Source organism: Gossypium raimondii, chromosome 12 (assembly GCF_025698545.1).
Source record: "Gossypium raimondii isolate GPD5lz chromosome 12, ASM2569854v1, whole genome shotgun sequence".
Taxonomy (NCBI): Eukaryota; Viridiplantae; Streptophyta; class Magnoliopsida; order Malvales; family Malvaceae; genus Gossypium; species Gossypium raimondii.
Window position 1 is genome coordinate 10,766,099 of NC_068576.1, and position 72,089 is coordinate 10,838,187.

General features: G+C 31.5%; 3 protein-coding genes and 1 long non-coding RNA gene across 6 annotated transcripts; all 4 read left to right on the top strand.

The window, feature by feature from the left end:
• Nucleotides 1–3,236: 3,236 nt before the first annotated feature.
• On the top strand, nucleotides 3,237–5,098 carry LOC128031871 (S-adenosyl-L-methionine:benzoic acid/salicylic acid carboxyl methyltransferase 2-like). The gene is made up of 4 exons (XM_012581409.2): nucleotides 3,237–3,398; nucleotides 3,490–3,894; nucleotides 4,003–4,257; nucleotides 4,600–5,098. The coding sequence occupies exons 1-4, from the start codon at nucleotides 3,324–3,326 to the stop codon at nucleotides 4,954–4,956; spliced, it is 1,092 nt and encodes a 363-aa protein (XP_012436863.2). The 5' UTR covers nucleotides 3,237–3,323; the 3' UTR covers nucleotides 4,957–5,098.
• A 23,714-nt stretch (nucleotides 5,099–28,812) lies between these two features.
• Nucleotides 28,813–31,198, top strand: LOC105763261 (S-adenosyl-L-methionine:benzoic acid/salicylic acid carboxyl methyltransferase 3). Its single transcript, XM_012581407.2, has 4 exons — nucleotides 28,813–28,972; nucleotides 29,055–29,459; nucleotides 29,562–29,816; nucleotides 30,653–31,198. Exons 1-4 carry the CDS (start codon nucleotides 28,898–28,900, stop codon nucleotides 31,007–31,009), a joined length of 1,092 nt encoding a protein of 363 aa, XP_012436861.1. The 5' UTR covers nucleotides 28,813–28,897; the 3' UTR covers nucleotides 31,010–31,198.
• A 24,904-nt stretch (nucleotides 31,199–56,102) lies between these two features.
• Nucleotides 56,103–57,691, top strand: LOC105763263 (probable methyltransferase TCM_000336). Its single transcript, XM_012581410.2, has 4 exons — nucleotides 56,103–56,275; nucleotides 56,359–56,763; nucleotides 56,853–57,125; nucleotides 57,202–57,691. The coding sequence occupies exons 1-4, from the start codon at nucleotides 56,201–56,203 to the stop codon at nucleotides 57,535–57,537; spliced, it is 1,089 nt and encodes a 362-aa protein (XP_012436864.1). The 5' UTR covers nucleotides 56,103–56,200; the 3' UTR covers nucleotides 57,538–57,691.
• Nucleotides 57,692–62,552: 4,861 nt separating this feature from the next.
• Nucleotides 62,553–64,934, top strand: LOC105763264 (uncharacterized). 3 transcript variants are annotated; one of them, XR_008191810.1, is made up of 4 exons: nucleotides 62,553–62,742; nucleotides 62,814–62,905; nucleotides 63,099–63,142; nucleotides 63,880–64,934. It is a non-coding gene; the product is annotated as an uncharacterized LOC105763264 (long non-coding RNA). The 3 variants fall into 3 exon arrangements; XR_008191811.1 differs by having other exon boundaries at nucleotides 62,553–62,712; XR_008191809.1 differs by having other exon boundaries at nucleotides 62,553–62,905.
• The last annotated feature ends 7,155 nt before the right edge of the window (nucleotides 64,935–72,089 follow it).

Sequence of the window (72,089 nt, forward strand, 5' to 3'; positions counted from 1 at the left end):
TACCTTAAATAACATAAATAAAATTTTTATTTGAGCTTAAAGTTAGCGCAATTCATTTTAATAATGTTTAAATTTGAACGAGATCTTTGAAAGTATCAAAATCGTTATATTTTATCATAATTGATATTAATACAAGAATTGGTACTAAAGTTTTAAATTTAGCTTGAATCGAACTCAAAAATCAAATTACTTTTTCGAATTAACTCAAAAAATTGAATAATTTAATTCGATTAACTCAAAATAAAAAAATTTTAATTTTTCAAGTTGAATCAAATTTTTCTCATAAATGTTGAGGTAAGATACAAGAGTGGATTTTGAAAATCAAACTCAAAGTTTTAGGTGACAATTTCCAAAGGGTTCCTTGCTAGTGATTGTTGTGAAGACATGTTAAAAAGCAACAATAATATTGAGAAATTCATTCGAAGTAAGTGATAAAATTTTATTTAGATAGTTTTCTTTAAATGTAGTGGGTGTATATATGTGATGCGAATGGATTCTTATTACTATGTGTGGATATTAACTCTCGGTGAATGGAATAGTGTAAGAAAACTACAAATGTGTTGCCAACCCTCAAAGAACTATAATTGACGTATGTCTATGGAATCTCTAGGACATGGGATTCGACCAACCCAATTTGATTCTCGGGTATGGAATCCGAACCATGCGTTGACAGATTATAAGTTTGACAGATAATTTAAAACTTTTAAAAGTAAGATGAGAGATTTGGTAATGAAGAAAGCTTTGGGTAATTTATCTTCCTTGGGTGCCATCAACTGGAGGTACAGGTCATGACTTCATTTTCACTTCAATATATATATATATATATATATAGCTGAATAAGAAAGGGTTTTCTTGGTTTCTCATATATGGCCAGAAGCAGATACAGTGGAAGGAGACCTTATCAGCTAAATATTTCAAAAAGAGTGAAACGTAAAAGCAACATATTGGAAAAAACTCTCTTAGTTTCATAATTCCACACCAACTTGGAGATCAAATTAGCAGTAAATGTACTTGGGTGTTAATTCATTTCAAACATTTCAAAGCATTCAAAGTTAACAGTACCAAATTAACAGCACCATTTCAAACATTTATCAGTGAGCAAACATTTCAAAGCATTCAAAGTTGAAGTAGTAACAGCACCATTTCAAACATTTCAAAGCATTCAAAGTTAACAGTACCAAATTAACAGCACCATTTCAAACATTTATCAGTGAGCAAACATTTCAAAGCATTCAAAGTTGAAGTAGTACCAGCACCATTTCAAACATTTCAAAGCATTCAAAGTTAACAGTACCAAATTAACAGCACCATTTCAAACATTTCAAAGCATTCAAAGTTGAAGTAGTCAAGTCAGTTTTAAAGATGATCTCTTTTTTTGGTACTTCCTCAAGATATATATGTTGGAATCTCTATCTAGTTTAGATTCATTTTGAAAACAACCACCGAGAAATTTTATGGCAACCAGGACTATGCTGTCATTCTAGAGCTCATTATATGCATGTTAAATTGCAGTAGCCATGACAGAATATCAGAGTGTTTCTATTCAGCAAAAATCTCAAAAAGCCTACAAATCCAAACAGGACATGAGCATTCATAGTCCTTTGTTTTCATTTCTAACTGATCAAGCAGATGGAGCCACTGCAAATAAATTATACAGCCACTGCAAACAATTGTATAGCCACATACAATGGGGGGAAACTAACCTGTAATGAGGAAATCGGAGAGGAGACCGATGAAGAACTGCTGGAGCAAAGAACCTGTAATTCAGGACAAACAAACAAACAATGAAAAAAAAACCATAACCGGCAAGAACTGAAACAATCGCATGCAGAGAGGAAAGAAATAGGTTACTCAGAGGCGGAGATTACTGATTCAAGCCGTCCGGAGATCTGACACCGTCGAGTCGGAGAAGGATGCAAAGCTGAAATCGGGAGCGGGTAGAGGTTTGGTTCACCGGCACCTTCTGTTGATGTTGGGAGGGAGAGGGTCCGCTGGAGTCGATTCCGGCAAGGGGAGGGTAAATGAGACACTGATTACCTAATCTTTGCTTTTGCAAGGGATTAGAAATCGGTGGTGAAGAAGCCAAAATGCGGAATCCGTCCGCAACGGATTAGGCCCGTATTAGGGAAAACAACGAACCAAACGCTGTATTCAGTGGGGCCACCGATTCGGGGTGTAATGGCTAATCCATTATACCCAACCAAACAAGGTGTAAATGTACTCTAATTGTTTATCACGATATTACCATTTTATTATAGCATGTCAAAAAGTTATCAAGTTAGTGGAAAAAGAATCAATATATTATTGAAAAAAATAAAGTATAATATTAAATTTAACCCTCAACGTTTACATCTTTACTAATTTGGTCTTTACTCAATTTTTTAGTTAAATTTGACCATTAACCTTTTAAAGAGTCAAATTGCTTTTTTTTTTAAACGGAAATATTGACTAAAACATTGAATTTCTTAACAATGTTGGCGTGGCAGTCCATGTGCCATTCATGCTAACATTATACTAGTTGTCTTCAACAAATAATTCAAAAATTATAAAATATTCAAAAAATATAAAATATAAAAAAATTCAAGAAAATTAGCAAGACATACATGTCATATGGGACACCATGTTTAAAAATTAGATGTTTTAGTTAGTATTTCCGTTAGAAAGAATAATTCTACTTTTTTTTTGAAAGATTGATAGTCAAATTCGATTATTTAAAAGATTGAAGGCTAAATTTAATTTAAAAAAGAATAAAAACAACATTGATAAAAAAATATAAACGTTTAGGGCTAAATTTAGTATTACGCCCAAAAAAATCATGAATTATGAGGAAAACGTTTTTGGCAGAACATGCAGGAGGTTTGCAAATTGGATCAGGCAAACCCGATAAGTCTAGAGTTGGATTTCTTGTATGACTTTCTAATAGTGTAATTTATAATTTATAACTTTTTCAAATTTATTCTATATTTTATAATTAATTTTTAAACATTTTAAATAAAATCAAATTTCACTCTATTTCAAATTTATTTAATTATTTTCAGACTCGAGAAAAAGTGTCAGTAGTGATATCACATAAGTGGTGTCATTAAATGATAGTTGATTTGTGGAGTGATATACCGACACTTTTCTCAAGTTGTATGATTTTTAATTTCATAAAACTTATGTTGAAAGGGAAGGAAATACTATGTACGTGTGAAAACAAATACAAGATATCATGCTAGTTACGTCTATAAATAGGGGGTCCATGCAAAGTCTCTCGATCACACAAAGTAACCGTATCCAGCTTTGATAAATCGTGACTAGAGTGAGGTAAAATATCCATCGAGATGGAAGTAGTTCAAGTTCTTCATATGAATGGAGGAGTTGGAGAAACCAGCTATGCAAACAATTCTTTTGTTCAGGTATATATGTACAATAATTTATCATATACGTATCTGTCGATAACTTTTATTGTATGTACTGAGGTATTTTTCAATGTTGAAATTGGGACAGCAAAAGGTTATAACCATGACAAAGCCAATCACAGAGGACGCCATAACTAAGCTCTATTGCAGCACTTATCCGGAAGAAATAGCCATCGCAGATTTGGGTTGTTCTTCCGGACCCAACACTTTCTTTGTGGTATCTGAACTTATCAAAGTGGTGGATAGTGCTCGCCGAAAGATCTCCCAAAAATCCCCCGAGTATCATGTGTTTTTGAATGATCTTCCTGGGAATGACTTCAACACCATTTTCAGGTCCTTGTCCATCTTCCAGAACAAACTGAGGGAGCAACTTGAACCCGGTATTGGGCCATGTTTTTTCACTGGAGTACCTGGTTCTTTCTACGGAAGGCTTTTCAGGAAAAACTGCCTTCATTTTGTACACTCTTCCTATAGTCTGCAATGGCTCTCTCAGGTTTAGTTTATATATTAATGAAGTATAGTCTAATATAATATATCTGTAATCACTTTAGAATGAAAAAGAGCTTGTAATTTATGAGTGGACTATTTTGATTTGATCCAGGTTCCTCAAGGGCTGGAAAGTAATAAAGGGAACATTTACATGGCTAGCACAAGTCCACCAAACGTGCTTAAGGCTTACTATGAGCAATTTCAACAGGATTTTTCCTTGTTTTTGAAGTGTAGGTCAGAGGAACTGGTGGATGGAGGGCGCATGGTTTTGACATTTTTAGGGAGAAGAAATGATGACCCTTCAAGCAAAGAGTGTTGTTACATTTGGGAGCTTTTGGCCATGGCTCTCAATGATATGGTCCTTGAGGTATAGAATGAATAATTCTACTCACCGTTGCTGGGATTTGAAACATACATTTGCAGGATAGGATACAATCTTTTAAAGATAACTAAATGAATCAATCAAATTTAGGTTATTCCATCAGGGATAGTTATCAATTGGACACTAGTTGATATTATCTATAGATTTGAGCCACCCCACCTACCTACGTATCATATCATTTCCCAAAACTGAAAATCTGATATTGACTGGCCCATAAACTAGTAAACTAGGGAGTTAATTCCCTAAAGTATATTTTGCTGCATATATATATAAAGTTGATAAACTAGATATTAATTAGATAATAAAGAAAACATGAAATAAATGCAGGGAGTGATAGAAGAAGAGAAACTGAACAGCTTCAACATCCCACAATACACACCATCTCCAGCAGAGGTTAAATATGAGGTTGAGAAGGAAGGGTCGTTCAGCATCGATCAATTGGAAGTAACTGAAGTGAATTGGAACGCTTATCAGAACGAAACTGACTTATCTGATGCATTCAAGGATGGTGGGTACAACGTCGCCAAGTGCATGAGAGCTGTGGCTGAACCACTGCTTTTCAGCCACTTTGGTGAAGCAATCATCGATGAAGTGTTTCGAAGGTACAGAGAAATTGTTGCTGATCCCATGTCCAAAGAGAAGACTGAGTTTATCAATGTCATTGTTTCTCTTAAAAAAGCTTGATTATTATGTCATCAGTGGTTATCTAGAGTGGAACCCCCACCACCACCACAAAACCAATCAATATTATATGGTACAAATGAACTGTGCTACGGCACTGTTATCCAATCAAGAATAATTCCATGCTTGCGAGTTGTTTGTAAAATTTTACCACTCTTTATTTTTAATTTCTAAATACATCAAAATAATAAAATTTACAAACCAATACCTAAAATTACAAAGTCAAAGTTGACAAATTATCAGTTTTCTTTCTGTTTTCAATGTCAAAAGTTTTATAATAGCCACCACCTCATAAATTAAGGAAAAGAAAAGACATTTTCAATTCCAATGTATATTCATCCAAGGAAACAACAAAAGTTCTAAAATATAGTTAATATAGACCCTATATATCTATGCAGGATAAAAAAAATTACCTATTCCAAAATGTTAAAAATTTATTCTTAATGCTATTAATTTTGTAGAATTTAAGAAAATTGAAATTGGTTTTTTTAACAAGGTGACAGTGAAGTTGATGAATTTGCAATTTTGATGTTATTTGAAATTTATTGGTTAAAAAAGAAAATGCGTCATAGGGCGCACTTTCAACCATGTCAGCTGAACACGCATTTTCACTAAAAATTGACAATTTAATTTTTTTGGTCAGATGGTTAAATGTTGGTGTATTTTGTCGTTGAGCCACTGTTCGATTCCTCTTCTACTCACATTTGTATTTTTTATTTCATTTTATTTTAAGCTTTTTTTAATTAATATTTTGACATATTAACTCTTTTTATTTCATGTTGTTTCAAGCTTTTTATTTATTTTAATTAATTTTATAATTAATAAATATATTGTTTTTAAAAAATTTTGTGCTACTATATAATGCATATATGGTTAACCATGGATCATACCAATAAAATTACTTCTTTTCAATTTGAATGGAAATAGGAACATTAATAAAAATATTATTGAAAATAAAAAGGAACTCCTTATAGCACCAAACCAAAAAAAAAAATATTGGATTAGAGAATCAAATCAAGAAGAAAAAGAACCTATTGGTGAAGGGGTCTTGTACCATATGCACAAAAATAAGGAAATTTTTTAAAAAATTGAAAACAATATATTTATTAATTATAAACATTAATTAAAAATAAAAATAAAAATAAAAAAGCTTGAAACAACTTGGAATAAAAATAGAATATTAAAATGCTTACAAGAGGAATTGAACTTGGGACTTAAGAATGAAATCACAATTATCTAACCATCTAACCAAAAAACCAATATGTCAAAAATATTAATTAAAAACAAAAAAGAGAGAGCTTAAAACAACATGAAATAAAAATAAAAATGTGAGGGAGAGGAATTGAACCTAAAATTGAAGGACAAAAACACTAACACTTAACCATTTGATAAAAAAAAAACTAAATTACCAATTTTTAGTGAAAATATATCTTGTAAGACGCATTTTCAACTGATGTGATTCAAAGCGCCCTTTAATATGTGTTTTTATTGACATGATAGATAAGACGCGTTTTTTTTTTTCTTAAAAATAGTCATCAACATACTTTTAAATATTATCCATGATAAATGAGACCTAGTTAAATGAAAATGTGACACATTTTAGATGACATATAAGCTAAGTATTATTATTATTTAAATTTGGTTTCGTGTAAAATGTAAATAAACCTAATTGCAGCACATAAGGTAAGAATGAATAGTTTTGTTAATGAAATAAGTACAGAAAATTATTACTTTAGTTCCATGTTTAAGTAATTATATAGATGAAGTCCACGTAGTGTTAAAATTCAACTACTTTATAAATAATTTAATGTAATACCAAAGCAAAGCTATTATGTAGTACGTCATTTAAATAACGCTATTAATATGACGCCTGCGTTAATGACATGTTATCCGGAGATAATATTTTAATAAATTAACGGAGAACAGTAACATTTATTTTATTTTATTTTTCTTCAATCCAAGAATTTGCCTATGCTGTGTCTGAACTTAATCTTCTCACCAAAGAAATGATTCTTATTTTGCAGTTTATAGAAAAAACTGTAACACCTCTTACCCGAGACCATTGCCGGAATAGAGCACGATATGTCATCTAACTTAACTTACTAGTTCAGAGTATAAAAATTTGCTTTTAAAATTAATTTCACTGTTCACAACAAAACTGTCCACCTGCGCGACTGTCACTAATTTAATTATAACTTGAGTTACGAAACTCGAAATTTAAATCCGTAAATTTTTCCTGAAACTAGACTCATATACCTTCTTTCCATAAAATTTTCAGAATTTTTGACTTAACCAATTAGTACAGTTTATTCATTAAAGTCTCCCCTGTTTCACAGTTCGACAGTTCTGTCCTCTTGGCACTAAAAATCAATTATCTCATTGTACAGAATTCATATAATGTTATCGTTTGTTTCTTTTGAAAATAGACTCACTAAATCATATTTCATGCTTATAACAGCCCTCAATTTCACAAAATCACAATTTTATGCATATTTAACTATCTTTCACGATTTAGTCCTTTTTCAACATTTTCATCAAAATTCATCTAGTAAAACTTGTAATTAGCACTTTAAACATTTATTATCTAACATCACTTATCAAATTACAACTATATCATGAATGAGTCCATTTTAAACTTTAATTTCATTTAAAATAAATGGTAGAAACATGAAATTCAAGCTTCAATAAGCATAAAAATACGAAAATAATTAAAAACGGGGCAAGAAATCACTTACAATTGAGCTTAGAAAAATCAAGAACCCTAGCTTATATAACATGAAAGTTTCGCAGCGACTCTTTAATTTTGAAGAAGATGGACACTTATTTTCACTTTATTTTGTCTTTTATTCACCTTTGACAAAAATACCCTTGACCATTTACTTAGATATTTTTCTAGAATTACCCTTTTGTGTCCATAACACTAATTTATGGTCTATTTTCCACATAAACACTTCCAATTTCATGCAATAATTCAATTAAGTCATTTAATCACTAATTAGACACACTTTGCATTTTTCTCAATTTAGTCCTAAAAATTCAATTAGGCACTAAATCATTAAAATATCCTATCCATATTTTTCACACAATATTTCAATCAATCAGTAATGAATAAAAATTTATAAAATTAAACTATTTCACTTCGGATTTGTGGCTACGAAATCACGATTCCGATTAGGCCCTATTTCGGGCTATCACAAAAACAAATTAAGTTTAAAAAAAAAAACAAAAGGGTAAACTAGACCCAATTATTAATAATTCATTTGTCAAAGCTTCAAAATAGTCACACAACTATTTATTTTTGTCTTTTTTAGTCACCAGCTGATTAATAGTAACGTCTTTTAAAATTGGTATAATAGTAACTTTATCCCTCAATATTTATACATTTTGTTAACCAATTCTTAATTCTAAAAATATAACCCTTAGTTTATACAAATTATGTAATTTGGGTAGTTCTAGACATTATATATATAAAAATAACCACTATATAAATAATTGGCTTAACTATAATCAATAAAAAGCCCTCAGTAAAAAAAATAATTAAAATCTATTGAGTTCTTATGAAAAAAGTTCACCTAATTGAGCCATCAGTGACAAAAAAATACCGACTTCTTTTGTTAATGGAAACTATCAGTTGACCGGTTTGATCGTTAACCATATCGGTGTGGCTAATGAAAGTCATTAGAAGCTGCCACGTAGCAGTATGTTGATGAGGCCTGACAGGTCAGCAAAATATGAAAATAATTCTTTTAAAAAATAATAAAAATTAAATTTAGACAAATGATTGCTTAAAAATTAAAAAAATCCAAAATTATAAACAAAATTATTAATAATTATTTAAGAATTCAAGATATTATAAAAATAAAATATGGAAAAAATTCAAAAAAAATTAAAAACTTATTTTAAAAAGCTAATAAAAATATGCATTCAGAATGTACAAAACAAATGGTTGTTTAGGTTTTACTGAAGTTGGGATAATTAATTTTCTAGATTCATTATAGATGAGTTTAAAATTAGAAAAAAATTAGAAAATCTAAAAATATTAATAATTATTGAAAATTTATAAAAATTAAAAATGTGAAAAACAAAAAAATAATTGATGTTTTAAAATTATTTGATTTTTTTACAATTATAAAATCTTTCGTCCATATTCCAATGCATTGTCTAATCCTATTTTTTTTTAAATCAGGGCAAAATACCAAAAAAGCCAATTTTTTTAAATTTACCGAAATGGGCCTGGTATTTTATTATTTACCGGAATGGGCCCTTTTCCCCTAAATCGCGTCCACATCAGCGCGATGTCAGGGGACGTGTCAGGAAATCGCGTCCACGTCAGCACGCTTTGCTAACATGGCAACAAATCGCGTCTTCTGAAGCGCGATTTGTGTCCACGTCAGTAAAGTGCGCTGACGTGGACGCGATTTCCTGGCATGTAGCGTGCCCCTGGGGACGCGATTTCGCCGTGTTTCCCACCTTAGGGTTTTTAGGGTTTATGGAGAAAAAAGTAAACAAATAAGGGATTAAGGTTTAGGGTTTCATAATTAAATTAATTAAAATTTATTCAAAATTAGATTACGTTTCGTGTTTATGGGTTTTTAAGATAAAATCAAAGCAGGATGATTTATCAGAAGGATTTTTGAAGTTGCGCCTACGTGTACACGCTTTTGCTACAGTAGGTCCTGAAAAAATAATTTCGACTTGACGTTTCTGTGAAAATAGTTAAAAAATGCTTCAAGCAGGATGCTTTATGAGAAGAATTTATGAAATCCCGCCCTCGTGGACGTGCTTTTGCTATAGTTGGTCCTGGAAGAAATAATTTCGAGTTGACGTTTTTGAACAAATAGTTTAAAAAAACGCTTCAAGTAGGATGCTTTATAAGAAGAATTTGTGAAGTCGTGCCCACGTGGACGCGCTTTTGCTATAGTAGGTCCTGAAAAAATAATTTTGAATTGACGTTTCTGAGCAAATAGTATAAAACAACGCTGTAAGCAGCATGCTATTTGAGAAGAATTTGTGAAATCGCGCCCTTGTGGACGCACTTTTGCTACAGTAGGTCCTGGAAAAATAATTTTGACTTGACGTTTCTGAGTAAATAGTATAAAATCGCTTCTAGCAGGATGCTTTATGAGAAGAATTTGTGAAATTGCGCCCACGTGGACGCGCTTTTGCTACAGTAGCATGTTTAGGCTGAGGCTATAAATGAGGCAAAAAAGGTTCTGAGATTGCATAAGTCACAGCAGAAACAATTTAGAGAGGCTAAGAAGGTTAGAGTTTCAAATATGAGTGAACGTATTAGTGTTGTTATTTACTACGATGATGAGGTTTGCCACACCGAGAATGGTGTTATTTTTTTGTCGGAGAATACGGTGCGACTGGTTTTTAACCAGAACATAGATTTGACAGAACTTCGTAAAATAATTAGGCATAAAATTTTCGGAACGACGCCAATGAAAGTTTTTGTTTATTACGTATCGATTTTGTTCCTTTGTTGATCCGGTGACATATGACTCGTTTGACATAAAAGGTACTCGCAGCTTGGAGGCAATTGTGCAGACTCATCTTGCTAGTGGAGCACCTTATATTGAGTTATATGTACAATTTACATCGCCAAATGATGTACTTGCGACCGGTGTTCGAGATGTATACACGACCCCTGGCCGACATTCGGTTAGCGGGTTAAAAAACACGAAACAACCCATATTTGGTAGCGGTGTTGAATGCACATCCCCCGCAAGACACTCTGTCGGTGGATGGGACATGTACGTCGGTGGCTCGATGTTTGATGCTGGAAATACGTACTATGGAACGACATCAAGTTCTAGTGGTTGGGAATCTACATCCAATTGGGGACGTTATGAAATGCCTAGAAGAAGGGATGATGTACTCCCTACGACGTCAACCAGTGAGGGGACATTGTACGCTGCAGATGATTGTGGGTTAGAAGATGACTCCGATGTGGATCCACCTCGAGAGCCCAGGCCCGATGGTGCAGAAATTGGCTTATTTTCTGAACCGAAGCCTATTCCAACAGAACCTGAAGATGCTGAAAGGAGTTTAGATGAAGAAGAAAATCTACGATTCAAAGCATACTCACCTCCAGCCCACATGCATAATGTCGATCTGCCTGCAGATGATGCGTTAGAGTTTCCAGATCTACCACATCGGTTGTGTGATCGTACAAGTTGAGGGCTAGATTCGGGTGAATTTAAAGTTGGTAATCAGTTTACCAAAACGGATAGTTTTATTGGTTCTTTGAAACAACATAACATCAAAAATGGTGTTAACTACCACGTCGTTAAATCTAAATTTGATAAGTTTGAGGCGAAGTGTGCGGTGCAAGACGGTACATGTTCATGGAAAATCTACGCTTCGTTAAGGAAAAGGACAGAGTTGTGGGAGATTAAAAAGTACAAAGGTCCACATACATGTGTTGTAGGTACAGTATTGACGATATCTGAATAATACTTTTATTATGTAATGTTACATTATTTAATGTACTCTGTTTATAAGTGTTTCACAAGATCATCCGAAGATGGATTCAGCTATGTTAGCTAACTTGATACTGCCCACGGTAAAAGCAGATCCCAGGACTTCAGTGTCGGTGTTAATTACCAATATTCGTAGCCAAATGGGGTATACGCCCTCTTACCGCAAGGCTTGGATAGCTAAGCAAAAGGTGTTGGAGAAGATGCATAGTGGGTGGGACGCCTCATATAATGAAATATGGCAGTGGTGTCAAATGCTAGAGAGATACGTCCCAAGTGCCATCACAGACCTTGAAACGGAACGCGCGTACTACAACGACCGATTACTACGTGGATACCAAGTGTTCAAACGCCTGTTTTGGACCTTTAAGCAATGTCGAGATGCATTTCCATACTGCAAGCCATTGGTACAAATTGACGGTACCTTTATGTTTGGTAGGTATACTCATCGGCTATTGCTTACAGTGGCACAGGATGGCGGTGGGAGAATTCTTCCAATTCCATTTGTAATAACACCGGGGGAGTCGTCTGATGACTGTGATTTCTTTCTCTCTAGGTTAATGAGGCATGTGTGCTCCCAACCTGATATCTGTGTTATTTCAAATCGGGGCGCCGGTATACTAGCTACATTTGATCGACAGGAAAGCTTATGGCAGCACACACACCATCGTTATTGCCTAAGACACGTTGCTTCCAACTACTACAGGAAATATTCATCTAAGAGCGAACGACAACAAGTGACCAACATGGGTATTTAGTCTATATCTGTGTTATTTCGTTTCTCAATTTGAATTAGTTTTATTGGTAGAAGTGGTATGTAATATTCCCTATGAACTTATATTGGCAGGGTATGAAATAAATAAAGACCGTTTTCACGAGATGTTGGCAACTTTACGTTTAATTAACGGAGAAGGGGCGGACTACCTTTGTAACATACGTTTCGAACAGTGGGCACAAGCATACGACGGCGGCCTACAATATGACCATATGACGTCAAACCTGGCTGAATGCATAAATTCTGTTCTTAAAGGAACGCGTCATCTACCGATAACATCTGTTGTGCGAGAGACATATTTTCGTTTGGCGGCGCTATTTCCAAAGCGAGCAGCAAGTTATACAGGCCAGATGTAGGGAGGACATGTATGGTGCAGTAAGGTAGTTCAAGAAATTAACAAGGCCAAGGCGCGGGCAAACACCATGCACACAGTGTGTCACGATTAAGACAGCTTATGGTTTCGTGTGACAAAGTTTGACAGGCCGCACAAAGGTGTTGGTGGCGGGCAATATCGTGTACACTTGCGAAATAGGACTTGCGACTGTGGGATGTTTGATGCACTTCGTTATCCATGCCCTCATGTTATTGCAGCTTGTCAGAATCTCCGTCTGGATCCGATGAGTTATGTGGACGAAGTGTACAAATTAGAAAACATGTACAATGTTTGGAGACACGTTTTTCCACCGGTCCCAGATGAACGTAAGTGGCCGCCCGTATCTCTTGTTCCTTTTAAGCTGTTACCAAATAGAGAATTACGTCGCAAACCAAAGGGTCGACCTTGCTCGACTAGAATACGTAACAATATGGATATCCGAGAAACAGCCAGTTAACAGAAGTTGTGCGGATGGTGTAGGAATCCAGGCCATACAAGTCGATCATGCCCTAATCGCAATAATTGAATGTAATTTTAAAAAAAAATATATTTTTTCAATTATTAATTGATAATTGTATTAGTTGTTAGTAAAATTATAAAATTATATCAAATTATTAATTATTAGTACCAGTCAAATTTTTTTCCAAATCTAACATTATGTGAATGTAAAATTATTAACTGATAATTGTATTAATGTTAGTAAAATTATCAAATTAGATTTAAGTTAAGGGTTAGGGTTTTTAATTTAAGGGTTTAGAGTTTTAAAGTTAAGGGTTAGGGTTTTTAAGTTAAGGGTTAGGGTTTTTAGGTTAAGGGTTTATGGGTTTTAATTTAAGGGTTTAGGGTTTTTAATTTAAGGGCTTAGGGTTTTTAAAGTTAAGGATTTAGGGTTTTTAAGTTAAGGGTTAAGGTTTTTAAGTTAAGGGTTAAGGTTTTTAAGTTAAGGGGTTAGGGTTTTTAAGTTAATGGTTTAGGATTTTTAAGTTAAGGGTTATGGTTTTTAAGTTAAGGGGTTAGGGTTTTTAAGTTAAGGGTTTAAGGTTTTTAAGTTAAGGATTTAGGGTTTTTAAGTTAAGGGTTTATGGGTTTTAAGTTAAGGGTTAGGGTTTTAGGTTAAGGGTTTATGGGTTTTAAGTTAAGGGTTTAGGGTTTTAAAGTTAATGGTTAGGGTTTTTAGGTTAAGGGGTTAGGATTTTTAAGTTAAGGGTTTAGAGTTTTTAGGTTAAAGATTTAGGGTTTTTAATTTAAGGGTTAGGGTTAGGGTTTTTAGGTTAAGGGTTTAAGGTTTTGTCAATTAAATTATGCATTTAATTATAATTTATAAATTTTTAATAAGTTAAGGGTTTAGGGTTTTTAAGTAATAACTCAAAAAAATTTCTATTTTATTACATCAAAAAATATCAAAATATTCAAAATATTTGTACAAATAAATTTAAATACAAAAATCAATGTCTGTGCCTGCGGGATTCAGTGCCACATGGCAGCCGTCGATGGTTACGCGCTAGATTCCTCATTTGTCCAGCTTCTGGCGGTGGTTGTGGTTCTTCCGGCGGGGATTCTGGTTCTTCCAGTAGGGCATCTGGTTGTCGGAGTTGGGACGATGAGCCACATTGATAGAATTGTGAATGTGGAGGTGTTTGCATCACCAATGGCGACGGTGTTTGAAACCCATACGGTGGTAGGGATTGGTAAAAAGAAGAGCTCCCCGACAGCCCCTCTTGCGATCCCTCGTGCGTCGCTGGCCTATACATCGGCGGTCCACTCGGCGTAACAGAAAATGGAGCTGAACCGGGCCATTGGCTCTAACCTGCCATAGGACTCGAAAAAGGAAACATATAAGGGTTAGGATACATAAAAGGGCTAGGAAATGCTCCTGGCATCATCTGAAAAGGCAGTTGCGTGGGTATCATCGGTTGAACTGCTGGGTCGGGTGATTGTGTCGGTACTCTCGTTGGGCCGGGTGAATGTCTAAGCATCGTTGAGGGGCCAGCGTCGTCGTCCTGTCGTCTTGGATTTAAAGGCCCGCGTCTTTCCCTTTGGACACGTAATTGCCGCTGCCTCTCCTTTGGCGATAGTAAATACGACTTGCCATAAGCCTAAACCATGGTATGTATTCTGGCAAGCACACTAACTCCGGAACGACGATCGGTTCTATACTAGGTATATAGTCATACCAATCTTCCCACATTTGGATGTACTCGGACCAGAATCTCGGCCAATCCGTATTCAATTGCCGAAGGTCAATTTTGTGGTGATCGTTAAACACCTCAAGTTCCACGGGAATCGGTTGTCTACATCCAAATTACCGTAACACCCTGTCTAATTGGTGCATCTCCACGGTCGCGTAGTTGATCAACGCGACTTTTGCTTGCCAAATTTTGTAAGAACTCATCCAGAATTACTGCCCGAATTGCCGGATCCTCGTATGGTGTCCATTGAAACTATATGAACATGATAGAAATATTAGTTATATACATAATACTAAATACTAAATACCAATCGACTAGCGAATGATGGAAATATCAATTTTATTTAATACTTACATGTGCTTCCGACTGTTGGTCTAATAGAAGCCGTATATCTTCAAGAGAGGTAGGTAATCGAGCATGACTTGCCGGATGGTTCCACCTAATTAAATAAAATTTTAGCATAGTTTTATTTTTAAAAATCTACATAATAATTGTAAAATCTAATATAAAATTTACCTCGTTATGAGTGGGACTGTATATGGGTGGTCCACTCGATGACGTAGAAATGGAAAGCGAAACCGTGCCCATGACTGCAGTACTGACAGGCAACCTCTGATTTTTTCTTTCCTCAGTCGCGTCGCCCGCACATCTCCCGATATAACGTTGTCAAGACGGCAGACCCCCAACTCAATTCACCAGCTGCTCTAAAATTAACGAGTTTCAGCAGTCATTTTAGATGTACATGGCTCCGTGACAAGTCGGGCATCAGATAGCCTCTAATTAACTGAAGAATGTATGTCCGAGCATATCGGATTCTTTCTATTTCGGTTGAATCTTCATTCGGATCCGGAAATGTGTCTCGCAACCAGCCCATCTCGATCTTACCTCTGTCAATTTTCTTCGGAATAGCGCCCAAAAGCTCGTAGCATACCGCAAGTCAATCGCTAGATTGGGCAGACCCGGTGACTGGGTACCCGTCCACCGGTAATCCCAATTGCAGACTGACATCTTCCAAAGTGATAGTGCACTCTCCACATGGAGGATGGAATGTGTACGTCTCGGGTCTCCACCTCTCGATCAACGAACTGATTAGTTTCGGGTCCACCTTGCATCCCCGGCCTACCGTCGCCACGTGCCAAAAACCCGCTTCCCGCAGGTAGTTCTCTACCAACGGTGATGGAGGACCATACATATTTCGGATATTGCATTCCAATATCCGATCTACAGACTTTTATAACAAATAATAAATTAATAATTATCTAAAAATGCATAAATAAAAATTCTTAAATAATATTTAAAAATTAAATTTAACGCTTACCATTTTCATTTGTTCCACCGATATGTGATGCTTATCAAGACGAGTCAATTCTCCGGCCATTGCTGAAATCGTACAAATTTTTACGGTTTAAAAAAATTTTTAAAAATAATTTTTTTTAAAATTATTTAAAAATAGGGATTTAAGTGAAATTTAAGAGGAACTTGAGAGCAAATTGAAAATAAATATGGATTTGAGAGAAATTTTGAAGGAACTTGAGAGCAGATTGAGAGGAAATTTAGAAGAAATTGAGAGGAAATTTGAGAGATGATTAGTTTGTGAAAAAAAAAAGGAGTGGGAGGTATTTATAGTTTTTTTTTTTTACCATTGGGGGGGCAACGGTCAAAAAATTGACAGTTGCACTATTCACGCGCGGGGCAAATCGCGTCCATGTCAGCGCGCTTTGCTGACGTGGACACAAATCGCGCTTCAGAGGATGCGATTTGTTGCCATGTCAGTAAAGCGCACTTACGTGGCCGCGATTTCCTGGCACGTCCCCTGACATCGCGCTGACGTGGACGCGATTTAGGGGAAAAGGGCCCATTCCGATAAATAATAAAATACCGGGCCCATTTCGGTAAATTTAAAAAAAATTAGACTTTTAATGGTAAATTGCCCAAAAAAATCTATGCTTTAGCCTAAAATTTTTAGTTATAATCTTTCAAAACTTTTAGTTTCTTATATAAATATATATAATTGTTGACTTATTAAATTGAATTAAAAATAATTATATACATTAAGAATAAATAATAAATTATTTTTTAATTTTTACACATTTGAAAATTATATATATTTATTAAATTCTTAATAATTATTTATAATTATTAATTTCTTTTTTAATTTCGTACTCATCCAAAATATTCTAGAAAATTAATTGACTACGTTGAAATGAATCTGGAAAACTTTTGTCTAGATTATTTTATATGTAATTTTTGTTAATTTTAAAAGGTTTCCTTTTAAAATTATTTTATTTTCAAGTTAGTATGCCACCATATGACAACTGGGTGGCTTCTGTAAACCACAATTCAATTGATAACTTTGATTAATGAAAGGGGTCAATTAATTTTTGAGTCACTAAACATTTAATTAAATGTATTTTTTATAAAAATTCAATTAATTTTAAAATTTTCACCTTTTAACTTAAATAATTTAATGTAAAATCTAAGTATGTAAAGCAAAGCTATATGTAGTACGTCATTTAAATATCGTTATTAATATGACACATGCGTTTACGACATGTTAGTAGTACTAAAGCCTTTGGGTAACTTTGTTGGAAAAGATAAAAAAAGTTAATAAATTTTAAATAAATAAATATCAAATAACAGGAGGCTATTGAATCAAATGACAAAGACATTGTTGAGAAAAAGATGGCTTTTCCCGGATGAAATGAAAATTGGATTCATGTAAGAGGAGAAAGGTTTCCCATTACTTAGCCGGAAAGATATGTGGTCATGAAATAAGGATTAAGTTTTATAAATCACATTATATAGGCTGATTGGTCTGAACTGCTTCATCTTAATAGGATTAGCAACTTTTGGAATGAGTACAATGTGTGTAGAGTTTACCTGTTTGAAACCCTTATCCTTGTTCAGTACTTGTAAGCAGAAATTGGTAACATCATTTCCAACAATGTGCCAACATTTTTGATAAAATAAAGCTGGTAATCCATCTTCCTCTGGGGCTTTTATAGGTCCCATCTCAAACACTGCTGCTTTAATCTCTTCCTTTGTGTAGAAAGCTATAAGAAATTGATTATTCTCCTCAAAAATACATCTATGAATTCCCGATAGCAAATGATCACAACTTCCCCTTCTTTTTGTCGTAAATAAATTTTGGAAATAGGATCGTGCAATGCCTTCAATATCATGGATGATCTCCGCTTCTCTTCCTTCCTCGTCCTATAATTTGTGAATCAGGTTCCTCCGTCTCCGTTGCATGGCTTGACCGTGAAAGAAAGCAGTATTCCTATCTCCATATTTCAGCCAGTTTATGCGCGCTCTCTGTTTCCAGTAGCAGTCATCCTTATCTATTTCAAGATTCAGTTGAATCTTTGTGTCAATTAACTCAACCAAATTAGGATCGTCTCTTTCAGCTGCTAAGAGTTTTGATACCCTATCTTTGAGAAATGTCTTTATCTTCTTCCGATCAACTTGAGTCTGAATAGCCCAACTCCTCAAACCAAGTTTTAGCCTATCTAATTTCTGCATCAAATTACCTGATGATGTCCCCCAGATGTTTTTAACCTCTTCCTCGAACGATTCCTCCATTGTCCACCAGGCTTTAAATTTAAAAGCTTTCTCCGTCACCCCTTGTGCTGCCTTCTTTGTATTAACTAAAAGGGGGCAATGATCAGAGAAAGAATGAGTAAGATGTTGGATAGTTACCTCAGGAAACATGGCCATCCATTCTTCATTTGCGACACCTCTATCAAGCCTCTCGCGTATATTTGTCTCGGGTAAATTTCCCCTCTCCCATGTAAACCATCTCCTAGAGAACCCCACATCCACTAGATTGCAATCTGTTAGAACATTGCGAAATAACTCCATTCTTCTTTCATCTCTAGGTACTCCAACCATCTTTTCATATCCGTACAATATTTCGTTGAAATCACCACAAACAAACCACAAAACTCTTTCTCCAGAGTATAAATTTCTTAGCACAGCCCAAGAATTATTTCTATCATGTACATATGGGGACCCATAAAAACCAGTAAACCTCCATTTACCTCTTACATCACTATCGTCTATCACCACATCAATATGCCTTTTTGAGCACTGCCGTAACGTAACACACACCTCAGATTTCCACGCCAAACATAATCCTCCTCTAGTACCTTCTGGATCAACTTCTATCCCATTAACATATCCGCAACTGTACCGGATCCTTTCCATTTGATTTTTACATATCTTTGTCTCCATGAAGAAGATCATTTGGGGATTCTGTAACTTCAGCATATACCGAAGTCTCCGTTTAAGTTTGCAAACTTTAATGTTCAGATTTGTTGAATTTTCAAATTTTGGGTATTATTCATCATGAAGAACACTTTACTCTTAGGAAAAAAACTATACTCATGCCTATACTTACTGTTTTCATGCTATATTTTTGTTCCAAAATTCTTTCGTATAGTGTGTTACATAATCAAATAAAATTAAGTTTAAAATTTGAGGTTATTCACTAAATCTAATTCGATAAGCATTCATGTTATTGTTAATATAAAATAAAATAAAATAAAATAAATTCTAACGTGCTAAAACATATATATCTTTTTATTTAAAAGTTGAAAAGTTATCGGTTAAGTCTTAATTTGATTAGTTTAAGTAGTGTTGTCAATGCAGAAGGACGTGAATTTGAGTGCGTTGAAATGTATTATCTTCTTATTTATGGGTTGAGAAGAAATTATGAATAATTCTAGATATTCTTATGTCAAAAAAATAAAAATAATAAAAACTGAAAAGTTAAAACTAGATATAGAAAGAAAATTCCTGAGGCTGAAATTAAGTTTGATGGCATTCGCTTGACAACCACGTTTCCTGTAATTTATGTCCTATAATGCAGTCTAAGTTGTGGGACCAAAACATTAAAATCATAGCTGATATCCTCCACAAATTTAATCGGACAGTTTTAATTTCCTTTTTCATATCTAAAAACGTTTTCAATGAAAAAAATTAAAAAATGCGGAACTTAAAATTAGAATGTCAGAACCATGTGTTGTTGTGAATAATTATAATTTTTTTCTCTTTTCTTTAGTTTCTTTTTCCTGGTAGATATGATTATATATACATATAGAGAGAAATGATAAGTTTGTATTAATGAAAAACTAAATTAATTGTATATACGAATTGTATTTGTTAATATATCATACTCTACTTATATAGATTGTATAACGTTAAAGTTTTAGTGAATTAAAATACTAATTATTTTATATATATATATATATATAATATAAAACTTTTGATTGTTAGATATATATTAAAAAATCATTTATTAATCGATGTGACAAAAATAATAAAATTAATTGCAATTTTGTATGTGTTATAATAACAATTATATTGTTAAATTCTATCATTATTTTGGGTCGTGGGCGAGGTCAATTTGATTTAGGAAATTTTTTCTTGTATTTTTCCTTATAAAAATCTGGTAATTAGTAAATATTTGAAATTGTGCCAATATAGTAAGCAGTGCATCTGTTTGCGGTGATACTAGTGTTTAACAAGGAGGAGATGGTGGCCGTAGGGGTTTACAATAATTCACTCTTATAGGGCAGAGAGTCATAAATGGAGGAGATGAGGGAGATTAGTAATGGAGATTATTAAGGAGGAAAGGAGATGCCCATGGTTGAAAAGTAGAATAGAGAAAGAACTAGAGGGGTCCATAGGCCAAGTTAGGCCCGGCCCAACCAAAATTTTAAGTCTATTTGCTAGGCTCGGGCCCGGCTTGAAAATGAGTTTAAAATTTTGTCTAAGCCCAGCCTGAATAAAAATGCTAAAATTTGGGTTCGACCAGGCCTGATCGTATTAAATTTTTATATAATTTTTCAAAATTATATATAATATATCAAAAATACTAAAAATATTAAAATAAATATTTCTCAACAAATTTAAAATAAATTAGAAAACAATATGTATACTTAAATAACACTAAGATAGGTGCAACTTAATAAGCAAATGCCTCTAAAATAGAAACAAAATTAACAATAAAACAAGGGTCATACAATATTTAAATAATAACAATAAAATAGTAGCAACATAATATTTAAATAGTAGCAAAATATTAAAAAAAGAAAATACGAAGAAAAAAATAAAAAAATAGTAAGAAAGCAATAAAAAAATAGCAGTTTTTCTTCCATATTCGGTCCAGGCCAAAAATGCCTTACCTGAGGTTCGACCCATTTTCTAATCGAGCCTTATTTTTTTCCCAAACTCATTTTTCAAACCTATATTTTTACCCAAACCCTCTCACTTTTTGAGCAGGTCTTTAGGCCGGGCCGAATAACCTGACCCATGAACAAGTCTAGAAAAAACCCTAAAAAAATCCCTTTCCTGATCTAAATATATATATAAAGATCTTTAGTGGGTCTTAGAGGTGCTCATGGGTTGGGCGGCCCGGCCCGAAGGCCCGCCCGAAATTTGGGAGGGTTTAGGTAAAAAAATAGGCCCAAAATATGGGCTCGGGCAAAAAAATAGGCCCGTTTTAAAAACGGGTCGAGCCTCGGGTAAAATTTTTTGGCTCGGGCCCGGCCCGGTCTGGATCTAAATAATTTTTTTATTTTTAAAATTTATTATTAGAATTAACTTTCCCAATTCCCCTCCCTATTTCCCCGACACCCTTCCCTTTTTTTTCTTCAGAGACAAATCCCTAAATTCCCTTCCTTTTTTTTCCCCCCAAATCGGAAACCCACCTCGCCCGACCCACCATTCCACCTCCAGTGACCGGTCCTCCATGACTCCACCTTCGCTCTAATGGTGCTTCCAGCGAATCTAGCCTTCAACGTCTTCAAAGGTGAGTTATCTGTTAACAGTTTCCTAATTTTTTAACGTTTTCTCCCTTTTTTGCTTTTTGATGTTGGTTGTGATTTTGATTTTCTTTGTTAATCTTTGTTAATGGTGTTCGATTTTAATTTTCTTTGTTAATCTTTGTTAATGGTTGTGTTTTTTATTTTTGCTGTTAATGGTGTTCTGTTAATGTTGTCATATTTATGGCTTGAAGGTGTCCTGGCACATAAATGGTATCAACACAAAATGAGGTTGAGAAAATGAGTTTAAGGCCATCGAAATTTTCAGTGTTTAAGCTATGACGAACCAGTAATAATGAATGGAAAATCTCAAACAATTGGAATATGATGTTTGCTTATTTAACTGTAAGTTTATTTTTTATGAACTGTGATCCTCTTTATGATAAAAAAAAGACACCTACTCAAGGGTATTTCATTGAAATTATTATTAGATTATTCTAGCCATTCTGAAATGAGTTGTCTAAAAACCCAATACAAACATATTCTTGTAATGATGGTTCAAAGCACATATATGTAGCGTAGAGTAGATAAAACTTGGTCCGTGTAAAGATCCCGGCATATCGATTATAGTTTGTTTTAATATTATATTCGGCGGGTTGGTGCCAAGACACATCATTCATGCATTAATACATGATGCCTTAAGTCTTGATTAAGCTCTTTGTGTGGAAAGAGCTATGGATTCCTAATATCGCTTATTTTCTTGTTAACCTAGTCATTCAGTTGCCTTATAATTTGCTAAGGATGAATCATATTATAAATCAATTGTTAGAGTCTCATGGACCTTCCTTTTATGTCTTTGTTGTCACCTTCTTTTTCTTTTTTATTATTTCAATTTTGAAAAGCTAATGAATTTTTATTGGTAATAATGCATTCTTACTACCACTGACTTGCAAGAGCTTTGTTTGCTTATATTTGGTAGCCTGAACTTTATGTCAGTGTAGACACAATCATAAGTAGTTGAAACCTGAAGCTCATTGCATCCCTCGCAGGAAAAAAATATTTATTTAAGCGGGGGCTGAAATTTGTTCATTTATTTTCATTTAACTAGTTCCAGCATCAACTGAATGATTAATTAAGAGAAAGCTAGGGAGTAATACCGTTACATTTATGGTCTAAACATTTGTTTGAGATTTGTTTTCATTCATATTCCAATTCGTTATGGTCCAAACGAATTGGAAAATCTCAAACGAACCGTTACATTTGTTTTCATTAGTTTGATATAGTAGTTGTGTTTGCTTTGTTGCTTTATTTAATCTCTTTTTTTTTTTTGTGTTTGCTTTGTTTTATTGCAGAAACAAGCTATTTAGTGAGGCAGAAAAAATAGCAAGCCCAGGCAGGTTGCTACTATCACTATCTCACACCCTTTCCTTCAAAATAGTCAACCTTAGCGACTTTTCATTTGAATTTTGTGTGTTCTTTTAGTATTACTTAAAGACATGTGACAAGTTTGATCTTGTATCACAAGGCTACTAGCATAGTTAAATAACTAGTTTATTATCTCATGCAATATATGAGTTCGGTATTATACTATTATGTATTATGTAATATGTATTTATTTTTATATGAAAATGGTCGAATATCATTTTATCCCTCTATTATGCTTACAAGTTACAACTAAACTTTAATCTTTATATCCTTTTAACAAAATGATTAAATTTTAGTTTCTATACTTTATTTTTAACATAAATTGGTGCTTATATTTTATAATGTTATTAACTAAATAATTAATATTGTTAATTTTTTATTAAAACAATAATTTTAAATGTAATATACTGTTTTAATAATATGTTGTTATAAAATTTATAATATACTATTTTAATATACTATTATAAATATACTTTTTGAATATATTGTTTTAATATACTGTTATAATTATATTGTTTTAATATAATGTTTTAACTTTTAAATTTTAATATACCGTTATAAATATACATTTAATTTGTAACACATTAAATGTTGATGTCCTAATGTATTATAGTGTTACTTGTCAAACATTAAAAATATTTAAATTTAAATAATTACTTACCATTTTAATAAAATACTAGAAAACTATGTCTTTAATTGCCCAAGATGTTGTTTAAAATCTAATATTTTTATGATTAGATGTCGTAAATCGTAATTTACCCCCAAATGTAGTGTCATTTTGAAGGTGCATGGCATTGATTAAATTTAAGATTATTTAATTTTAATACATGTATATATATAATTATATATTCAATAACCGAGTTATAAATAAGATTATTTTTGGATTGCAGGACTTGAGTTTTATGACTATGGCTAGTTCAAACACTCCTATACCTGTGGGTGATGGGTTTAATGAGTATGAAAGTTCTCTCAAACGTCAAAAGTCTACCACTTCAAAGGTGTGGGATGAAATGACAAAGCTTGAATGCGAGAACAAAAATGAATTGAAGGCACAATGTAATCACTGTAAGACTATCTTCTCTACTAAATCTTCTAGTGGAACCTCTCATTTAAGAAGTCATCTAAATAGCTGTTTGAAAAAAGTTAATAAGGACATCACTCAATACACCATAGCCACTCAACCATCACCCGAAGGTGTTCCATCTATAAAAAACTACAAGTTTGATGCTGATGAGTGTCGTAAAGCTATTTCTACTTTTCTTGTGTGTGGCAAGCATTCATTTAGGACAATTGAAGAACCGGGCTTTAGATACATGATGAGAATTGCTAGTCCTAATTTTAAGAATATAAGTAGACATACAGCTGCTACGGATGTCCTAATGTATTATGCAAAAGAGAGAGATCGTGTTAAAGAAGAGTTGGCTAAAGCACCTAGTTTAGTTTGTCTAACTTCTGATAATTGGAACTCAGAGCATACTAATGATGAATATATTTGCATTACTATTCATTGGGTTGACAAAGATTGGAAGCTACAAAAGAGAATCATAAGGTTTAGAGCTTTATTTCCTCCGTATGATGGTTTGAACATAGCGGATGAATTTGTTTTATGTTTATCTCAATGGGGTATAGATAAGAAAATTTTTAGCATCACTTTGGATAATGCTTCTTATAATGATGTTATGGTTTCTTGTCTTAAAAATCGTTTTCGTGAAAACCGAGCTATTTTGTGTGATGGTGCTTTTTTTCAAGTTAGATGTTGTGCACATATATTGAATCTCATAGTTAAAGCTGGTTTGGTACTTGCTGATGATGTTGTTGGTAAGACTCGAAATGGAATTAGGTACATAAGAAAGTCGGGAATTCGTAGGAAAAGATTTTATGATGTGGCCGACAAAAGTTTTCATTTGAATGTGACCAAAAAGTTGCATCAAGATGTGTGTGTGAGATGGAATTCTACTTATTTGATGCTTGAATCTTCTCTTTACTATAAAGATGTGCTAGATTATTGGGGCCAACGGGATAAAGATTATCAAATGTTTGCACTTTCTAACGAGGAGTGGAGAAATGTTGTTATTCTTTGCAAATTTTTGAAAGTCTTTTATGATGTGACTTGTGTTTTTTCTGTTTCTAATTATTCAACGGCTAATCTTTATTTTAGAGGAGTTTGGAAGGTTCACAAGGTCTTGCTTGATATAGTTAAAGGTCCTTTTTCGTTTTTAACTCCAATGGTTAAGCAAATGCAAGAGAAATTTAATAAGTATTAATGAGTATTCGTTGATATTGTCATGTCTTTGCAATTTTAGATCCTCGTTACAAGTTGAATTATGTGCAGTATTGCTTTAATACAATCTATGGTATTCATGCTTCAGATTTTGTTGAGACCATTCTTAGCAATCTTAGACTCTTGTTTGATGAGTATGTTAAGAAATCCAAATCAACGTCTTCCTCTTTGGCTGGGAGTTCTAATGTTTCGGATAAAAATCCTGTTGATTCTGGTTTAGATGAACACAATGATAGTAGTGCTGATTTTGGGGGATATTTTGATGAGAGTGATGATTATAAACGGTATTTAAATGAATCTAGCACTAGGAGTGAGAAGTCACAGTTGGACATTTATTTGGAAGAACCGGAGCTTGAGTTGAATAGTCAAATAGATGTTTTAGATTATTGGAGCAAAAGTTCAGTTCGATACAATGAGCTTTCATTATTGGCTCGTGATCTTTTGGCAATTCCAATATCGACTGTAGCTTCTGAATCGGCTTTTAGCATGGGTAAGAAAGTTATCACACCTTTGAGGAGTTCGCTTAAGCCAAAAACGGTTCAAGCCGTTGTTTGCTTGGATGATTGGATGCGAGCTAAGGGATTTTCAGTAGGTAATTATTATTCTCGTTTATTGTTCGAATTTTATATTATTTTTTCATCAATTTGATTATCTAATTATTTATTCTTATTTCATGTTAGAAATTGGTTGCAAAAAGGACGATGAGGACGATGACGACGATAAGAACGATGATGATGATGATGTTTCTTCAATAGCTTTTTCAGATAATTTCTTTCTAAATGTTTAAAATTTAATTTAGCTTACAATTTATATTTTGTTATGAAATTAAATATGTTGATGGATTAATGTATGAATATTATAGTTTGTTGCTTAATTTTCCAAAGTCATTTTGGAGGTATATGTACTTGTGGGGTTGAACTTATGTTTTCTTATCTCAAACATAGTTTGAAGCAAAATTAGAGATTGGGATTTTCAATGCTTGATTTTGTTGTGATTATTATGATTAACAACAAACATATGACTAAAACTTTGTACTAACATTTAAACAGTGGCATTCAAATTTTTTAGATTTATTCGATTAATTATCATATTCTTTCTTGATATGCTATGCTAGATTTGGACATTCATTTGATACATTCTAGTTGATCTCTTTTCATCTAGTAACTTTGATCTTTGGATTAAAACTTTTAAAAAGAAAAAAGTTGAGCTTTACCATTTTAAGTATAGAGTATAGAATAAGAAGTTAAGAACTGACTCCATATTTTAAAATTTATATAATAAGTATTTTTGGCTACTTTTGTCTTACTTATTAAATTGAGTATGGAACTATGGATCAAAGATCAATGAGAGTAATAGTATGGATCAATTTTGATATTGTTATCCTTTAAAAGCATAAAATGTAATGATATGATAAACTTTAAAATATTTAAGTTAAAAGTTAAAAGTTAAAAGGAATTAAATTCTTAGTTAATTGTTTGTAATTACTTGTATAATCATTTTTTATTTTTAAGATTTGATTGTTTGTAATTAAATTCAAATTAATTGTTTGTAATTAAATTCAAATAAGTAATCTTATTTTATTTTTTTGTTCATTATATACAAAAAAAATTACAATTTGATATTTGATATAAATTCAATAACAATTAATTTTAATAACAATTAGTTTTAACTTTTAAGTCAAAAAAAAACGGGCTGGGCCCGGGCTTCATATTTTTTTCACGGGCCGGGCCTGGAAAAAATGTCAGGCCCATATTTCGGGTCGAGCCGGGCCCGGGCCTAAGAAATGGGCTAAAATTTTTTTATGGGTCCGAACCCGGCCTGGCCCGGCCCATGAGCACCTCTAGTGGGTCTCCCATTGTGATCAAAATATTTATATATAACACTATTGTTGGGATCGACCTGATTAAGCAACAAGTAAAAAAAATAGCGGAATAAATTGAGAAATTGAACACACAAATTTAACGTGGAAAACCCCTTCCAAAGAGGATAAAAAAACCATAGGCAAATATAATTTTATTATAATGGCAAAAGAACGAAGAGTACAAAAGATGGAGATAAAAACTAAACCCCGAAAACCCGAAAACAAAGAACCCTCAAAACATAAACACAAAATTCTCTAAATGTGTTATGAGTTCTAATGTTGTAAAAGAGCCTATTTATAGGCTAAATTCATAGGTCAAATAATAATAAAATAATCTAGACTAATCAGAGTTTAACAGGAAGATTATTTTTCAAATTTGACTGAAATAGGAGTCATACTCAACAACTATCAATTAGAGACCTTAAAAGCTCACACTTTATGCATGACCTTTGAGCTATGTAGAAAGGTAATTCCTCTAAATGCCATTGTTTTTTTTTATCGGATAAGCTTTATGCTTTATTAGCTTTAGCTTAGGCACATGCCGTGCGTGTTGGAGTTAGAGGTGAGCGTTCAATTGAGTCGAATCGAATGAAAAATTTTCAAGTTTATCGAGCTGACAAATTCTATATATCATCCTAACTCAGTTTGAAATTTTCTCGAATTGAGTTGAGTGAGATGAAATTTGAATTGAATGGAATTGAATATATTTGTTCGAGTTAAATTAAAAAAAATGATTTTGGGTCCTTGTAACACACCACCCACCGTAATCAAATTTGTTATTAACTTTTATCCCCTCATAATTTATTTGCTAATCTTTTATGTACGATTTGGCTTCTTTGTTTGCTTATTTATTTCAATTATTTTCTTATTCTTATCACCATGTATTTTGAAATTAAAAATATATTAAATATAAAAATATAATTTTTAATAAAATTATTTTAAAGATAAAATGTGAAATTGATACCAACATAAAATTTTAACACAAATATTTTATAGCATCATTAATAATTCAATTGCAACAAAATTTGATAAAGATTCAACATGATTAAAAATTCAATAATATAAATAGTACAAAATGTGAAATTTAATTTAATAATATAAATAGTAGAAATAAATTTGAAAAAAAAATTTGGGGTTTGGAAAGAAGTAAAAATTTTGGAAGAAAGCAAAAGGAAAACAGTTTTGGAGAGTTTTGGGGAAGTAAAAGGAAAAAAAAATTTGGGCAAAATAAAATTTTTGTGGCGGAAGTAAAAGTTTTTGGAAAAAAGTGAAGGAAAAAAAATTTAAGGGTTTCGAAAAGTACAATTTTGTATTTGGTTTATTTGAATTATTTAAATTATTCGAATTTAAAAATTCAATTCGAATAATTTGAATTCTTTTCCGAGCCAGGCTAATGCTTTTGACTGAAAATACATGGTGATGGTGTAATTCTTAGGAATATTAGTAAACATATTTTGATGGGTACCGGCTACCGACTACGGGCCATGGACAAAGTGAGGTCGTTGCTAATAGGATTGTTGGCTTGTAGCTGAGCTGGACACAGTTGCAAGTAAAGGATCTTCCTTTACTAATTTTGGCATGATTTAGATACATGTGAAAAAAAAAATGTTTGAAATTAAATAAATGCAATGAATGTGTTAAAATAAGACAGGGGATTGTATAAAAATGTGCCAAAATTAAGGAGCCGCTGAGACAAACATCATCTATAAATAGGGGCTCATGCAACGTCTCTTGACCACCATAACAAGCTTCGAGAGATCGTAATTACAGAGAGATAAAAGACTGATCGAGATGGAAATAGTTCAAGTTCTTCATATGAATGGAGGAGTTGGAGAAACCAGTTATGCAAAAAACTCTTTACTTCAGGTATGTATGTATGTATGTATGTATGTATGTATGTATATATGTATGTATGCTGTGATTTTTTAACCTGAAATATCTTGGACAGCAAAAGGTGATAACCATGACAAAGCCAATCACAGAGGACGCAATAACTAAGCTCTATTGCAGCAAATATCCGGAAGAAATAGCCATTGCAGATTTGGGTTGTTCTTCGGGACCTAATACTTTCTTTTTGGTATCTGAACTTCTCAAAGTGGTGGATAGTGTTCGCCAAAAGATAGGCCAAAAATCCCCCGAGTATCAAGTGTTTCTGAATGATCTTCCTGGGAATGATTTCAACACCATTTTCAGGTCCTTGTCCATCTTCCAAAACAAACTGAGGAAGCAACTTGGACCCGACAGCGGACCATGTTTTTTCACGGGAGTACCTGGTTCTTTCTACGGAAGGCTTTTCAGGAAAAACAGCCTTCATTTCGTACACTCTTCCTATAGTCTTCACTGGCTATCCCAGGTTTAGTTTATATATTAATGTTGTATTGTGTATATATCATTAATCATTTTAGAATGGAAAAGAGTCTGTAATTTATGAATGAACTATTTTGATTTGATCCAGGTTCCTCAAGGGCTGGAAAGTAATAAACGGAACATTTACATGGCTCGCACAAGTCCACCAGACGTGCTTAAGGCATATTATGTGCAATTCCAAAAGGATTTTTCCTTGTTTTTGAAGTGTAGATCAGAGGAACTGGTGGATGGAGGGCGTATGGTTTTGACACTTATAGGGAGAAGAAGTGATGATCCTTCAAGCAAAGAGTGTTGTTACTTTTGGGAGCTTTTGGCCATGGCACTTAGTGATATGCTCGTTGAGGTATAGAATTAATAATTGGTATAATGATTTTGTTGGCCTTCCAACTTTTCGAAAAAAAAGGTTATTTTACAATTTAAAATTTTTTTTATCTCTTTTAACCCTTAAACTTGTATTTTTTTGTCAAATCACCCCCAAAATAATTAGAAAAGTTAACACTTGTTAATTTTGCTTACGTGACATACATGTGGATTGCCATGTTGATGACATGTCGAATTTAATTACTTTTTAAAAATTTTAAAGATATTTTTATATATTTTAATGATTTTAAGTATAAAATAAATTTTATTGAAGTTTTAAAATTTTAAAACATTAATTAAATGATGATGTGTCATTCACGTGGTAATCAACGTGTATGCCACGTCAACAAAGTTAAAAAAAAAAATTCTATCTATTTTGAGGTGATTTAACAAAAACACAAGTTTAAAGCTAAAGAAAGATGAATAATTAAATAAAAGCCTAAAATAACTTTTCTTTAAAATTAGAGGATCAAATAAATCATTATCTTGATCAAGAAATGCATGATACAATCACGAGTATTTGAAACTATGTCATGTGCGCCCATAGCTAATTTTGGCTTGTGTCATTTTCCAGCACTGAAAATCTAGTAGTGACGCGCCCATAAAATTGAAATCTATTTTGGATTACACTTTCTATTTATTATCGGATTTATCACCGGTCAGTGTTCAACAATCTAAATCTGACTAAACAAGAGAGCTTATATTGATAATTTCCCAAAGAATACTTTGTTGAACGTTTAGTTTGCTGCAAATATAAAGTTGATTACTTGTTATTAATTAAATCAGCGGAAACCATAAAGAAATCATGATTAAATGCAGGGACTGATAGAAGAAGAGAAACTGAACTCCTTTAACATCCCTATGTACACACCATCTCCGGCAGAGGTTAAATATGAGGTTGTAAAGGAAGGGTCATTCAACATCGATCGATTGGAAGTAACTGAAGTGAACTGGAACGCTTATCTGGATGAAACTGACTTATCTGATGCATTCAAAGATGGTGGGTACAACGTCGCCAAGTGCATGAGAGCTGTGGCTGAGCCACTACTTGCCAGCTACTTTGGTGAAGAAATCCTCGATGAAGTTTTCCGTAGGTACAGAGAGATTATTTCTGATCGCTTGTCCAAGGAGAAGAATGAGTTTGTGAATGTCACTGTTTCTCTTATAAAACCTTGAGCATCATCGTCATCATGATCTTCCTTTATTTTATGATTAGATAAATAATCACTGGTTATCTATGCTAGAAATGAACTGTTCGAAGCACACCGCAGTATCCAGTCAAGAGTAATCTCTTGCAAGCATATTGTTTTTAATTATAGCTGTCTCGCATGTAATTTAGTTAAACTGAAACAACAATTTTAGATATTTTTATCTCTTTGGATCAAACTCTACTTTTTATACTGATATTTATTTACTGCATAAGTGTACGAATATTTTTTGGTGATTTCAACACCTATCAATCAATAAGGACCTAAAATATATGAATTATGAGTAATTATTATACCCCCACACTTAACATTTTGCTTACCCTCAAACAAAACAAACAATAATGCACATGCAAACTAAAGAAATACTCAACTTGAATCAATAGTCGAAAATATTGTCACACACCAATGAAACACGCAAACATGCTTTCAAGGACACAATCAAAATTCTGTATGCTAAGCAAAACAAGTATCAACAACAATTCACAGAATTAGGAAGAATTAGATACAATACATCTCTATGCTCGTATGCAATCATCCTCCTTAACAATGTGTTGTGTATAAGAAGTACTAGAATAATCAAGAAACATAACCAAATTTTACCATGATTTTAAGGTCACTTGGTGCTTAAGGTTCAGGGTCAAATATAACGATAAGGAAAGATTAGGCTCAAAGCACACAGCTACCACTACAGCAAAATGGGTTTTTAGTGACATTTTTAACATGAATGTAATTTATAATACTTTTCCCACAAACACTATAGAACATGACCTTTTGCGGCACTTTTATCACAAGCACCGCTAAAGAACATGACTTTTAGCGGCACTTTTACCACAAACGCCACTAGAGAACATGACCTTTAGTGGCGCTTTTTACCAAAAAAGCCGCTAAAAGTCATGTTCTTTGGCGGCGTTTGTAGAGAAAATGCCATTAACTTTGGCAAATTTTTAACATACCATTTTCATTCATATAGAACCCGAATTGTCAACATAATTTCCTGTAACATCAAATCCAATGAAAAACTGCAAATCTAAATGATACTTCAAATCCAACGAAAGAAATATGTATATGATCTAAATTAATAAATGAAATAACAAAATTTATTATATTCAAAAGTTATAATGTTAAAATATTCTTACAATAAGAAAACAAACGTCTAAGATGGCGGTTCCTGCAACTGTTGAAACATCTTCATCATATTCTGAAGTTGTAGCTAGAGTTCGTCATATTTTCTGTTTGCTTATGCTTCCCTCGTTGCTGCCTCCGCTTTAAGTTGTAACTGGAGTTCTTCATATTTTCTTTAAGCCTTTGCTTCTCTCAATGCTTTCTCCGCTTTAAGTTGAGCAATTTGCTCAACTGTGCTCGCTTGCATCTAAGCCATTTGGTCTCTTAACCTCTGAACTTCAGCTTGAGTCTGATTCCCCAAAAGCATGTATTGCTGCGAGCTGAATCCAAAATATTCGGTTGGGTTAACAAAAGATCCTTGAAATCGAACCCGACCATACCTTTCAGGACCCAAAACTTCAGTGATAATTCGGTTATCAATGTCGTCAAGATTAACAGAACTATCACTTGAAGCGATTGCTCCATATACCGCCCTTTTATCCTTTAGTTTCTCCTAATAAATCAATCAATGAGTTAGAAACGAAATATATAATCAAAACAAATGCAACATAACTTATCATTATTTGCATTACAAACGACGAATTAAACCATTATAATTAAACATGATAAATATTTCAAATATTTCAAATTTTATTAAGTAACTATACCATAATTTCTGCAGCTTCAGTAATCATAGGAGATCCATCTTTCTTTCTATGTGTAATGTCAAAAAGCTGAAGGCGTCCAACTTTTTGACCAGACGACAGTTCCTACAATATAGTAGGAAAAATATTATTTAATAGAAAGTAATTAATATGTAACACAATTAATAAATTCAAAATACCTCGTCATCAACTACACGAGCAAAAATTTTCGACCCAACTGTGTGCGTGAATTTTTATTTTTGCCAACTTGTAGTTTCAACTCACTCATGATCCTATATTATTAAATTATTATTACGTATATAGTAAACACTATAAACCGAAATAATTATAAGAGTTTGGAAGTACGTAATACCTCTCCTTTCTTTGAATTCCAAAATCTAACTGCATCTTCCCATTGGTACCTCAGCATTCCCGGCGAGACATTTCGCAATTTCTCTTTGAGGCTTATATTTTTCTTAAAATATACCTTCTTTAAAGCACTTTTATGTTCTCTGCATTTTTTTCCTAATGCCTTCTTCACATAATTATCCAAGACCTCTAAAGCAAATCTCTCTTGCAAATAACACAAGTTTAAAAAGTAAATATAAATGAAACTTAAACCAAAATATTATAAATTACATTCACGTTATTACCTTAATATTATAGAGAGCTTGATTTTTGTTACTATCAGGCATATGATGCCATGACTCATAATTGATAGGCAACAGATTGGCATTTCGTGTTATAATTCTCAAGTATCCTGCTAAAAGTCAAGCTTCTAATCCAATAGGCTGACCAAGACTATTTCTAGCTACTTTGACACGCTCGACAGAATTTAACTCGTATAAATATTTTAATAGCGTACGTCCTCGAGTTTTGCGCATCTCACCACTTTCAGCTGAAAAAATGATATATTATAATATAAGAATTTGAAACAGAAATCAATAATAAAGGTCAACATACATGTAAATTAAAGTTAACATTACTTTGAATTTCTGCAAGTTCGTCAGTTGTATTCGGAACATTCGAAGATCCAATAGCAGTCTATTTTTTATTATTTGTTTCTTCCGAATTTGGAGGATTTTGAATAATACTAATATCTCGCAATCTTCTTCTAGACAGTTTATCTGTAATACACATAAAATAGTTGAAATATTAGTAACTAATTACAACAATAATAGTACATATAAAATAGTTGAAAATATTTAACAAGTTCAAGATTTAAATTATAATATTACATATAATTAAAAAATCGTAAAATCTGACTACATCATGATTCGTAAATATCTTCATCCACATCTTGGTGAACCCATTGAAATTGTGTACTAGTACTAAGGATAGTTTCATTTAAGTTTTGTTCTAGAAAGGGAAAGGTTTTTGATCTTTTGTCGATGTCATCTCTACTTCCATTGTCCATGTCAAACAAGTCTCTAGGGGTGTTACGAAGTACAACGTACCAACCCTCATCAGTTGGATCTTTCGAGTAAAAAACTTGTTTGACTTGAGAAGAAAATACATACAGCTTGTTTATCAATTGTTGTCCAGTGTGAATTAATCGAGAGAAGTTCACCATAGTAAAATCAAATTGATCTTTTTTAATTCCGCGAGTGGTATTAACATCAGCCCAATCACATCGAAATGAGACAACCTTTTGTTTGCCATAGTAATCCAACTCAATAATGTCAGTAAGAAGTCCATAATACTCTACATTTCCCTCAACAAGATTACTGTCCCTAGCACTATCATAACTTGTAATTGAAAAATTAACAACTATTCCACAATTTTGAGTTTTCCTTAATCTTTCTCGAGATTTTGTATGAAACCTGAATCCATTGATGAGGAAGGGACTATATCTTTTTACTACTTTATTCGGACCTTGGGAAAGCCATTTAACTTCGTCATTGACTTCCTTTCCACTCCAAACCTATTGAATCGAAAGTAAATTGATTAATTATAAATGTTACACGAAAAAATTATTATTTGTCAATGAAAGCTTCAGTTGCATACCGTTTGCCCTAACCATTCATGAAAAGATTCTGTGAATAACTTATGAATATCTCGATGTTGTAATCTTCGGGAACGTGAATGAGATCTCAAGACTTGTTTGTACTCACTATGTTAAAAAGTGGATTACTTGGTTAGAAGATAAACAAATTAAAAATATGAATATTTATCAAATTATAAAAATAACTTGCGTAATGGTTCAATTGAATCGTGGTGAAAAAGAACATATCGATGTGCTTGTACTCAAGATCTATCATCTAAGTGTGCAATTTCAACATTACCGATTGGTTCTCCATAACTTCGAAATATATAAGTTTTGGCTAAGATATGATTAGTGAGCCCAACATTTCTACTTGTTCTATTCAATCTTGTTTCAACATCTTCAAAATATCTAGAGTAGAAAGTCATACACTCCTCTGCTAAGTAACCTTTAGCAATTGATCCTTCTCGATAACGCTTATTACGACAATAAGACTTCAGTTTGCATAGGAACCTAAACACGATATACAACATTATCAAAAGTTGTAACTAATGGTATATTCATAAATGAATGAAAACTTTACAAATAAATTAACACCTCTCTATACGATACATTCACAGATAGAACACCGGTCCACCAAGTTTTGCTTCATGAGAGAGATGGATTAGCAAGTGCACCATAATAATGAAGAATGACTGTGGAAAGATCTTCTCCAAATTGCATAAAGTCAAGGCGACTCGATCTTGTACTTTCTCAAGTTCTTCAACATTCGAAACTTTGGCACAAATAACTTTCATTATATTGGATAGTTCAATTATAAAAGACGTCACCTTTTTTTACATACAACATCGTAAAACAACTGGTAGTAAATCTTGCATCAAGATGTGATAATCATGTGATTTTAGGGAATATAGTCTTCGATATTTAAGACTCACACATCGAGATATATTTGATGCATACGCATTTGGGACCTTTATATCCTTCAACACCGTGTAGAACACTTCTTTTTCTTTCTTCGACATTGCAAAAATAGAAGGAAGCAACCGAGATTTTCCATTCAGAAGAAATTGGGGATGAAGATCCCGCCGAATTTCCATGTCAACTAGATCAAGTCGACTCTGAAAATTGTCTTTCGATTTTCTATTGGCATTCAGAATTATCCTAATGATGTTCTCGCAAACATTCATTTCAATATGCATGACATCAAGATTGTGTCGCAAAATGTGATGCTCTCAATAAGGCAACTAAAGAAAAATATTTCTTTTTTTTTTCCCACAAGTCCACCTCATTAAGATCATCCTCTTCATTAGATTCATCATCAATCTGCCGGTCAACATCGCCAACATGCGCCTCCCTTGTCTTCTCTTTGTTTGCATGTTGGGTGGTTGATTCATCTTCCCAAAATTGAAATAGATATCTTTTAACATGAACAAGATTTCAGATCCAATGGTCTACTTAGGAGCTTCTCTGAACTCTTCGATACCACCAAATAGAGTCCTTTGAAATCTGAATCTATAATCTCTATCTAACCACCAACGATGCCCCATATAAGAGAAAATTTTCCCATTATATAACAACTTCGAACATGTTTGCGCCGCACAATAAGGACAAACATAACGTCCTTTGGTATTCCAACTAGATAAATTGGCATAAGTTGGGAAATCATTAATAGTCCACAACAAAGCTACACGTAAATAAAAGTTCTCCTTTCTCAAGACATCATATGTTTCAACACCTGCCCATAACTGTTTCAACTCTTCAATAAGTGGCTGTATATAAATGTCAATATCATTCTCGGTTGTATATAAATGTCAATATCATTCTCGGGACCTTTCTCTCCAGGAATAATCAGAGATAAGATAAAAGAAGATTACTTCATGCAAATCCACAGAGGCAAATTATAAGGAACAAACACTAAAAGCCAAGTACTGTATGAAGTACTCATGATTTTAAAAGGATTAAATCCATCAGATGCTAGCCCAAGCCTTACATTCTGAGGATCGTTTACAAAGCTTGGAAATTTACTGTCAAATGACTTCCAAGCTAAAAAATCTGTAGGATGCCTTAATAATCCATTATTTGTTCATTGATCATGATGCCACCTCATAGACTCGGTTGTCTTTGACACATGAAAAGCCTTTGAAGCCTTGGTATTAGTGGAAAATATCGCAAAATCTTTATTGGCTTCTTTCTTGATTGTGCCTCACATTCATCCTTATTCACATCTTCTGTATTCCTATTCATCCAACGAAGTTTACCGTAAACATGACAAGGTTGTTGGTTTTTCCGATCACCCTAATACAACGTGTAGTCATTTAGGAAACTATGAATTTTGTCGTACCCAAGGCCTAAATCTCTTATCAGTTTCTTCATATCTTTGCATGAATGAGGGGTTTTTGGAAATGAAAACATATCTCTCAAAAACTCTAACAGTAGTGTAAAAGAGTTTCTGGTCCACCCTCCCAAACATTTTAAATGAAAAAGATGAATATAGAAGGACATTTTTGAAAATTTCAATCCCTCATAAAGTTCTTCATTCATTTCATTAAATAACTTGTAGAACTTCGCCACTTCTCCATTTGGTTCCTCATCAGATACACATCTTCTCGTTTTGGTAAAAGCATTTTCACCAATATCACAATCATCGGATGCAATAATTTCAGGTGGAAACGATTACAAACCATGACTGCACATATTAAATGCATCCCGCAACATATCTTCCATGTCATATTCTCTAACAGATTGATGGTAAATGTAACAGGCCCAATTAGCCCGGGTCCGCACAAACCAAAACCATTAAAATAATAAATGTCCACAGTCCATTTTTTTACAAACCCAAATAATACCAGAACCAGCCCGCTAAACCTAAGACCCAACTGCCTAGCCCAATTAACTTAAAACCCATTTACAATACTAGCCTAAAACTGAAGCAAAACCCTAACCCTAGCAAAGATCCGGCCCCAACGCCATGAAGAGCCAAGCCTTCCCCACGCGTGCTCGCACCACCTGCTGGTCGTCCCCAGTGGCCTCCAGATGCAAGACTGCAACAAACAGCAACAATAGCAGCAATATTTGATAGCAAATGATGAAATAGAATAGGAAAATAGAATAGATTTTTTATTATTATGTTATTTTCCTTTTATTTGGCTATAAAAGCCAACAAAAATCTGTAAAAATGGGTTTTTTTTTAAGCATATTGAATACAAAAGTAAAAAAAATATTTAAAGAAAAAACGAAAACAGAGCATTCGAAAGGTGATTTTAAATCTTTCCTTAGCTTTTCTCTTTTTTTTTTCTCTTTTCTTTGCTCATTTGTTCATTATTTGAGTGCGATAATAAAAAGAGAGGGGTTAGAAAGCGAAGAGATTACCTGGTAGCCGGACCTTTGTTCGCTCTCTAGTAATCGGAGTCGGGCGAAGGTTCGGAGAGCTTCTGAATGGCCGCTATACGGAGCGGCACAGGGAACATATTTTTTTCTTTTAAGTTTTTTTTTAAAAAAAATGATTGATGGCTATTAGTTTTAGGTTTATTTTAGCTTATATACTGTGAAGGAAATGACACCGTTTTAAGCATGCTTCAGTAGCTTTAAAAACGACGCCATTTAGAAGCTTAGACCTGGGCGGTAACCCGACCCGGGGTAGGACCCGCGCAATTTGGTTCAAGGGTCTATTTGTGCAACGAGTCCTTTTGTATTTTGTGTTGTTTCAATCCGATTTTCTTCAATTTTTTTAATTTATACCATATATTTGATCCTGTTTTCATTTTGATCCTCGATCAAACGGCATCGTTTTCACTGATCGGATTTGAGTATCCGAATATTTGCGTTTAATTGCTATTTTGGTCCCTCGGGTTTGAATCGATCATCAATTTAGCTAGATTTTTTTTTCTTTTAATTCTAGTTGCAATTTTAATTTAGTTCTTTTTATATATTTAATTTTAAATATATTTAGTTCTAATTTTGACATAGTTATTTCTAAAAATCTAACGTTATTTTAATGTTTAAGTTTAATATTGTTTTTAAATTTATTATTAGGATAATTTTAAGATATAATATGTTATTAGTTAAATTATTATTAATATTATTTAAATTTGTCATATGTCAATGTTTTAATTCTTTTATATATATATATATTGTTTTAAAATTAACATGTTATTATTTAATTCATTATTGATTATTCTATATATTTTATGAAAATTTGATATGTTTTTTATTTTTTATTATGTTTTAAAATTCATCTTTTGTATATTTTTATATATTAAATATTTACATGATAATATTTTCTTCATATAATACTATTTTTCTTTCATATATATAACTTATTAAATTATTTATTTCTAAAATATATATTATTGTTTTAATATTATTATAATTATTAATTTTAAGTTTCTTTTTAAATATATTATCTTTTATTTTAAACCGATTTTAGTTAATTCTTTTTAAAAAACTTACTTTATATACTTTATATACTTCAATCTTTATATATAATATATATTATTACTATTTTTTATATACATTAACCATGTTAAACTAATAAATGTATATTGCTTACTTCAAATCTATTTCCAATTCATACCAAATACTAATTAGTCAATATTTTTCGAGTCTATTTTGAAGTCATGTATGTAATTCATTTTAAAACTTTTATATATAGGATATATTGATTATAATTTTTCCTTTCATTGTCTTGGTGTACCTTTTAGAAAATTGATTATTAATTCATTGGATGTTTAATTGTTAATATTGGTGTTAAGTATAATATGATTAAAATTATTGTTGCTATTTGCATTTACCTATTGCTTGCTTGTTACTTTTTAGTGTGTGTTTGGATTACCAATTATCTTTTACATTATACATTACTATCCAATCATGCTACATTTGTTTTAAAAATTGTGTTTTATTAAAGTACTAAAATCATTCTATTCCATAAAATTTCAAAAATACTCGGTGATCACGATTCTTGAGAGGATTGTGCCCTAACTTACTGGGCTTCAATTCTTTTCGATGAATTTAGATAGCCAAATATTTACTTTACAATAAAATCATACAAATTCTAAATAAAGTTTTTTCGGGATTTCTAAATGTTGGACCCTAACTCACTGGATCTGACATTTTGTTACCTCGAATTAAAGATTTTTAAAATAAAGGCAATATTCGGTGTTAGGAATTTCGAGAAGATGAACCCTAACTTACTGGGTTTCGATTTTTCGTTTGACCCAAGTAACCAAATATCCTTCTCAAAATGCATGAGTTTTAAAAGTTAAAAGATAAACTTAATTTCGAAGATTAAACTGTTGTACCCTAACTCACTGAGTGTGACAGTTTATTTCTTTGAAATGAGTGTGTCTTATCATCCAATTTGGCTTATTCAAATTTTCTTTTCAAAGGATCATATTTTAAAATCTTTTCAAATTTTCAATACTAATACATTAAACAATCAATTCGGGACCAATTCTGGGTGTTACGAGGGTGCCAACCCTACCTCGTGCGTAATAGACTCCCGAACCTGTTTTCTCAAAATTCGTAGACCAAAACCGTTATTTTAGAAAATCAAGACGTTTTATTAAAATGTCAAGGTGACCCAATCACACCTCGAAAAAAGGTTTGGTGGCGACTCCATTTTCGTTTTAAAGTCGATCCTCATTCTTTTTCAAAATAAAAAGGTGTTTCGATAGTAAGCATTATGAGGATAAATCGAATTAATCGTTGAAGAGGTTCTACGAGGTGTACACTCTCCATGGAAAATCTATTTTTTACACCCCCGAATAAAGCCATCAACAATTAGATGTTCGTAGACAACTTCACGAATATGCCAATTGATGTTGCCACACTTCTTACACGGGCAAAGAATCATATTCTCTTGGCTTGCATATTGAAATGCAAAATTTAGAACAGTTTGTACTCCATTTCGATAATCGTTGCTTACTCTTGACAAATTCATCTAACTCTTATCCATTTCGTAGTTCTTGAAGTCTAAAGTTGACAATAAATTACGGTTACTTAAGTGTACTAAGTTGATTTAAATCATGTCATTGTACTAAAATAGATAATACATATCAAGTATCAAGTATCTAATGGGTGTAAACTAATTCAGGTAAGTTGTTTATTTATAAGTATAATTATGATATATATTTATGTAAGTTATGTAAGTTATGTAATTCATTTTGACCTTAGCAAAGCAGCCAATGAAGAACCGATTCCAGGGTCCCCTAGCTGAGAAATAGTCATGCAATTCTAACCAATTTTAAACTTGCGTGTTTTAAATCACTATCACAAACAAAAGAAAATTTCAAATCAAAGTTGTTGCCACCAAGAAATCAAATCAATGAAATAAACAAAAGAAATACAGGACTAGTGAAACAATAAAAAAATTCACAAACATATCTATATGACGTTATTTTAATCACATAAGAAACTAAATAAGTAAACTGAAAACCAGTTACACCAAAGTTGTCACCACAACTAGCATAATAACACAATGTACTTAATTGAAACATCAATGAAAACCCAAAATTCAAATAAGAAAATTAAAAACAAACAAAGAAAGGAAGCAAATTGTCTTACATGAGACAATGTGGGTTGAAGCTAAGCAAACACACCAAAAAGCTATCTTCTCAATGTCAAAAGCAGCTAAAATAGAAGAACAAGGTATGCGAAAAACTGAGAAAGAAAAGGGACAAGATTTTGTTAAATGAAATAATAAAAATAATTGTTAACTGAAATAATAAAAATTGAGCCAATAGAGACAAAATCAGAAAATAAAGGACTTCTAAATGCAATAATCAAGAAAACTGGATGGCAGATAACAGATAACAGTGAAAAGCTTTTTTGTATTTTTGTACAGGATGCTCGGTCAACTTGAATTCGACTGAATTTGAAATAATTTTACAATTTAGACTAAATGTGACCAAAATTATTATTTAAATTTAATTATAAAAATAGTTTTTAACATTTTAAATAGTAAAACACCTTGTTACATTTAACTATTTCCTATTTATGCTGCACAGAAAACTAAATATTCAAATACAACACCTCTAAACTTTTGATTATTTGGGTTAATATGGAAATGAAACTCTTCACTCAAGCATTAACAATGACGTAAACAATTCAATGACCAATGTTGGACATATAGATATGTCTCCGATATGGATATATGTCTAAGTCCAAATGTGTTTAACACAAATGTTGGACATGGATGCTTGAAGGAAAATTAGGAGTCGGAATGCCAAGCATGGTACCGGTTGCTTATATACATAAACACACACAGACATATATATGTTACTGGAACTTACAATATGGCCAAATTTGTCAAATTTGCCAGCTGAGCAGGAATTCCTCCACCCAAATAATTGTTATCCAAATACCTACATTTGCAGCCTTAAGAAAAACTGTGCATTTAAATATTGAAATATAACTTACAAATTACGTAGAACTGAAAAGCCTCCTTCCCTAATGGTACTGACCAAATGATTATTACCGACATCCCTGGCATAAAATGGTAAAAAGAATATTACAAGTGCGGAAGATTTTCTAAAGTGCCCAACTCTGGTGGAACTCGACCAATGAAAAGGTTTTCTTGAAGGTAGAGATAGCGAAGGTCGGGTAGATTTGCAAGCTCAACAATCTGAAGAATCATATATAATTGTCAATCAAAATTCAGAATTGAATGCGAGAATAAATTTCGATGGATAAAAAGAATTTTAAACCCAAAATCACTTTAATATATACCTAATCAAAGAATGCGTTAAATTATTCTTTCATCACTCCTTACAAGCACTACTCCAATAAATAATAAAAGAATGGTGTAATTTTAATAATAAAAATAAAATTGTGTAATGTAATAAACTTTTAAAAGAAAATATAAATAGCAATTCAAATTTTGTTGTAAAGCTAGTGTGATTTAATCATTTCCAATTTGCTCGAAAGGAAGGGACCCATTTTCCCATACAGGAATGCTCAGGCTTTTTACTCTTTTCTGAATTTTCTTTAATGAAGTTCACTTATACTGCAATATCTAAATCATAGACATAATCAACTTATTTATATTTATTTAATCAAATAAATTATCCTTTTATAATTTAAAATTTAAAGCCAAAAAGACTCCACTAACTCATTTTAAAAATTTCAATCCAAAGGTAAAGTGTGCCATGTTTAGGATTGTAGGAAACTTCAGAAAGAGGAAGAATAAAGAACTAATACCCACACTTATTCTATCATTACAATGAACAATGCAATAAAAGCAAGCATCGCCACTTATGCTCCTCACTCAACCACACTGCTTTCCCACAATACAAACAAACAAACAAATCGTCACCATCCGACATGCATGTACAAACACATTCAACTATAAAATATAGATGGGTTAGTCTTTTCAGCTCACCGATCTTAGGAGGAAGGACATCTTGGAGTCTATTCCACTTCAAATTTCTGGCAGTTCATCAAAACATATTATCAGATTAAAGACTACAAAATTTCGATTTTACCTAAAATTTTGGCGAAAATCAAAGGGATTTTGGGATTTCGATTTAGGGTAAAATTTATGGGATTTGGGAATTTCAATTTTAAAGGGAAAAATTAGGCGTTTCGAGATTTAGGGATAAAATAAGGGATTTTAGGATTATGGTTTAGGGAAAAATAAATGATTTTTAGCAAAGTAAAACAACACCATTTTGTTTAAAATAAAATGATTTTTTGCAACGTTTTTACGCCGCTATTGCTTACCTTTTTGCAGCATTTTTCTCATAAACGCCGCTAATGCTTTACTTTTTTAATGATTCTTATATTGAATTATTATATCTTTCATATCAGTTTTAAATAAATAATATTTTAAAATTTAAGTAATATTTAAAAGAATTAGATAAAATTTGAAATTTTTGTATAATTTCTTATGTAAGAAAACAAAAATAAAAATTTCAAAATATGAAAAGAAAACAAAAAAGCATTAAAAGAATTTTCTCTTTTATAATTATATATTCTTTTAATAGTTTAGGAAATTTAAATAACTTTTTCAATTTACTAATTAATTTTGTTTCTCTAGATATGCATGGGTTAGCAATTTTTTTAATTTTAATATATATATAAAGTTTATCTATTATCTCTTAAATAATTTAAAATATAATGATAATTTTAATATATTAAAATTATCTCTTTTACAATTATATAAGAAATTAATTAATATATAAATTAAAAAAATCAATCAATCATATACCCAAAAACTTTAAAATAATTTTAAATAATAGTATTTTAATTTTTTCATTTTTAACATATATTTTCTATGTTTTTACTTTCAAATTTTTTCTCTTGTGTCATTAATTTTTTTGAAGATTTTAAATATTAGATTAAAAATAATTTTATTTTAATTAATATAAAGAAACTAATTAAATAATAAATAGAAGAGGATGAAAGAGTGCATGAGTTGTTGAAAAAAATACATGATGGGCACTTGGATGATGGGTGAGAAATTTTTTATTTAAAATAAAATGATTTTTTGCGGCATTTGCTATTGCTTACCTTTTGCAGCGTTTTTCTCATAAACGCCGCTACTGCTTGACTTTTTTAATGAGAAATTTTTATATTGAATTATTATATCTTTCATATCAGTTTTAAAGAATTAGATAAAATTTGAAATTTTTATATAATTTTTTATGTAAGAAAACAAAAAAAATTTTCAAAATATGAAAAAAAAACAAAAAAGCTTCAAATTTTTTTTTTCTCTTTTGAATTTTATATTCTTTCAATATTTTAGGAAATTTAAATAATTTTTCAATTTACTAATTAATTTTGTTTCTCTAGAGATGCATGAGTTAACAATTTTTTAATTTTAATACATATAAAGTTTATCCATTATCTCTTAAATAATTTAAACTATAATGATAATTTTAATATATTAAAATTATCTCTTTTACAATTATATAAGAAATTAATTAATATATAAATTAAAAACAATCAGTCATATACTCAAAAAATTTAAAATTATTTTAAATAATAGTATTTTAATTTTTTCATTTTTAACATATATTTTTCTATGTTTTTACTTTCAAATTTTTTCTCTTGTGTCATTAAATTTTTTGAAGATTTTAAATATTAAATTAAATATAAATTTATTTTAATTAATATAAAGAAACTAATTAAATAATAAATAGAAGAGGATGCATGAGTTGTTGAAAAGAATACATGATGGGCACTTGGATGATGGGTCAGAATACAGGGAGCAAAATGGTGTCATTTTGTTTAATATAAAATGATTTTTTGCTACCTTTTGCGGCGTTTTTCTCATAAACGCCGCTATTACTTGACCTTTTGCGGCGTTTTTCGCATAAACGCCGCTACTGCTTGACCTTTTGTGGCATTTTTCTCATAAAAGCTGCTACTGCTTTACCTATTGTGACATTTTTTTGTTAGCGCCACTAATGTATAATATTTGTTGCGTTTTCCGTATAAACGCCACTAAAAACGTCGCTAAAACATTAATTTCCTGTAGTGTACCTTTGGATTCGATTAAGGATAAAATATTAAATTTCTTTTTCCAAACAACTTACTCCTCCAATACCCTTAAACAAGCATAAGATAGAACTAAAGTTCGAAATATTTAACAATATAAACAATTTAGCATTTATTCATCATTAATTTTTTTGACACTTAATGCTTATTCTTTTCAGCTAATTTAAGATGATTACTTTTGAATACGAGTGTAGATGATAACCTAAGCACTTATCCTAAATTACTCGATTAATCACACATAAATACCCTTTGGCTTTATTCATAACTAGATTAGTGGAACATACTAGGAAACACCAAACTTTTTGATGCAAAAACAAAATGCAGTGGAGTAATCTACTTAATTTGTATTACCAATAATATTCATTTAAGCTGCATTTAAGCCCAAACATCAATCCTATAATTCAGTTAAGCTCAAAAAAAATCCATAAGCACTAAATGTTTAAGCATCAAAATAAGGATAAAAATTTTACGGGTAAAGGCTAAAATATAGGCAATTATGAACACGAGTTAAGTCAAAGGCAAAAAAAGAGAGACAAATTAGCTCAATAAATAGGTTCGATAGTTCAAACAATCCAAAAAAATTGTCTAGTTTATTCTTTATAAGCTTGTTTCAAACAAGATCATTCTGTCAAAATTTCTAAAATTGATTATACAAAATACACTATTAGGTACGACAATGTGAATTACAAAATATTTATCAATGAAACCATATAAAGAATCCATGGCTCTAACAAACAACCTAATGGAGTACATCAATAATGTATAACTATATCAAGTCAACATATAAGTTTCAGAAGCATTTACTACAATATATTGACGATCTTAGAAGTATATAAAAATATGTCAATCTCTCATCAAGTGAAGATTTCATGCAAACTACTATACATCAAGAAAAAAATTGAAAAAAGATGCAACCAAATTATGCTCAAACAAAAAAAACCTAAAAGCATGCAAATAATTAAACTATCCCTCTACACTTAAACTGAACATTGTCCCCGATGTTTCAAAAGTAGAGAAGAGTTTAGGTCATTTTTTAGGCTCCCATAAAGTAGAGTCAAAATCAACCTATCTTTTTACACTCTTTTAGCAATGAAAATGTATTTGCTCCAAGTAAGGAGTACTTACAACAGAAGAAAAAGGGAAAAAACATTAAATAAAAAGAAAATAATAAAGAAAAGAAAAGAAAATACAAAAACAAAACAAAACTAAAGAAAAATATCCTAGAATCAAGCAACAGAGATCACTCATTGGTGCTGAGGTGCAATGGTCGGCTTTAGGGCAGCATATATTGTGTGTTGGATGCTTCATGCACAAGGTGCTTCAGGGCATCAAGGCATGATTGATGATGTCGTAGTTTGTGCCACTATGTGTATAACAACTCAATTTTCAGTGCTACTGAAAAAGGCAGTTTTAAAACCCCATTTTTGTAAATCGAGTTCGTAAATATTAAATATAAATATTTTCAGAGTTGGTATAAAATTTTATTAGACTTTGGTGTTTCAATTTTGTTTTTAATTGCTTAATTAAGGTACAAGGACTAAATTGTAAAAGTCTTATTGTTATAGATTTTAAATAGTTAAAAGTTCAAAATGGTAAATAAATCATTTTGTTTCATCAATTAGTGGAGGATGATGTTAACATCCATTAATTTTAAGTGATTTTTATTAAGTTTAATTAATTTTGATTAATTTAAGTTAATTAGGTGATTAAAGAAAAAATTAAGGCATAAAAGGCTTGTGAAAGTGGAATTTGTCATCTTTTTCTTTCTTCTTCACTAAACAAGCATGGAGAAAAACCTAAGGAATCCATTTTTTAGTTTAAAGCTTTCGGTCCTCAATTGGTGAGTACAATTAAGTCATTTTCTTAATTTTTTTTAATGTTTTTGAGGTTATGGGAGCTTGATTTAGCTAGCCCATGTATCAATTTGTAAAAGTATTAAAGTTATTGAAAGTTTCTGTTATTGATTTCTTGAAGAAATTTGTGTTAAATTGATAGATTTTAAGCTTAGATGTGAAAAATGACTAGATTGTAAAGTTTAATTATTAGTTTTTTTCATAAGGACCAAAGTGAATAAAATGTAAAATTGATGTGCAATTTTGATAATAATTGATATTAGAGGGTCTGTAATGAATGTAACTGAAATTGGTTTTAACACCAAAGCTCAAAATTTAAAACCAAAGCTTAAAACTTTAGGGGTATCGAAAAATGAAGATTCATAGGTTCATTCATATCATGATACAATGTATAAATGTTTGGTATTGATGAATTGTCTACAATAATTGCTTAGATCAAGAATTGGATCAAACCGGAGATAATCGCGAAAAAGCCAAAATTGTCGATTATTCCTTGAATATTTAACTTGCTTGTTGTTTTTTGATAGGTAAGTTCATATGGTATAAATGTTTTTAGGTTTTTATGTATTTGATTTGTGTATATATCTTTGATTTTGGGTTGATTGGTGGTAAATTAGTATGAAATGTGAGAGTTGGACTAAATTGTAAAGAAACATTTATATGTGTTAAAAGGTGCTCGACTAAATTGTAAAGAAATGTTTATATGTTTTAAAAAGTGCTTGGGTGAACTTAGTAAAGCTTAGGATACGATCTACATGTCAATAGGGTTTTTTGTGCACTTGTACGGGATTGGTTACAAATATTACCAAGATCTAACATTTGTTGCAGACTTAATGATACATGTGACACAAGTTTAGCTTAGACTGGTAACCTGACATGTATGTATATTTAGCTTGGACAAGCAACCGATTGTGTCATTATACAGGTTTAGCCTAGAGTGGTAACTTGTCACAAATATATATTCAGCTCGGACGAGCAATCGGTGTAATGTAGTTACATGTGTATCTGAGTCTGTTTACTTGAGTTCATCAGGCGAAGTGGTTAATGTAAAATGAAAAATTGAAATGACATGATATGATATGATTTTGATGCTCAAATGCATAAATGTTGAATTGAGCATGAGCATGATATTGAGATGTTGACTTTAAAATGAATTGGATTGATATATGGTTGAGATGTCATTTGGTTTGATTATATATTAATCTCACCTTGTTGATGTTGTGTTTTGCCATGACTGCCAACTATGTTAAAGTATGGTAGCATATTGTATTTGGTTGTAAGATAAGGTAAGTTTTGTTTAATGCCTATGAACTTACTAAGCATTTTATATGCTTACCTCGTTAGTTTTCCCTTTCCTTGTCAATTATCTTGCGGGACGCGTCAAGCCGGATTGACTTGAAGCTCACACTATCCTATCATCAAATTGGTAGATGTTTGATCATTCTGAACCTAGGGTTGTGGCATGTATATAGGTTTCTTTATGTATATAAGTAGTTATGAATTGAATATGGTATTGAACTTGGTTTATGTGATTTAAATGTTGGTTTTGTATATGGTTTAAAAAGGCATGATTTGGCATTTGTGATGCCTAGTTGAATATGTATACTTTGACTTATATGCTTGAGATATGTATGGAAAATGAAATTTCATGTTTTAAAGTGGATTGGCATAGGCAAAGTTGGTATGGAATGACTTGGTGAATGAAATGAAAATGTACTTGAACATAAGTAAATTGAAATATGCTTGAGAAATGTAATTTAATTTTGATAGTTATTGGTTATGCTTAATGTTATTATGTCCTATATATGTATATGTGTTTATAATGAAAGGAAATGACATGTTCCAAGATGATTTGGCATAAGTAAGATTAGTAATTGAATGATTTAGTAGGTATGCCTTAATGATATTGAAATGCTTAAGATTTGTTGATGTTAAAATAATGAATACTTTGATGTAAAGTTGAATATGAGTATTGGGCTTGTTTGATATGATTTTGGTATGTTTTGAATCAAATAAGGTTAATGCTGCTTGATGGATATTTTTGAATGATTGTTTAAAGCAATTGAAATAGGTACCAAATTAGGAGTGAAAGAAGGGAAATGCTTAAATGTGCTAAAGCGATAAAATCTATTTTGAGCTTAAGAAATTCTTTTGCTTGCTTAATGCACCTAAACTTGTTGGCTTTTATATTTGCTAATATTAAACCATGTCCTAATCACTTAGAAGATAAATGGAAGGTGAGAGAAAGAGAGATAAGGAGGTGAACTTATTGATAAATTGGGAAAGAAAAGGTAACAATGTCATGTGCTTCACTATTTATAGTACATGAAACCATTTTGAGCTAACTCTTATTTTGAATCCAAATTGTCCTAAGCCTCTGAATATTACAAGCATTGAAGACCAATGTGACTTAAACATTTCCTTTATATGAATTTCCTAAATTGTTCATGCTTGAATTGATGAATGCTTGTGATTCACACTTGAGTATCCATAATGCATCTTGCTTATTCGTCTTGATGGATTAACACAATTTAACACATATTCACTTGAATTGGCTTTTTGTTTATTAACTCTGAAACCTAGTGAACTATTAAATTACTTGAATTAACTAGTCATCAATCTTGATTTGGATATAAGATATGTCTTTTACATGTTCAATGTTTAATTACCATATTTTCTAATGTTCAATGTAACTTGAGGGTCGTTATTTTTTTGTGTGTTTTGAGTGTTATTTGCTTAAAGACAATCCAATACTTAAGTGTGGGGGAGTTTGATACGTCATAATTTGATATGGTGAATTAAGTCATTTTCACACTTAAGAAGCTTGATTTCAAGTAGCATTTAAAGTTATTTTTATTAGTTTTTGCATTGGTTATTTTTATTAGTTTTTGCATTGGTGTTAGGATTTAGTTTAAATGTTTTTTATTATTTTTTTTATATTTTGAATAAATACTTTAATTTCCCTCATAAATGGACTTAAATATGTGAAAAAGGGGATTGTAGAGCTCAATGAAGGGATGTAAATGAAAGAAAAGCAAGGCAAAGATCCTTTGTCGTGACCACATGTTGCCTTCTCGGAACCATGACCTTGTTGACTTGCCAAGGAGTTCCCTCGACCAAGCCCTTATCTTAACCACGACCTTGCTAACTTTCTAAGGGGTTTCTTCAACCAAGTCATTATTGCAACCATAGCAAGCCCTTGTCACAACCACAAAGGCCTTAAATTGAGCTAAGAGGCAATCAGAGAGCTTGTTGTCGCAACCATGGACCTTCAGTGTCGCAACAACTATCAATCAATTGGAGCAAGGTTTGGGAAACAGACAACCCATTATCGCGACAACACTTTTCGTAACTACAGAATCTAAAATCATTATTAGGGGCAATAAATAGAAGATTGAATAAAAATTGCATTAGTTTAATATTTCTATTGAGGTTATTATTGTAATTGAATTATTAATTAGGTTTAGTATAAATATCACTTCATAATCAGCAAATGGGGGGTAAAAAGGATATCATTTTCAGACAATAAACTTTATTTTTAGTTTTTGCTGATAATTTTCTAAGTTTAGTCTTTTAGATTACTTCAAGATATTTTCTCTTTCAATTCGCTTTTATTGTTATTGGGCATCAATACATTTAGAATATCAAATACAATCAATTTCTCAAAGCAAAGGATTTCTTGTTTTAATGAGCATTTCTTACACTCTTTTAATTTTCCTTTAATTTAATTATATTGGATTGAATGGAATTTTATTGTATGTTTGTATTTGCCACGAAATGAACTAATTCTCTATGTGATTGTTTACTTTGATCGCTTGTGATGTTATTTTATGTCTTTTGTTAATTTGATTGTTTTTTTTTTAAATCGATAGTGTTAATAACTCAAAATTAACAACTTTGAGTAAAAATTGAGATAGGATAGGCCAAGAGGAAACCCTATCGAGTAGGTATCGATTTAGTTAGTCTTAATTAAATGAGATCGAGAGAAGATTTCATTTAGTGCTTCTAATAGTTATTTGAGACCGAGAGGTGAAAGTGACTAGGCAAAGAATCGTGTGTTTAGATTCCTTGAGTATAAATCAATCACTACTGAGAGACAAGAGTAATCACTACTTGTTGCTAATAGTAATTTATACCGACCGAAACCATTAGATTAGTACTTTTTAGTGTAGTTAGTATTACTATCATTCTTCCCTTTTATGAATTGTTGTACTACTTTCTTTTTTGAGTAAATTGATAGCCTTCTTTTAGCATAGAAAGCATCTAGTGTAGAAATCATCACATCTCCTATGAATTCGATCCACAAAACATTCTCGTATTCTATTATAATAATTATATTACAACTACACTTGCATACTTGCAGTACACCCCGCTTAATTATTGATTATATTTTGTTTGTTGCATGTACACTGATAGTCAATTTTTTATAATGTCCTTTAAAACTTTCAAATCTTATGCAAATCTTGCCAAAATAATTGATAGATGGGAAAACTTTGACGTAAAATTTAAATTGATATCAAGACTTGTCTGCTTGTTACACACAACAAAATCGTGTACATGATTCAATAGTTTGAAGGGGTATTTGGAGACAAATAAAATTCATACTAATTGCAAGCCACCACAAATGAAAGTGATAATATCATATATCATGCCATTATAATTTTCCTCTAATTAAAATAAATAATTGTTTTATAAAAATATCATAATTTTACAAAAAAATTATTTCTAATGAACTAAATTAATTAAAAAAATAAAAAATATTATAACATTCAATTTGAGAAATTATATTTTATATGAATTTTCCTCTACTTGATTGACTAGTCTTGTACAAAGGATTTCCTCTAAGCCATTGAACTCAATTACAAATTCAAAAATGTTAAATCCAGCCTAAAAAAAGATTTTGAAACTCGAAACTCATTTAAGTAAGTGTTTCTAAAGGTGTAAGAACTTAAAATTTTTTTGAACAATTCCATGTCGATTCTTAAAAAGTCGCTAACAAGTCTTAATTCGCTAAAAAAATAGATTAAATTTAATTTTTAAAATTACGTTTCGACGATTATTAAGCAAACTCAACCATACAAAATTATATTTGAAGCACCTTTAGATCAAAAGTCTCTCTACTCTTATTCTTGTGACACAAAGAGAGAGAAACCTTGTCTTTTAGAAAATTGTAACTTCCAAATATTATAGTAAAAATTATTTCTTGTGTCTGAAATTTTCTGTGTCATTTTCCTTCATTAAATTTGTGTGTACAAACAAATTAAAGAAACAAAAAGTAGAAGTTGAGCTTCATCGCCAAACGCATTTATTTATGCATATGGGTTGGGAAGATGCTAAAAACAGCAAACCTAAAATGGTGGGCACTGATATCATTAGTCATAACTTGCAATCCCACAATGATTTTACTTTCCCCTTCGTTTTACCATCATTTTTGTGCTCCTCTTTGTGCGGTGCGCGTAATGCCTCTCCTGGTTGTAATGGACTATGACAGATTCATTTGAATCACACTGAATTTTAAACTTAAAAAGGAAAAAGAAACAGGTATACCTAAATTGGGTACTCACAATACCCAAATTACAGCCGTGCACATATATTTTCTGACCACTAATTAAATCTCTGCCTTCCAACTAAGTTGAACTATGCTCTCTACTTTATGTTAGTATAAATCTCCGGTGAAGAAAATCTCGAACACACGAACGAAACTCGACAGAAAAAGAAGAAATATGACAAGGCTCCAAGGCATGTATCAAGTCACTATCTTTAAGGTTATATTCGCCTCCACCTATTTTCGGTGTACAAATGAGTTCCAAGCAAATTAACCTCGAGAATACAATGCAGCCAATGACTATTTGCATTTTGCACTGACGAGAATAGCCCACTACACACTGAGCAATGTATGACAAGAAACTTAACTTCTATAAATGATTTATGCAGTAATGCTTTATAAAATAATCTAATAATATTAGAAAATGAAAGAAGGAAAGAAATAATATTAGAATTTGTTGGTGTGTTTTCCAAATGAAATCTCATTCCTATTTATAGGAATTTTCATGTCTCTTCATAGAGACATCTTTTATCAATAGGTATATTTTTGAATAATAATATCTTTAAAATAAACATATAATTATTCATTTAATATTACAACTATTCAAATAATATTATTTAAATAGTTATAATGTTTTTCAAAAATCAAATAATATAACTTTTGATTAATTAAACTCATTCATTTATAGTTATTGGAACACTATAAATATTTGAAAATGTTCCAACAATCTCCCCCCATTTTTAAAATATTTTAGATTTTGATATTCTTGGAAACCAATTTGCATAAATGAATGTATCTTACTATTGAACCTTCACTTAGTGAAAACATGTTAAAGTTAATCGAAATTGCATGGTAGACTAAGCTTTGAACTAACTATTCCATTTGATTAACCGAACAAATCTCACACAATGATTTCAAAATCAGTCAATGCATAGTATCTAGGGACACTATTATGGCTATGTGTCTATGTCCTCTTTTTATGAGTGTTGTCAGAGCCAAGCCCTTGAGCTCCTAGAAGCGGCCACACTTCCACTCACATAGGTAGATCCCATCAAGAGTGTTCCCGTAATTATAATACTTTAACATATTTATATTATGGGTCCATTAAAAGTACATTACTCATCATTCCCTTATCATTACGGGTACCTAGCACTTTAATCTTAGGATGGATTTATTTATAGTGCTAAAAATCACTATAAGACTTGACGTAATACCAAGCGTTGAGTCGAGTTTCCATCATGGGTGACTCTAATTAATGGGCTTGAGTCTCATCCCTTTTGAGGTCCTTTTTACTGCATCTCTAGCAAGACTTTTTGTCAAAGGATCCGCCAAATTTTCACTTGACCTCACATAATTATAGTGATCATTCCATCAGAGATTAATTGTCGGACATAACTATGTCTTAATCCAATGTGTCTAGACTTTCCATTATATACTTGGCTATATGCCTTTGCTAAAGTAGCCTCACTATCACAACTGATAGAAATAGGTGAAATTGGCTTAGGCCATAAAGGTACATCATAAAGCAAATTTCTTAACCATTTTGCTTCTTTAGATGCAGCAGCTAATGCAATAAATTCTTAGCCATTCCACGTTCACCGCACCAATTGTTAGAACGTTTTTAAATATTTATAGTGTTCCAATAACTATAAATGAATGGGTGTAATTAACCAAAAGTTATATTATTTGATTTTTTAAAAAAGAATTATAACTATTTAAATAATATTATTTGAATAGTTATAATATTAAATGAATAATTATGTGTTTATTTTAAAGACATTATTATTCGAAAGACACCTATTGATGAAAGATATCTCTATGAAGAGACATGGAAATTCGTATAAATAGGAATGAGATTTCATTTGGAAAACACACCAACAAATTCTAATATTCTTTTTTTCCTTCCTTCATTTTTTAATATTATTAGATTATTTTATAAAATATTACTGCAGAAATCCTTTATAGAAATTGAGTTTCTTGTCATACATTGCTCAATGTGTAGTGGGCTATTCTCGTCAGTGCAAAACGTAAATAGTCATTGGCTTCATTGTATCCTTGATGTTAATTTGCTTGGAACTCATTTGCACACCGAAAATAGGTGGGGCGAATATAACCTTAAAGATAGTGACTTGATACACACCTTGGAGCCTTGTCCTATTTTTTCTTTTTCTTTTTGAGTTTCGTTCGTGTGTTCGAGATTTTCTTCACCGGAGATTTGTACTAATACTTTACCAGGACATTCCCAGCAACAGGTGTGATCTGTGATAGATTACTTCCAAATATGAAAGGTCAAATCAGTTGTGACTTTGAAGCATAAGATCAATTGCGTTTATCCAAGAACAGATGTCATATTCTTCACAGCTAGCTAATAGCACACTGAAAACTACTTAAAACTCACAAGGGAATCTCTAAGCTCATTTATATATTCCTTTGTCTACCTTTTTATAAAGCTTTTAAGCCTCTTGTCTTTATAATCCTTTCAAAAGTTGTGCTGATCAAGCCTTTTGACTGTGCCTGGCTGGCTACCAACAAAATGGCTAGTGCCCTGAAAAACTTGATGGTGTTTAAATGCCCACAGCAGCAATGGCTGGGGACAGTCCTATTGGTGCATCCCTTGCCTGCCATTTGTCCAACTCTTGTACGACTTGAGAAGAATCCCTGCTACACACTCTAAAGTTGGAACAGTATTGATGTGATGAAGCTTCAGTTGCTTTGGTTCCTAGAGTAGTGGGGCTCTGGGAAAGTCGAGATCAATCAAACCGATACAAGACTGCACTTACAAAAAAGAACTCCTCTATTCAAGACATCAAACGTCACACAAACTCTATAAATATATACCCACCAATTGCTTCAAAGTAATGGGATATTGGCAAATATTTTACGGCATTTTATAATTCAGCCAACCCAGCTTAACCTTTTGGAGAAGATCAGGAAAGCACTGAGGACTTTTATAATAAAAATGTTACTAATAAGGGAGATATGAATTGCACCTAACTTTTACATTTCTCTTTTCAATGGTAATCCCTTTCAAACTGTTGAAGCTTCACGCCCTCAATGCATGCCCATAAATAATTGCATTTTTTTCAACCGATGTGAACATCATGATAATTGCATTTTCATCTCAAGTCAACCAATTTACTTACAATCCAATTCCAACAACTGTAAATGCATCTTAAATATGTTCATCCACCAAAGAACATTCTGATTTAGCTCCATAGATCTTCTTTTACTTCATTTACATGCAAATTAAGCTTTTAATTTACAAGACCTTTTGAATGGCTACCCCATCAAAAAAAAAAAAAAAAAAACAGGAGGGGCACTAACAAATCTGAGATAGGCCTCGGTCCAGGAGGGGCCCTGCCATGATGGTTAATGATAAAATGTAAATTATTGAACTGCAATGACAAGTAATATATATTAATAAAACAAGCAATAACCCCAAAAGTTGATCACGGGCTTTATGAATTAAGATAATATTTTGCCTTTAAAAGGAGACTCAAAGCAATCCCCCGCTAATTTCAATTCACCTCTAAACATGGATGTCGAGAAAGTCTTTCATATGACTGGAGGAATCGGCAAGACTAGCTATGCCCAAAATTCTGCTTTCCAGGTTTGGCCCCTTTGTTTTTTCCTTTCTTCTATTATCACCATTTTCTTTCATTTTCTTCTCTACTAACTATGTTTCTCCAACAGAAAAAGGCATCAGATATGGTGAAACATATAACCATGGAAACGATACAAGAACTTTACTATGAAGTAACTCCCAAGAGCTTAGGCATAGCTGATTTGGGTTGCTCTTCTGGACCCAACTCCTTGTCCCTCATCAAAGATATGGTCGAAGCTGTCGAAGGAACTAGCCATAAAATTTTCCATCCCATGCCAGAATTTCGAGTTTACCTTAATGATCTTCCAACAAATGACTTCAATTCAGTGTTCAAGTCCCTGCCTGATTTTTATAAGGACCTTAAGAAAGACAGAAATCAAGAGGGTCCAGCTATTTTCATAGCAGGCTACCCTGGTTCATTTTATGGAAGACTGTTCCCATGCAATTGCTTGCACTTCATCTATTCGTCTTACAGTTTGCACTGGCTCTCCAAGGTATAAAATTGTCTCTGTTCCATTGTTTTTAGATTTGAATTCCATGCAATGACAAGAATTTCAGTTAATGATCACTGTTATCCATGCAGGTTCCTCCAGCTCTTTACGATGAGCATGGCAAGTCCATCAACAAAGGAAACGTTTACATTTCTGAATCAAGCCCTCCAAGTGTGTCCCAAGCATACTACAAGCAGTTCCAAGAGGACTTCTCATTGTTCCTTAAATCACGATCAGAAGAGCTAGTCACGGGTGGGAGAATGGTGCTGATTCTCTTAGGAAGAATAGGTCAAGATCATGTTGACAGAGGCAATTCTTTCTTCTGGGAAATCCTCTCAAGATCCCTTGCCATATCTGTTTCTCAGGTACCCCTTGTTTTTCATACATGCATAAATATTTCATTTCTTCTTGTTGACATCTTCTTCCCCTTATGTTTTGCAGGCAGAGATTGAAAAGGAAAAGGTTGATTCCTACGAAGTGCATTTTTATGCAGCATCAAGAAATGAACTAGAAGATGAAGTGAGAAGAGAAGGGTCGTTCGAAATAGACAAGCTTGAGATGTTTGAGATAGAGAGGGAAGTGAAAAATGGGGAGAGCTATGGCACCGCAGTGGCTATGACCGTGAGGGCTGTTCAAGAATCCATGCTTTGCGACCATTTTGGAGATGGGATAGATTTGGATACCTTGTTTAACAATTATGGGAAAATGATTGATGAGGAAATGGTTAAAGTAGATATTAAACCCCTCACTTTTGTCATAGTTCTTAAGAAATTATGAATGTCATGCAATTACGAGAAACACCGATTTGCCTCTGTCTAAATCTAATTAGTTTTATAACTTTTTTTTCCATAATTTTGCTATGTTGAATAATTTAATAGGGGATAAACTACCCATTTAGTCCCTGAATTTAGTGATATTTCTTAATTTGATCTCTAAGCTTTTTAGTCTACACTAGTTTTGAAACTTGACAACTTTTTCCAATTTGATCCTTAAACTGGTATTCGGATAATGTAGCACATTGATATTGTTCCATTCATCACTTAATTTTTATAATTTCTTTATAACTTTTACTATTATTTTGGGTTTTTAGATTATATATAATTCTTTTAAAAATTTATATAATGGAATGACATAAACTTAAAGTGTCACATCTTCATTCTTTAATTAATTTTAAATTCAATGATCAGATTAAGAAAAATTACCAAATTAGAAGGCTAATATGAACAAACAAAATTCAGTGACCATATTAAAAATGTTACGAAACTAAAAGTTTATTTATCTCATTAATAATATAATTGCACTTAATAAATGGATTATGGGATATAAAATTATTTTTACATAATTTTTATTCTTTTATCCAATCATTATTTTGCTTCCTATTAATGTAAAACATATACGATAAATTTTCAGTATGTTAAAAGTATTTAATTATTTGGGGTTTTCGTATATATAAAACATAAAAATATTTATTAAAACATATTTTACTAATTTTTATCTCCTGCTATGCACAATTTATAAAATTGTTATTAGTTAAATAATAATTAAAATACAAAAATATACTTTAAAATTATATAATTTATTTAAATTTTGATAAAATATTTTTAAATTTAGTTGTTTAAAACCTTTTATTAGAAACATTATAAAAATATTTTGTAAAAATAGTATTTCAAATTTCGAAACATTTAAAATGCACAACATTTTTCATGAATTATTTTTATAATATATTTAAAATGTTTTATTTTTATTTATTTGAGCATTAAATATAAAATAGTTTAAAATTAAAATCAGATTTTAAATATTAAAATTTTAAAAATCTATATAGAAATTTTATTTCAAAACATATCAATTTAATTTTAATATTATTCATAAATTAGTATTTTATTTTGAATTTTAATTTTAAAAATAAATATTTAAAATTTAAAAATATTATATGTTTGCAAACATATTTTAAAAAACAAGTAAACATCGATATTAATTTTTTAGAATAACTTAGTAAATATTTTAAAATTGCTTACACATTTGTTGGGGAAGTGTTTTAACAAAAGCTTGTTGGAAACATAAATTCAATTAATAATTGAAAAATATTTACTTTTAAAATGTTTTATAATTTATAAAAATTCTAATTTAAATTATTTAATTTCTATAAAATAATAGTAATCATATTTTTAATTAATAATATAAAAATATTGAGAATGTTCAATTATTTATAATTATATTTTTTAACGTTTCTTTCATTTTAATTAAATTTTAAACGAAATTAAGTAAAATAGATTTTACTTTTAAAGCAATTGACAAGTATTTTATAGAGTATAATAAAATATCCAAAAATAAATATTAAAAAAACACATTACAATTTTTTAAAATTATTTATAGAATGATAATAATAATAATAATAATAATAAAACTCTCTTAAACTCCAAGAGAACCTTAGATCAGCCTTGTGCCTCTACTATTAGCCCTGTCACCGGTGGCTTTCTCTGGTTGAATTGCACTCTAAATTACTCCTCTTTCTCTCATCTATTCAAGCCAAAAGCTTTTGAAAAACACTTTTAACTGTTCGAACTTCTTCAACATCAATCTTCTTAGGTGACCGTTAAATCGATTTGATTTTACAGTATGTTGCTCTTTTAGTCGGCGACCATGTTCACAACGTTGAGGTCACCGTGAAATGCCCTAGAAGCCTCCAAACTTATGACAGCCAGAGATGAGTATATTTATTCATCATCTTCTTTTTCTTTATGTTTATTTGTATGTATGGTTGTTGGGTTTGAATTTTACTAAATAAATGGATAACAAATTGCTAATTTATATTTAAGGAAAATGTAACAAAATTAACGATTTCGCAAGGTTTTCAAGTGTTTATTCGGGAATTAATATTTCGTTTAGGGTTTTTTTTAATATAACAGAAATTTATGATCGATAAGGGAAAATGAAGAGTGCGTAGGGCTGTAAATGAATCGAGCTTAAACGAACAAATCTCTGTTCATGTTCATTTGTTTATTTTTAAGCTTGTTCGTGTTCAGTTTGTGTTCGTTAAGAATTTCAAATTTGTGTTCATGTTCGTTTATTTAAAATTATATGTATTCATGTTCATTTGTTTAATGTTCATGAGCATGTTCATTTAACTTAATCGAACATGTTCATGAACATATAATTGACACTACACCAAAACAGGCTTTTAGCGGCGTTTTTAGCGGCGTTTGAATAAAACATGCTGCTAAAGATGGAGAATTAGCGGCGCTTTCTGTAAAACGCCACTAAAGTCGAGCATTAGTGGCGCTTTATTAAAAACGCCGCTATAAATAAGCATTAGAGGCGTTTTCCACGAAGCGCCGCAAAAAACTTAAGCCCAACGACGCCGTTTTCTGAGTTTTCTGGGCTTTAGCGGCGTTTTTGAGGAAGCGCCGCTAATGCTCAGGCCTTTAGCGGCGTTTTTGATAAAGCGCCGCTAATGCTCAGGCCTTTAGCGGCGTTTTTGATGAAGCGCCGCTAATGCTCATGCCTTTAGCGGCGTTTTTTATAAAGCGCCGCGAGTGCTCAGGCCTTTAGCGGCGTTTTTGTGGAAGCGCCGCTAATGCTCAGGCCTTTAGCGGCGTTTTTGAAGAAGCGCCGCTAATGCTCAGGGATTTAAAATAATTTAAAATATTTGTTAAAAATAGAAAATTTAAAATACTATTATTTAAAATAATTTTAAAGTTTTTTGGATACATTATTGATTTTTTAATTTATATATTAAATAATTTCTTATATAATCGTAAAAGAGATTGTATTAATTTTAAAATATTGAATTAATTATCACTATAGTTTAGGTTTTTTGGTTTAGGGTATATGGTTTAGAGTTTAAGGTTTATGGATTATGGGTTTAGGGGTTATGATTTATGGTTAAAAGGTTGGGGTTTAAGGTTTAGAGGTTATCTGTTAAGGGTTTAGATTAACTAGTATTTTCTAATTTATATATTAATTATTTTCTTATATAATTGTAAAAGAGATAATATTAATTTGGTTCTTCAAAATTGTGTGAAGATTTGGTTCTTCAAAATCGATATAAGCTATTTTCAAGGATATTCTTGTCTTATCCCATCTCGGTTCAGTATTTTTAGTGCTCGGTTTAGTTTTTTTATCCAGTTCAGTTTTTTGCGTGTTTTGCCTTGCTCCCGCCGTGATCAAATAATTACATATGGATTTAGGGATTATGGTTTAAGGGTTGGAATTTAAGGTTTAGGGGTTAGGAGTTAGGGGTTAGGGGTTAATAGTTAGGGATTTAGGGTTTAGGATTTAAGGGTCAGGTTAGGGTTTAGATTAATTAGTTTTTTTTAATTTATATATTAAATATGTTCGTATATAATTGTAAAAGAGATAATAATAAGTTTAATATATTAAAATTATGAGTATAGTTTATATTATTTAAGAGATATATAATAGATAAACTTTATGTATATTGAATGACTAATTTAGGGTTTAAGGTTTATTTGAGATTTGTTAAATGATACAATTTTATACAATTAATTAATGCTTTTATATTTAAAATATTTAATCTAAACCATTTGATATATTTGATATGGATATTTAGGTAATTATTTTTAAAAGATTTATATAATTGATATGGATATATTTTTGATATGGATATTTGATATATTATATAATTGTAAAAGATTTATAAAAGTTATAAAATTTAAACAATTAAAATTAATGTCTTAAATCTTATCAAAATTTTAAATAATATTAATAATGATGTATCAATTAAAAATAATGTCTACAAGAATGTGTGAAATTCATAAATCTATTGAAAAATTGAAAATTTATAAATATATAATATTATTTCAGAGACATATATATATATATATTTAAAAGTGAAATCATTAGCGGCGTTTGGTAAAAAATGCCGCAAAAAATACATTTAAAATTTAACCAAACGGCACCGTTTCATTGACGAATTAAATATTAGTGGCGTTTTGTATACAAACGCCGCAAAAAAATATATTAAGAATTTAATAAAGGGCGCCATTTCATTGATGAATTAAATATTAGTGGCGTTTTCTATAAAAACGCCACAAAAAATAAATTAAAAATTTAACAAAACGGCGTTGTTTCATTGACTAAATAAAGAAAAAGTTGTAAAATTAGTGGCATTTTTGTGTAAACGCCGCAATTGTTGAAATAGAAACCGGCGTCATTTTAAACATAAATAGGTTTTTTTCTCTTGATTCCCCGCTCCCAGCCCCAAATGCCCTATCTATCGAAATCCCTAATTATCAGTCAGAGCCAGAGAGATCACTGCTTTGTCGATTTCTTACCCCCGATTCCTCGGTTGCTTTTTTTACTTACAAGGAAAAGGTTCAGTGTTTGGGTTTCTTGCAAACTTACATAACCCACACAGAGAAGACGAAGAAGGTGTCATTCGATTCTGGTTTTTAGTGAATTCGACTTTTAAGGTTCGATTTCTTTATTTTGCGTATAAAAAGTTTGGGTTTCCTCGTTTTTGTTTATTTTTTTGTTTGTAATTTGTTGAAGGCCCGTTGAATGAAGTGAAATCGTCTTCACATAACCCACACAGAGAAGACGAAGAAGGTGGCATTTGGTTTCTGTTTTTATTACTATCGGTATTCAAGGTTCGATTTCTTTATTTTGCGTATTTAATCTTTGGGTTTTCTTGTTCTTAGTCTTGGTCTTGCAATCAATGCACTTTCCTCAACTCTCCATCCCAAACCGCAGACTTGCAAAGTCTCTCTCACCTCAAATCCATGCCACCGTCTTCGCTTGTCTAAATGGGCTTGTAAAGCTTGCACTTTTTGAACCTTTACAACAAATCCAACTGTGAAATCTGTATTCAACTTCATTCCCCTTCATTCCCCTAATATCATTTGTTTTCAAGAAGTTACTCTGATGATTTATGACCTTTTTCGTGGGTCTAACTGGTGGAAAGGGTACCGGTGCTCTATCTCGGACGACACGGTGAGTTTGAGAGCTTACTTTTGTATGCAGGTATGTTTTGATTGCCATAATTTTGTGAAGCTTTTTATGCAAATGTGTATACTTACTATATTGTTTTGCAGTTAAGCAAATTGCCTGTGAAATCCTTAACAGTCTGAAACATATTGCATTGATGGAGGCCAAGATGAAAAAACTCTCTGATTTACTGAGTAAGGTTAGTTGGTTGCTTATATTGTGATGGTATGATTATAGTTCACTAACCTTGGCCTTAAGCACCTTGTATGGATGGCTGTAGGTATCATTAGCTTCTCTATTGACGCGTCCTTCTCATTTCTATCTTCTTTCAATTGTTTCTTTAAAAACAATATTTCTAAACTTATTTTTTCTGCAATTCATTTATTGTTTAGAATTTAGAAGGGATTGAGGAAGCAGCAAGCAATGGCCCCAAAAGGTATTTGGATTTGGATTTTAGCTTTTACTGATTTTGAATCACTTTCGCTCTCACTAAATATGAGTTAAGTTAACTTTAGTTTCATTGGATGTAATTATGAACTCGATGATGTCTCTCATTTCCAATTCTTAATTTATAATTAATTATTTCAAGATTTCATTTGACATACTTTCTATATATAATTAATTGCAAAGTGACATAAGAAACTTTGAATAGCATATTTGATGTCTGGGGGTAGGATTAGGTGGTGATAATATTTTGCTCTCTTTTAAATATGGAAAATATATGAAGGATGAGAAGAAAAGAAACGTAACCCGGATTGTGTTTTTATCCTCGTCCTTTATCTGTATTGACTTTCACAAGTAGTAAACCCAAATTGTGTTTTTTTTTCCCGATGAAGATAAATATTCTGAGAATTTTCCTATTTGTTTCCGACGAGGAGGGCTTTAATATTTTTATTTTTGTTTTTTCAATATTGTAGAAGAGAGAAAAATTGAAAATATAGTAATAAAATAGTAGTAAAAGAAATGGGAAAAGGGAAAGGGGGAAGTAGTAATAGTACTCTATTACTTGTTTACTTCTCTTTCAATATATTCCCTATCTTTGCCCTTACTTTTTGCATTGTCTGCTTTTCTATTCAATATTTTGCATTGTCCACTTTCCTCTTTCTCCGCCTTTTATCTGTCTTATTTTTATGTGTTGAAACTGCTTTGATCTTTCTTTTTATTTTATATTAGACGGAGAAAGCATTTCTCAAACACCCCAAGGTGTTTTTAAGGTGAACTAGCTTCTTCTATGTCTTTATTAATTCTTGGTTTTGTTGATTTCATTTTTAAATTATTGGTGTTTTTCGAGATCTGGGTTAAATTAGTGATGGTTTTTTTTTCTGTTTAGATCTTGCATTAATATGAAATTTGATTTGGTATTTTGGCGGCTTGAATTTTCAATTCAAAATATCTGTTTTCTTAATGTAAATTTTGTGATACTTGCACTTGGATCTGCAATTATTTTTCCTCCCTGCTAAATTATGATCCATCTGTTACAAATCTGTTTTGCATTGTTCATCAAATAACATGCACAAATAATATTATTTGTATATATTTTGAGGAAAATTATAATATTATTATATATAATCAATGCAAAATTTTTAAGGCACCTTATTAAGTACGAAATTTATAGGCACGAAACTAAGAATGGTTAAAGCTTCTACAAACTTTTTTGTTGTCAACATGGCGACTTTAGCTTTCTCAGCATCAATAATTACTGAACTGTTAACCTTAATCTCCTCAAAATCACATTCCTTAGCAAGCTTCATAACTAGCTTAACGACACACTAATCTCTTAAAAGCAAAGAATTTAATTGAAGTTCATATTTTTGCAAGTTAAATTTAGTAGAGTCTGTCGTCATTCATTGTGTGGTTATTTGTGTTTTTCGGCCACTGTATGTTGTTCTTGCTTTTTCCTTTTGCGGTGCTTTGTCGCACAGCACTTGGGCTACATATCCCCACGAGTTTGAAGACTTTGCTACTGGTCTGCTTAAAATTCTGTGGAAGGCAAATTTCTCTTATAAATTATGAAATTGTTCTAAAAGAAAAGAAAGAAGCTTAAAATGTGAAAAAAAAACTCATCAAACTATTCCTTTTTGAACATTAAATACCTCTGCTAGTAATTTTGGGTACTGCTTCTTTGCTTGCAATCATACCTTGTTTATTTCTATTCCAATTAGATTACATTAATATGAGCATGCTTTATCTGTTGACACCTTTCATAAACTAGTTTCTGCGCAAATCACGTATCCTTTTCATAAACTAGTTTTAGTTCAATGCAGTATAGTACTTAATTTGTTTTCCATAATTCCTTGAAAAGATTTTATATTACAAAATAAGATAATTGTCTATCTTTAATTTTTGTTCCTCATGAAGTTTGAACATAGATTTGTTGACCAGAATGTTGTGTTTCATGTTTTCACTTAGAAATACCCTTTGTAACTTTTTTAAACATTTACCTGATTTTGGCCAACTGAAATCTTATTACTTCTTATCTACATGTTTTTTTATTCAATTATTGGATATTCTATTTGATTTCATGTTAAAATGTGGAAGGTGTTACTGGATTATGGATTGGCATTCTGTAACTATTTTCCTTGACAAACTTAGAAATAAAGCAATCACATTCACTATTTTTCAAGCCACTTGCATCTTACTCCTCTATGTTGAATCAAATTGAGGAATTGCTAAGTGCTAGAGACTATAAAGCTGCCATGCAGCTATCAGAAAATCTAAGAAGCTTGGCACTGAAGGGACTTCATTATTTTCAAACTTTTGAGGATTCACTTGCTTTCTCTGCTTTTTGCTTCTTTGATTCACTAATAGGTGCGTTACTATAAAAGTCCCCGCTTTGTTTCTCTTGCCATACTGTTTATCTATCGGGTTTTAACCATGATTTTAAACTTTTAACTAATTTTAAAAAAATTGTTGATTAGATAAATTTAGATTATCGATCATTGAATCTATATGTTGTTGGGTGCCAGAGAAAAAAAACTTGAAATAGGTTTACTTAGTACTAGTTAAATCGGGTTTGATTTTAGATAAATCTAATTATTATCTTTAAGCATGATATGTTCTAATACTTTGATTTAAGCTATTGATGTATGTATTCGACTATGGAATATCATGTTCAAATATTCTACAAAGAAGCTAATTAGGAGACTCGCAATTGTTGATGGTAATTGGAATTTAAGAATATAGGCTTAAGGGTTTAATTGGAATTTAAGCATGATATGTTCTAATATTTTAAATTTATATTGATGAATACTTTCCACCTATATTAACTTAAATGAGTAGATATATCAAGAAACAATCTTAAAAGTTGAGATATTATTTTTTTAGATGTATTTGTTTATAATTTACTATAACATTATAAGACACCTAATTTACTATAACATTATAAAACAATCTTAAAAGTTGAACTGATTTACTTATCTTTGCCATGTTCACTATGGTTTGAAGCAGATTAAGTTACTTTTATTTTCATGCAGAGCTCAGAGGAACCAAATTTGCGTTCAAATTGAAGCCATGCTCTAAAGTTTTCTCTAAGGCTCATTGCTTTGAGTTCCTTACAAGATTTCCTTGATTAAGTAAATGTATTATATCTTTTATTACCAAGATTTACTTGATTAAGAAAATGCATTGTATAATTTATTACCTTGCATATGTATTATTTATTTTAATATTGATTTTAAATTTTTATTTTAGTTAAGTATTCTAACTTTTGGATTTTAATTGTATTATTAATTTATTATTTTAAATTCTAAATTTAAATTAATTAATTTTATATTTATATTTATGTTTAGTTTTAAAGTTAAAATTTTTGTAGAAAATTTAATTTAAATAATAATTTGTATTTATCCTTAAAACATAATGTAATATTTATCATAGAAATAAATATTATTTCAAAAAATTTATTTTTTTAAAAGATATGTTTTTAGCGGCGTTTGTGTGAAAAGCGCCGCTAAAGGCCAATTCTATAGCGGCGTTTGTACGTCATGACCTATAAATGCGTTTGTGGGAGAAGCGCCACTAAAGGTAATGGTCTTTAGCGGCGTTTGTGATAAAAGCGCCGCTAAAGGTAATGGTCTATAGCGGCATTTGTGGGAAAGCGCCGCTAAAGGTCATGGTCTATAGCGGCGTTTGTGGGAAAAGCGCCGCTAAAGGTCATGGTCTATAGCGGCGTTTATTTCTAAAAATGCCGCAAAAGTTGGCGACGTGTGCAATAGCGGCTTTTTTGCGGCGCTTGTAAAAGCGCCGCAAATACTTTTAGCGACGCTTCTAAAAACCTATTTTGGTGTAGTGTGAATATGTTCATGAACAATGTTAATAAATAATAAATAAATACACACATATATTGTTTAGATATAAAATAGTCAAATATAAATATTAATAATTATATTATTGATTAAATGTTAAAGTTACATATTCTATGTAATTAAATTGGTTAATGTATGAGAATGCACCACTAATTTTGCCATATTTATTTAATTTTGTGCAGGAATACAATTTGGGGCTAAATAGAAGAAAAAGGAAACAATTGGGCTAGATTGAAGAAAGAAGCAAAGAAGGAGGGCCAAAACAGAATTTTTCCAAGAATAATTAGCTGAAATTGTTGACTTAGTGGGAGATTATTTTGGGATATTTTTTATATCATGGAATATTTTTCCTTGATTTTCTATACTAGTTGGTTCTTAATTTAGCAAGGCCACTAGTATAAATAGAGGCTACATTGTTCATTTTAATCAATCAAGTTATAAATCAAGCTCTCATCTTTGAAAGCAATCTTTTCTTTAATTCTCACGTAGCATTTTGTTGTCTTTAGTTTCTTTTCCTTCAATTTATTAATTCCTAGTAGTCACCAAATTAAGTCATTTGCAATTCCTTTTTCAAATTCCCTTTTCATTTCCAGTAGCCAACCACCCATTTTACCTTATTTAATTTATCCAATAATCAACATGCCCCAAACCTTAGTTAACTAAACCCATTTTCAACTTTAGGTCGGAATTTGCCTCGTCAAAACCTGTGAGTTACGCACCCGAGCAAATTAACTCCTAAATTCCAGTACTTATTATTTCTCCAGATTAAGAGTATGATTTTGTCAACTCACAAAGTCAGATCAACATTAAGTTAAAAAAGACGTCGTTTGATTTAGTGTGGTTAGACGTACAGTTGGAATTCCGAAAGGAACGTTTCTAATCGGTTTTCTGTGAACACATTGGCGTGCCAAGTGGAGATTGCTATTTGGTTCCGTCAAGGGAAGTAGTAACCGGATTTAAATGTCTCACGCGGTTGAGGGCATTGGTTAGAGCTAGGCTTTTCTAGAACGCAAAGCTGCCGAAGTTCTAAATCACGAACGTTTCGTGGTTGTTCGATCGGTAAGGGTTAGTTATTGGACATTCCATAACTAATTTACAAAAGGAAGAGTTGGTGTCCGAGGCGTCCTTGGTAGGTATAACTAGCTTATTGGAAAAGAGGAGTTCATCTAATTTCGAGGATCGGTTCAAAGACGAGGAAAATTCGTGCCTAAAGCTGAGCTTATTCTAATTAATTTTTCTTCATATTTATTTAATTATTTTTATTATTCTGTTTTCAACTTTTTTTTTCACGCATTTTATTTATTTATTTCAGGTCTTCAAATTTTATCCCCCCCCAAACTTCTTGGGCACGAGAACTGTCCCGACATAAATCTGGTCAAAAGAGGAACAATTTGCAGTAAACCCAGTCTCTGAGGGATCGACCCTACTCCCTATACTGCTTAAATTGCAAATTAGGCGTAGGTTTATATTGGTGGATTCGACACCCATCAATTATAATTGGAAAAATACAAACCAATATAATTTTATTAATATATGCTAATGGAACAATAAATGAGTTTTAGGATAATTTTATTAATATATACTAATAGAATTTTTATAAGAAAATATCATTAATAAATAAACGAGTCAATAAATGAGCTTTTATACGAGCTTGTTCGTGAATATAAACGAACCAAACACGCCTATGTTCGTGTCCATTCATTTATTAAACGAACATAAAAATTTTGTTCATACTCGTTTATTTAGCTTAATAAACGAACATAAGTGAACGTTATGCAAACGGTTCATGAATAGTTCATCAAACATTCTATTTATTTATACCCCTAAAAGTGCAATAAACGAGTTCTAGATAATAAGGATAAAATATAATTAAAAATTATTTAATTTCAATTGAATGGAGATAACTTTTTCAATTTTATATTTATCTAATTAACTTTTAAAATATAAAATATTTTATCCCTTGAATTTATTTAATTTAAATTTAAAATTTTTACTTTAAATGAATTAATTTATATAAATATTTTATCTAATATTTGAAAAAGTTATAGTAAATAAATTAACTTAATTTAAATAAACTAACTTATAAAACATTTGAAAAAGTTAATTTAAATTGAATGAATAAATTAACTTTTTTTAAATTTATATTTATCTAAATAAAGTTTTAATATAAAATATTTATACATTGAATTTATTTAATTTAAATTTTAAATTTTAAATTTAAATAAATTAAGTTATATAAATATTTTATCTAATATTTGAAAATTTTACAATAAATAAATTAATTTATCAAATTATTTGGAAAAGTTAATTTACATTTGAAAATTAAAATTTATTTAATTTAAATTGAATGAAAATTAAAAACTTATTTAATTTAAATTGAATGGATATATTAACTTTTCAATTTTACATCTAATTAATTAACTTTTTAAATACTTTATAAGTCTACTTAACAAAATACACCATTACTAGCACAATAAAATTTATCATTAAAATTAACACTACTAAATATATTCAAAAAAAAGTATAATATATTGAGGCAAGTTGTGAAGAAACATTTTGAGTGGCATTCGGTAGTACCCATATCATCTATCTTTGCGATAGTGAAGCAAAACTTGGCATATTTGGTGTTGGCAATTTATTGAAATAAAATCTTTAAGTTGATAACTGAGTTGATATTTTGAAGATATGCAAGCCCATTTTTGAAAATCAATCTCTTGCTTATGAAGATTGGATTGGAATGGACTATTGAATTGAACAATTACAACCCTTGATTTATGAAGAATCATTCGGGATCGAGTTGTTGTTTTCCTAGAGGACTGAATCTTCACTAGATTAAGTTTTATTGGACTTTATTAGTATATTACCTTTGATATTTTGTAGTTGTTAATTTTATGGGGCTTTTTTGTATTAAATCACTAGTATGTTAGCAAGCCTAAACATATATATATTGAGAGTATATATATGCTATGTAAGAGAGCATATTGAGAGCACTCTATTTTGTTAATTGTGCAACTGTTAGTTTAACTGCAATTGAAGTGTAAACCTTTAATGTTTGCAGTCTAAATTCTTAGGGGGAAGATTTAGAGGTGAGTCTTCTAGTGTTTAGGTACAAGCGCGAGGTCTCTATACTTAAGGAGTGATAAAGTGTGGCTCATTTGTTGTATTGTGGATTAAAGATAGTGGAATTATTCACTAAACTAGTCTCCACAGACATAGGGAAATCGAACTACGTAAACAAATCTTGGTATTTGTAGTTATCTTATTTACATAGTTTTTGCAGTGCCCTACCGTAATGACCACTACAATCAGGCACTTCCATTTAACTAGGTTTTTTTGAGAAATTAACAAGTTAAGGTCCCAACAATTGACATCATAGCTTAACACTTAACGTATTTAGTGGTGATTTTTGGTGTTGTTGACTGGTAGCAATGGAAGGATCTTTAATTACTCGTCCTCCTATGTTAGAAAGTGGTAATTATCCCTACTAGAAGGCTAGGATAAAAGCCTATATCAAGTCAATTGATAAAGGGACATGGAGTTTTGTGCTTACTGGCTTGCAAGCTTTCCCAGTGGATTCTAAAGTAGGGAGAGTACCTAAATCTAAAGAAGAAACAATTACCAATTCTAACTCTAAGGCCCTATATGTCATATTATGTGGCATTGATCTTCAAGAGTTCAAAAGGTTTCCAAGTATACTAATGCAAAGGAAGTATGAGACATGCTTCATACTACCCATGAGAGGACAAATAAAGTCAAGCAATCCAAGATGTAGATGCTTACCTCCAAGTTCAAGACATTAAGAATGCAAGATTTTGAAATAATTTGTCAGTTTTATGCAAAGTTATATGGTGTGTTCGACCAAGCATTTGCTTTAAGTGAAGAGTATTACAATTCAAAACTCGTGAGAAAAGTCCTGAGATCTTTTCCAGGAAGATTCTTAATAAAAGCAATAGCTATTGAAGAGGCAAAAGACCTAGAGAGCTTGAAGATAAATGAGTTGATTGGGTCCCTACATACATTCGAAATGAAATTTGGTGAATCTCAGTGAAGTAGGTCAAAGGGAGAAAAAAGCATTGCACTCCAAGTGGTAGATGAAGTACTCACTCCCAATACCACTGCGGTTAAAAAACTTCAAGAACAAATTGCCCTATTCATTCAAAATTTCAACAAAACCTTTGAGAAGCAAGCTAGAAGATTCAAGAAGTTTGAGGCATCCAAGAACAACCCAAAGTCCAAAAACAAAAGAGTGGCCATCAAGAAGGAAGCTGAGAAAGAAAAAAAGGCAATATTGTACCATAAATGCCTTAGCTATGGACACATTCAGACTGAGTGTGCTAACACTCTAAAGAAGAAAAAAAAAGTCTTTGTATGTTACAAAGAGTGATGAAGACTTTTCTAGCAACTCAGAATTTGATGAGGATCAAGTAAACAACTATGTGACCTTTGCTTCAAGTGTTGTTTCTAGCTCAAAAGGAGAAACAAATGATGATTTAAATGGAGGTTCTAAGGAAGATTTTCTGAACATCTACAAAACTATGCTAAGAAAATGGAAACAGGTCTGTGGCTTGAATGCCAAATTGACACAAGAGAACATTAAATTGAAATAAAAGAACATGAGGCTGACCAAGCAGATCGAGGCTAAGGAATCTTTGTTGACCAAACAGGTCTATGACTTGAATACCAAGGAGTTGGTTGAAACTAAATTGATGCTTGAAATATTCAACACAAGCAACATTAAGCTAGATGGGAAGAATATGTCCAGACAAAAGAGGTTTTGGGTGTGTAGACAAAGGAAAGGCAATTGTGAAGAACCCTACTGTTTTTTGTGAAAGGACTAAATCAAGTGGAACCGGTAGAATGTTCTACCAGGGCTGTGTTGATCACGACAAATAAGAAAGTACCTACTCATTCCATAATTATTTGTCATTATTGTGGTGCACCTGAGCACATTAGACCAAGGTGTTTCAAAATGTTACATGACCTGAGGTGGAAACGTGTAGTGTTAGCTACAATGTCTACTACACGTGGCACATTGACTGCTAGGAAGTAGAAGCTTGTCTGGAAAAGAAATTATATTTAGGA

What these genes read in the sequence shown, in the direction of transcription:
- LOC105763263 (XM_012581410.2), top strand. Translation starts at nt 56,201, where the DNA reads ATGGATGTCGAGAAAGTCTTTCATATGACTGGAGGAATCGGCAAGACT. An exon ending in CCCAAAATTCTGCTTTCCAG is followed by an intron (nt 56,276 to 56,358) that starts GTTTGGCCCCTT and finishes TTTCTCCAACAG; the next exon opens with AAAAAGGCATCAGATATGGT. An exon ending in GTTTGCACTGGCTCTCCAAG is followed by an intron (nt 56,764 to 56,852) that starts GTATAAAATTGT and finishes TTATCCATGCAG; the next exon opens with GTTCCTCCAGCTCTTTACGA.
- LOC128031871 (XM_012581409.2), top strand. Translation starts at nt 3,324, where the DNA reads ATGGAAGTAGTTCAAGTTCTTCATATGAATGGAGGAGTTGGAGAAACC. An exon ending in GTCTGCAATGGCTCTCTCAG is followed by an intron (nt 3,895 to 4,002) that starts GTTTAGTTTATA and finishes GATTTGATCCAG; the next exon opens with GTTCCTCAAGGGCTGGAAAG. An exon ending in TCAATGATATGGTCCTTGAG is followed by an intron (nt 4,258 to 4,599) that starts GTATAGAATGAA and finishes AAATAAATGCAG; the next exon opens with GGAGTGATAGAAGAAGAGAA.
- LOC105763261 (XM_012581407.2), top strand. Translation starts at nt 28,898, where the DNA reads ATGGAAATAGTTCAAGTTCTTCATATGAATGGAGGAGTTGGAGAAACC. An exon ending in CAAAAAACTCTTTACTTCAG is followed by an intron (nt 28,973 to 29,054) that starts GTATGTATGTAT and finishes TATCTTGGACAG; the next exon opens with CAAAAGGTGATAACCATGAC. An exon ending in GTCTTCACTGGCTATCCCAG is followed by an intron (nt 29,460 to 29,561) that starts GTTTAGTTTATA and finishes GATTTGATCCAG; the next exon opens with GTTCCTCAAGGGCTGGAAAG.